We start from the raw sequence: 63232 nt of genomic DNA, 5'->3' as shown, positions 1-63232 counted from the left end.
GTGTAGTAACACTGATAGGAGTGTATTATAGGCCACCTAATGGGGAGCGTGAGTTGGAAGAGCAAATGTGTAAGGAGATAGCAGATATTTGTAGTAAACACAAGGTGGTGATTGTGGGAGATTTTAATTTTCCACACATAGATTGGGAAGCTCATTCTGTAAAAGGGCTGGATGGTTTAGAGTTTGTGAAATGTGTGCAGGATAGCTTTTTGCAACAATACATAGAAGTACCGACTAGAGATGGGGCAGTGTTGGATCTCCTGTTAGGGAATGCGATAGGTCAGCTGACAGATGTATGTGTTGGGGAGCACTTCGGGTCCAGTGATCACAATAGCATTAGCTTCAATATAATTATGGAGAAGGACAGGACTGGACCTAGAGTTGAGATTTTTGATTGGAGAAAGGCTAACTTTGAGGAGATGCGCAGGGATTTAGAGAGAGTGGAATGGGTCAAGTTGTTTTATGGGAAGGATGTAATAGAGAAATGGAGGTCATTTAAGGGTGAAATTATGAGGGTACAGAATCTTTATGTTCCTGTTCGGTTGAAAGGAAAGATTAAAGGTTTGAAAGCGCCATGGTTTTCAAGGGATATTAGAAACTTGGTTCGAAAAAAGAGGGATGTCTACAATAGATATAGGCAGCATGGAGTAAAGGAATTGCTCGAGGAATATAAAGAATGTAAAAGGAAACTTAAGAAAGAGATTAGAAAAGCTAAAAGAAGTTACGAGTTTGGTTTGGCAAATAAGGTGGAAGTAAATCCGAAAGGCTTCTACAGTTATATTAAAAGCAAGAGGATAGTGAGGGATAAAATTGGTCCCTTAGAGAATCAGGGTGGTCAGCTATGTGTGGAGCCGAGGGAGATGGGAGAGATTTTGAACGATTTCTTCTCTTCGGTATTCACTAAGGAGAAGGATATCGAATGGTGTAAGGTGTGGGAAACAAGTAAGGAAGTTATGGAACCTATGACAATTAAAGAGGTGGAAGTACTGGCGCTTTTAAGAAATTTAAAAGTGGATAAATCTCCGGGTCCTGACCGGATATTCCCCAGGACCTTGAGGGAAGTTTGTGTAGAGATAGCAGGAGCTCTGACGGAGATCTTTCAGATGTCATTAGAAACAGGGATTGTGCCGGAGGATTGGCGTATTGCTCATGTGGTTCCATTGTTTAAAAAGGGTTCTAGAAGTAAGCCTGGCAATTATAGACCTGTCAGTTTGACATCAGTGGTGGGTAAATTAATGGAAAGTATTCTTAGAGATAGTATTTATAATTATCTGGATAGACAGGATCTGATTAGGAGTAGCCAGCATGGATTTGTGCGTGGAAGGTCATGTTTGACAAACCTTATTGAATTTTTTGAAGTAGTTACGAGGAATGTTGACGAGGGTAAGGCAGTGGATGTAGTCTATATGGACTTCAGCAAGGCCTTTGACAAAGTTCCACATGGAAGGTTAGTTAAGAAGGTTCAGTCGTTAGGTATTAGTGCTGGAGTAATAAAATGGATTCAACAGTGGCTAGATGGGAGATGCCAGAGAGTAGTGGTGGATAATTGTTTATCGGGATGGAGGCCGGTGACTAGCGGGGTGCCTCAGGGATCTGTTTTGGGCCCAATGTTGTTTGTAATATACATAAATGATCTGGATGATGGGGTGGTAAATTGGATTAGTAAGTATGCTGATGATACTAAGGTAGGAGGTGTTGTGGATAATGAGGTGGGTTTTCAAAGCTTGCAGGGAGATTTATGCCGGTTAGAAGAATGGGCTGAACGTTGGCAGATGGAGTTTAATGCTGAGAAGTGTGAGGTTCTACATTTTGGCAGGAATAATCCAAATAGAACATACAGGGTAAATGGTAGGGCATTGAGGAATGCAGTGGAACAGAGAGATCTAGGAATAACAGTGCATAGTTCCCTGAAGGTGGAGTCTCATGTAGATAGGGTGGTGAAGAAGGCTTTTGGAACGCTGGCCTTTATAAATCAGAGCATTGAGTACAGAAGTTGGGATGTAATGTTAAAATTGTACAAGGCATTGGTAAGGCCAAATTTGGAATATTGTGTACAGTTCTGGTCACCGAATTATAGGAAAGATATCAATAAATTAGAGAGAGTGCAGAGACGATTTACTAGGATGTTACCAGGGTTTCAGCACTTAAGTTACAGAGAAAGGTTGAACAAGTTAGGTCTCTATTCATTGGAGCGTAGAAGGTTGAGGGGGGATTTGATCGAGGTATTTAAAATGTTGAGAGGGATAGATAGAGTTGACGTGAATAGGCTGTTTCCATTGAGAGTAGGGGAGATTCAAACGAGAGGACATGATTTGAGAGTTAGGGGGCAAAAGTTTAAGGGAAACACGAGGGGGTATTTCTTTACTCAGAGAGTGATAGCTGTGTGGAATGAGCTTCCTGTAGAAGTAGTAGAGGCCAGATCAGTTGTGTCATTTAAGGTAAAATTGGATAGGTATATGGATAGGAAAGGAGTGGAGGGTTATGGGCTGAGTGCGGGTAGGTGGGACTAGGTGAGATTAAGAGTTCGGCACGGACTAGGAGGGCCGGAATGGCCTGTTTCCGTGCTGTGATTGTTATATGGTTATATATGGTTAAAAAGGGCCCACTATCTGCATTCACGTCTTCTCATCTCCCTGGCAAAAGACCACATTACCTCAGCAGTGAAACGTTAGAGAGAGACCATTACATTAGCAGTGAAACTTTACAGTATGTTACACTTATGACACACTACTGTGTTCACATTGGGGAGAAAGTGTCAAAAAGCTGCATACTGGATATTTGTCCATCACCATTGCTGAATGTAATTTCGACAGTGACTGTCAGTGCTGAACTCTACAATTATTGCTGTTGCTCACCATACCCAGTTCTGCACCCTGGTCACTGGGCATGGGAGGAGTTTCTCCTGTTGCATATTCACCTTTAATGGGACTGGAGTTTAATATTCTGGATCTGAGACAATTAAATCAGTTTATTTTAAACTCTGTCTCCGATACTTGGTGAATTTATAACACACCTATTGTATAGTAGACAGTCAACTCAAACCGGCTGGACCCAGCCAGTGATTCTGTTCCATGACAGTCCTTTTAAATCCTCCCCAATTGTTCATCTCTCGCTCTCCCTGTGGTGATGGGTTCCAAACAGTCACCACTCTGTGGGTGAAGAGGTTTCCCTTGAATTTTCTGCAGACTGAAGATGTTGAGCTGACTGCAGTTCTGTCTGAGATGTTCTTCACCCCTCAAATCTCTGGGCTGAGGAAGAATGACATTGGTAGTTAACCTCCTTATTCACAGCTCATTTCCACATTATGGGTCATTTCTCCTGTTTCTAAAGGGCAACACCACTGTCCTCTAAAGACTGAAAGCAGAATGGGAAACCATTAGTTGGATGTTCAACGGAGCAGAGTTAGAAACCAGAGGCGGGTTTGCACAGGGCAGAGATTGGGGCTCTGGACGATGGTCAGGGTAAGAATTATGATGAGGAGAAGGGAATCAGCAGCGAGGCGTGGCAACAAATGACAGAGTAGCAACAGTTGGAAGCTGATTGACAGATAAAATAATTCAGTTTGACAGATGACACAAACAAAGCCCGTTGTGAGGTGCCCCATTGGTCGATACATGTGTGTGTTGAGAATGGCTTTATCTATTGAGAGATTTGTTCCTGCTTGTTAATCCTGTAATATTATATCCGGATGGTTATTATGGATTGTTCTATCTGAAATAATGTCTTGATCATCATATAATTTGTAAGATTTTGACTCTAAAAGTGGATACGGCTTGAATTCATGGTGCCTTTATGAAATGATGGAGGGCATTCATGAGTTTGTAATTTTAAGCAAGATTTTGGTGAATGAAATTTGCCACTTGATTGTAACTTTGTAAGTAATCAGATTGAGTTCAACTGCTGCAGGATCCTGGAATGTGTTGGATTGTGTCTGGTTTCTCTTGGCATTTTCTGAATGTATTGCCTTGTTTGTTTGCATTATATGTTTTTTTCCTTTTTGTTAACCACCTTGTCCTGTAGTTCTGCAAGGAACCGTGTTTCTGGGAAGAGGTCTCCAACTCTCAGTCAGATGCTCGCTGCTTCCTTGTCAACATCTTGTCTGCTCAGATCGTTGGATGTCTCCCATGGAGGGTCATACTCATTCCACTGGTTAATGTTTTCTTCTATATTAATGATTTATTTTTCTGAGTTAGCCTCTGATTTATGTTCAAAAGCAAACACGAGGAAATCTGCAGATGCTGGAAATTCAAGCAACACAAACAAAATGCTGGCCAGGCAGCATCTATAAGGAGAAGCACTGTCGACGTTTCGGGCCGAGACCCTTCGTCAGGACTAACTAAAAGGAAAGATAGTAAGAGATTTGAAAGTAGGAGGGGATGGTGTTACGTATTCAGGCAACAATAAATATATATGAGTTAGGCAAGGGTTTTTATAACAAATAACACGTTTATTAAACACTGAAAACAAACCCCCTCAAAAGTAAACAAACTCAAACGTAACCGGAAAACAGCTGCTGTGCGACACATTCACAGTTCTTAATAGCGCTGCAATTCAAACAGTTCTTAAAGTGGTATTGAAAAAAAAACAGTTCTTTAAAGCGGTATGCCGAAAGTAAACAGTTCTTTAAAGCGGTATGCCGAAAGTTCAAAAGCTCACAGTCCTTTTAAAAGGAGAGACTTTTTAAAGCGATTTAAATTCTCTTCCATGTCGTTGTCCTTCGATTCCCCGGCGTCGAACTTTCCCACGAAGAATTTTATGAAATATAACGGCTTAAAAAAACACTGACCTTTCTTCCACACTCTGTCCTCAATCTCCCGCTATCCCAGCGGAGATTAACACGAGAACAGTCAACAAAATCCTTCCGAAAGAGGATCAAATAAGGTCGTAACCAATCCACCGTCGAAAATCGATTCTCCTTGATTTTTATCTTCCAAACTTTTATCTTCACTCTCCACAGCAAAGAAACTGTTGGCGATGACCTTCTAAACTTTAGGCATTATATAAAACTTCATTTTTCAACTAAACTGCGTCATCACATTAAATCACGCAGTGACATGAAGTCAGCTTGGCAAATCCCGCCACGAACTGCCCCACCCGACAGGGTGGGTCTTCCTTTTGTACCCTGTAAAAAAAACCTGTCACATGACCTCTACTGGCGGGAAAATGACATCACTCCACCATCACAAGACCATTACCTCATGTCCAGTATAACTTCAACCCCAGTCACGTGACAAGGGTACCACTATCACGTGTCACGGGTACGTAACACCTCCCTCCAAAAAAAAAACATTTTTGGTCTGACAAGAACAAAAATTTTAACAATTACTTACAAGAAAAACAAATGTATAAATTATAATATACACAATATACAATACAGTAGGAGTGTTACAATAAAAAAAAACACTCCCAAAAAAAATTACATTGTACATTCAACATCGAGATAGACAATCAGCAACCACATTATCTTTACCTTTAACATGAGTTATCACAATATTGTACTCTTGTAACATCAAACTCCAATTTAACAATCTTCTGTTTTTGTTTTTCATCTTACTCAGAAAAACTAACGGATTATGATCAGTGCAAACAATAAGTGGTTTTTGAGTTGTACCAACATATACCTCAAAATATTCCAAAGCTAAAACAAGAGATAACAATTCTTTCTCTATTGTTGAATAGTTTCTTTGATGCTTTTTAAATTTCTTAGAAAAGTAAGCTACTGGATGATCAACCTCATCACCCTCATTCCTTTGCATCAATACTGCTCCCGCAGCTTCATCACTAGCATCTACAGCTAATGAAAAAGGTTTTTCAAAGTCAGGTGCCTTAAGCACAGGTTGTTGACATATCATTGTTTTCAATTTTTCAAATGCTTCCTGATAAGGCACTGTCCACACAAACTTCACATTCTTCTGCAAAAGGTTAGTTAATGGAAGGGCAACATTAGCAAAATTCTTACAAAATTTTCGATAATATCCTACCATTCCCAAAAATCTTCTAAGAGTTTTTTTTCTCGTCGGAGTGGGAATCTCTAAAATTGCCTGAACAGGAGCTACCTTACCTTGACCTACAACATAACCAAGGTAAGTCACAGTGACATGTCCAAATTCACTCTTGGCTAAATTAATAGTCAAGTTAGCTTTTGAAAGCTTTTCAAACAATTTCTCCACCGCAATTATATGTGCTTCCCAAGTATCATTTCCTGTCACTAAATCATCAATATAAGCATCAGTATCTTTCAATCCCTGAATCACAGAGTTAATCATCCTCTGGAAAGTACCTGGGGCATTCTTCATCCCAAATGGAAGAACATTATACTCATATAACCCAGATGGAGTTACAAATGCAGAAATCTCTCTACCCCTGTCCGTTAATGGAACACACCAATACCCTTTCAATAAATCAATCTTTGTAAGGAACTTTGCTTTTCCAACCTTATCTACACAATCATCTACTCTAGGAATTGGATATGCATCTGTTTTCGTTACAGCATTCACCTTCCTATAGTCCGTACAAAACCTAATACTACCATCAGGTTTTGGCACCATAACACATGGCGAACTCCAATTCGAGTTAGAATGTCTAATAATATCATTCTCTAACATGTATTCAATTTCTTAGCAAGTTCACATTTTTCCATGTTCATCCTATATGGATGTTGTTTAATAGGTTTGGCATCTCCAACATCTACATCATGTGAAGCTATAGTAGTCCTTCTCGGAACATCTGGAAACAAATCCTTATATTTAAAAATCAATTCCTTCATCTGTTGTTTCTGCTCTAATTGTAAATGTGCTAATTTCTCATCCATATTTTCCAGAATGGTCGAATTAGGTAACCTAACAGAAACAATGTTAGATTTAGAATGAAAGTCAGATGAATCATCTATCATGTTCCCAGTTAAATCAACAGTCACAGTATCAGATTGTTTCCCAAAATATGGTTTAATCATATTTATGTGGCAAAGTTGTGTTGACCTTCTACGATCTGGAGTTTTTATTACATAATCCACATCATTGATTCTAGACACAATTTCATAAGGACCATGACATCTAGCTTGTAAAGGATTTGTCTGCACTGGGAAAAGAACCAACACCTTATCTCCAGGTTTAAACATCCTCATCCTAGCTTCCTTATCATACCAAGTTTTCATTTTCCCCTGAGCCAACTTTAAATTTTCCTTGGCTAAACTACAAGCTTTATGTAACCTGTCCTTAAATTTCAAAACATAGTCCAACAAATTAGTATGCACTTCCTTACTAATCCACTGTTCTTTCAATAAAGCTAAAGGTCCTCTAACTCTATGCCCAAACACAAGTTCAAATGGACTAAAACCTAAAGATTCCTGTACCGATTCCCTTACTGCAAATAAAAGTAAGTTTATACTCTCATCCCAGTCACTTTCATTTTCCACACAATATGTCCCAATCATATTCTTGAGAGTAGAATGAAACCTCTCCAAGGCACCTTGCGATTCTGGATGGTATGCAGACGAAGTGATTTGCTTAGCTCCCAATTTATAAACTATCTGTTGAAACAATCCAGACATAAAATTACTGCCTTGATCAGTTTGTATTTCCTTAGGCAACACAAAATAAGTAAAGAATTTTATAAGAGCCTTCGTCACAGTTTTAGCTTTTATATTCCTAAGTGGTACTGCCTCTGGAAACCTAGACGAAGTACACATGATAGTCAACAAATACTGATAACCAGTTTTTGTCTTTGGTAATGGACCAACACAATCTACAATAACTTTAGAAAACGTTCACCAAATGCTGGAATAGGTTGTAATGGAGCTACTGGTGTAATCTGATTTGGTTTACCCACAATTTGACAAGTATGGCATGTCTTACAAAACATCGCCACATCTTTTCTTAGACCAGGCCAGTAAAAATGTTTTAAAATCTTGTCCACATTTTCCTTACCCCTTGATGTCCACCTAAAGGCACACTATGAGCTAAAGTCAAAATCTCATTCCGATAAACTTTAGGAACAACCACCTGATAAACAACATTCCATTCTTCACTTGCAGGAATTGTAGGCGACCTCCACTTCCTCATCAACACTCCTTTTTCCAAATAATATCCTACTGACACCTTCTCAATTTCACTACCTAGTAAAGCTTGTTCCCTTAATTTTATAATCTCAGGATCTCTATTCTGCTCTGCTATCATCTCCTTCCGAGACAGAGATAAATCTTCATAGTCAGACTTACTCCCAGAATCTTGTTCAAACAACGAAGGTAAAAAAAAAGTCTCTGACACATCCTCAAAACTCGAATCCTGAGTTGAACAGTCATGAGTAACAACCTCATTCTGCACATCAATTTTTTTAGCCATCGCTCTAGTCACAACACAGGAAGAATCTGTGTTAGAAATCACCTCTGGTTCCTCTGACTCCATTGTCAAATGCACTTCAGGAAAAACTTGTCCACCTGCCAAGTCATTACCTAACAATAAAGAAATACCCTTCACAGGTAAGATATGCTGTAATCCTACTTTAACAAATCCTGTAACTAACCCTGACTTTAAATTTACTTTATGTAAATGTACAGGCATAAAATCACTTCCAACACCTCTTATGTAATTTACCTCACCAGTATCACTCTCTTCATTAAACTTCAACACACTATCTAACATCAATGATTGAGAAGCTCCAGTATCCCTAAGAATTTTTATTGGCACCAAAGTAGATCCTTCTTTCAAGGATACAAACCCTTCAGTTATAAAATGATCATATCCCTTTCTAACTTGGTCAGACTCTAACAAATCCTCATTTGTGTTTACCAAACCCTGTAACTTTACAGGTGCTTCAGTATGTTGCACACAAGCATCTGGAACTGCTTCCTTCTCTTTCTTTTTCAATTTGAAACAGTTAGCTATTACATGGCCAGGCTTCTTACAATAGTTACAAATAAGACCAAACTGTCTTTCCTTCACAGGTTTTCCTTCCTCCTTACCTTTCTCATTAACCTCTGATTTACCTTGAGTCTCCATATTATTTTTCCTCTTAAAAATTCTACCCTGAGGAAATTTATTCTTATGGATTAAAACATACTCATCAGCTAATCTAGCACAGTCCTGCAATTTATCAGTATCCCTCTCATTTAAGTAGGTCCTTACTTCAACAGGAATGCTTCTTTTAAATTCCTCCATTAAAATCAGCTCTTTCAATGTATCATAGTCCCCATTTACATTTTTAGAAGAAACCCATCTCTCAAAACACATAGCTTTATCATAGGCAAATTCCACATAAGTCTTTTCCACCGACTTTTTCAAACTTCTGAATCTTTCCCTATATGCTTCTGGGACTAATTCGTATGCTTTGAGAATATTTGTTTTCACAATATCATAATCAAGTGCTTGCGCAGCAGTTAAAGCTGTGTAAACTTGTTGTGCTTTGCCTTTACTCACACTCTGTAACAACACTGACCAATCTTTCGGCCAGTCTGACATCCGAGCAATAGTTTCAAAATGTTGAAAATATCTTTCCACTTCTGTTTCACTAAATGGAGGGACCAATTTAATTTCTTGGCTAGCAACAAACGGTTTTTTAGAATCAGAAGACTGATTCCCAGACCTTAAATTCACCATTGCATATTCAAACTCTCTCTTTTTCTGGTCAGATTCCAATTTATAACGCTCCAATTCTGCTTTACTTTGTTCCAACTTCATTTGTTCAATTTGCAACTGTATCTCCAGATTACTTATTGGAAACGATTCTAAAATCGATTCATCAAAATCACCCGAAGCCACAAAATGTGATGCGATTTTTCTCTGTATCACAGCTTTTGATGCAGTCGCCAAAATACCTTTAAGTTGCAACCTATTAGCAATCTCAGATACTTCAGTTTTTTTCGCCTTCGCTAACAAATCCGCGTCTGGCGAATCCAGAAACTCATCAATATTCATCGTTGCCGAATACCACTCACAAGGCAATCAAACAAAAGAATCGAGTATACCCCGTTACCAAAACACCGATTCAAAAGTTAACAAGCATTTAACTCAAACGATCCAAATCCGGACGCAGCCCCCATAATTATGTTACGTATTCAGGCAACAATAAATATATATGAGTTAGGCAAGGGTTTTTATAACAAATAACACGTTTATTAAACACTGAAAACAAACCCCCTCAAAAGTAAACAAACTCAAACGTAACCGGAAAACAGCTGCTGTGCGACACATTCACAGTTCTTAATAGCGCTGCAATTCAAACAGTTCTTAAAGCGGTATTGAAAAAAAAACAGTTCTTTAAAGCGGTATGCCGAAAGTAAACAGTTCTTTAAAGCGGTATGCCGAAAGTAAACAGTTCTTTAAAGCGGTATGCCGAAAGTTCAAAAGCTCACAGCCCTTTTAAAAGGAGAGACTTTTTAAAGCGATTTAAATTCTCTTCCATGTCGTTGTCCTTCGATTCCCCGGCGTCGAACTTTCCCACGAAGAATTTTATGAAATATAACGGCTTAAAAAAACACTGACCTTTCTTCCACACTCTGTCCTCAATCTCCCGCTATCCCAGCGGAGATTAACACGAGGACAGTCAACGAAATCCTTCCGAATGAGGATCAAATAAGGTCGTAACCAATCCACCGTCGAAAATCGATTCTCCTCGATTTTTTACTTCCAAACTTTTATCTTCACTCTCCACAGCAAAGAAACTGTTGGCGATGACCTTCTAAACTTTAGGCATTATATAAAACTTCATTTTTCAACTAAACTGCGTCATCACATTAAATCACGCAGTGACATGAAGTCATCTTGGCAAATCCCGCCACGAACTGCCCCACCCGACAGGGTGGGTCTTCCTTTTGTACCCTGTAAAAAAAACCTGTCACATGACCTCTACTGGCGGGAAAATGACATCACTCCACTATCACAAGACCATTACCTCATGTCCAGTATAACTTCAACCCCAGTCACGTGACAAGGGTACCACTATCACGTGTCACGGGTACGTAACAATGGGAAAATGTGAAATGATAGAAGACCGGAGGGGGTGGGGTGAAGCTGAGAGCTGGAAAGGCGATTGGCAAAAGGGATGTATTTCCCCCCTCCTTTTTTTCCCTCTCTTTCTGCCCATCACTCTGCCTGTACTCCATCTCCCTCTGGTGCTCCCCTCCCCCTTTCTTTCTGACCAGCCTCCTGTCCCATGATCCTTTCCCTTCTCCAGCTCTGAACACAGACGGGGTTGAAAAGAGAGCAGCAATGAATTTGTGGAGGCAATTCAGAAGGCACAGGATGTACATAGATCACAAAGAGGAACTAGTATTCTAAAGGTAAGGTGACAAAACTGCGGGTGTTAAGAGAAACCGAACACAACATAAAAACCAGAGAGAACAAAGAACATGAATTACTTTTAAATTAGAGGATTGGGATGCTTTTAAAAACAAAGAGAATGCAACTAAAATAATTAAGAAGGAAAAGATGGAATATATAGATGAGCTAGCCAGTAATATTAAAGAGGATACCAAACTTTTCTTCAGGTGCATATAGTGTAAAAGAGAGCCGGATGTGGATATCGGGCCTCTGAACAATAATGCTGGAGAGGTAGTAACGGGGTGGGGGTGCAAGGTGATGCAGATGAACTGAATAAGTATTGTAAATCACTCGTTGAAGACACTGCGAGGAATATGGAAGTCACAGATGTCAATGGTCAGAATGTGTAAAGTTACGCTACTCGGGAGAAGGTTCTTGGGAAACAGGTGGTGTGAAGGTAAATATGTCACTTTGACCAGATGGTGTACACCCCAGAGATCTGAAAGAGTTGGCTGAAGAGGTGTGCAGGCATTAGCAACGATCTTCCGAAAATCTTTAAGGAAATTATATCCTAAGAAATTTTTTTCCTTCACTACTTCCCCCCCCCCCCCCTCCCAGTTTCACCTGTCACTCCCAACACTCCTTTGACGTCTCATCTTTTTTTTTTATCCCAGTCCTGATGAAGGGCGTCGGCCTGAAATGTCGACTGTTTACCATTTCCCATATATGCTGCCTGGGCTCCGAGGTTCCCCAGCATTTTGTGTATGTGTTGCTTGGATTTCCTGCACCCACGGATTTTCTCCTGTTTTTGATAAAAGCAAAAGCGGGGTCATATAATATAGCAAGAAAATAGTGGGAAGTTAGAGAATTGGAAAGCTTTCACATAACCAACAGGAGACAGCAAAAAAAAAAAAAAACACACAGGAGAGACAAGATGAAAAATTAAGTTAAATGAGCCAATGATTGTCATAAGGGGGACATGGGGAATGGACCCAAGTGCAAGACACAGACACTGAAGTATTAGGAACAGGACGGGACAATACTAAAGGACAGGACAAGTCACAGACTAGGCTAGCGAAGCAGGACCAGGACGAGGCACTGGGAACAATGAGCCTGGGCGTGGACTCCGAGCCCGAGACTGGACAAGGACCCAGAACTTGGATCTTGACTCGGGCTCGGATCCCAAACCAGCGAAGACATGACGAGGAGTGGGTTCTTGGAGCTCGAGGCTTGAGTCTTGGGTTCTTGGAGCTAAAAGCTTGGATTCTTGGGTTCTTGGAGCTCGAGGCTTGAATAACTCGGAGGCTGGAGCTTGGAGGCAGACTAGAAACTGCACAGTACATAGACAAAGAGCCGGGACTCAACTTTCACTCCACACCAAGGTGGGTCAGGACCATACGTCGGGTAACGGCAGAACGGCCTGACTTACCCAACAGAGGCCAAGAGAAGACAGATTTCCCTCGCAGGGCAAAGGCAGAACGGCCTGTCTTACCCCACGGGGTGAGGGCAGGAAGAGACAAACACCGAAGAATGACAGACAGTTCCATCTCTGCATCGGGGTTGCTCCGAGTAGCCGTTAGGGCCGGCAGCCTTGGCTGGCTTGGCTGGCTACGGAAGCAACCGGATCCCTACCTAGCTCGGAGTGGCTGACCCAGCCGGCCCGGGAAACGGCCGAATCCATACCACTATGACAGCTCCGACTACTGACAGCAAGGCTCCAAGAAGCAATGGTTCTCCAATACGGCCTAAAGATGGCAAGTGGCCGTTCTAGCCTTCCACCGGCCGTTTGCTCTCAGAGAATCTTGACAAGACGAACCCCCCCCCCCCAACCACTCTCAATCCCAGGGCCACTTATATTCCCAGCCAACAAGATGAGCATCAGGTGCTTATGGTTAAGTCCAACCAAAACAAGGGACAGCCGGAGGAGGACAGTCCGTGGACCAGACCGTGAACTGGAATGCGGACTTCAGACTGGACCATGACAATGATATCAAGTATCAAAAGTTGTTCAGATATATAAAGAGGAAAAGAAAGGGAACAGTTGATGTTGTACCGCTGGAAGATGATGCTGGAGAGCTAGTAATAGAGCAAAGAAATAGCGGCTGAATGTAATAAGTATTTTGTGTCCATCTTCACTGTGTAAGACACTAGCAGTATAAGACCATAAGACATAGGAACAGAATTAGGCCATTCAGCCCCATCGAGTCTGCTCCACCATTCTATCATGGCTGATCCCGGTTCTCACTCAACCCCATGCACCTGCCTAAAATGTACCCACAGACTTGGCACCCATCGCAGTCTTTGTCAGAGAATTCCACAGATTCACTGCTCTGACTAAATAAAATCCCCCTTAACTATTCTAAAAGACCGCTCCTCAGTGTTGAGGCTGTGTCCTCTGTTATGGCTCCCCCCACCATACAAAAAATCCTCTCCTCATCCACTCTATCTAGAGCTTTCCACATTCCGTGTGTTTCTGTGAGATTTACCCCCACTACCCGAATTTCTTAAACATCGGTCAGTGTAGGAGTACAGGCCCAAGGCTGGCAAACCGTCCTCATATTTTAACCCCTTCATTCCCGGAATCATCTTGAACATCCTCTGGACTGTCTCCAACGATAACTCACCCTTTCTGATATATGGGTCCAAAGTACACTAAGTATGGCCTACGTAGTGTCTTATCTCCTTGCTTATATATTCTGATATATATAATAGAATATAATATATTCTATTATATATAAGTAGGTACAGAGGAGATATCAGGGGTAGTTTTTTTTTAACACAGAGAGTAGTGAGTGCGTGGAATCCGTTGCCAGCGGCGGTAGTGTGGCGGAAACGATAGCGTCTTTTAAGAATCTCCTAGACAGGTAAATGAAGCTTAGAAAAATATGGGTATGCCGTTGATTAGACAATCAAGATTTGAATAGCTCAGACTCAGCAGAAAGCAGCTGATTGGGCAATCGAGGTCAGGTGACCAAGCAGTTTGAAAAGCTGAAAACAAATAAATGGAGGGTGACCTCAAGCACAGCGGCCAGTGAAGGAGTGGAGATTTGAAGCTTTGACTCGAGAGGCTTCGACGAGAAGAGGCTGAGGATGAGCTTCACTCCAAGTGTGGTAAGGCTGGGTAAGTTCCTTTCAAAGGAGAAAGTTTCAAAAGTTGAGGCAAGTATTGGGTAGGTCATGGCAGCTGAGATCGGCCCCGTGGTTTGTTCATCCTGCAGCATGTGGGAAATCAGGGATACTTCCAGTGTCCCTGACGACTATGTGTGCAGAAAGTGTGTCCAACTGCAGCTTCTGGCAGACCGCATTGAGCGTCTGGAGCTGCGAGTGGATTCATACTGGAGCATCCGCGATGCTGAGAAAGTCGTGAATAGCACGTTCAGTGAGTTGGCCACACTGCAGGTAAAGGCTACACAGGCAGAAAGGGAAGGGGTGGCCACTAGAGAGCGTAGAGTAGGCAGGTAGTGCAGGAGTCCCCTGAGGTCATCACCCTCCTAAACAGATATACTGTTTTGGATACTGTTGGGGGAGATGTCTCATCAGGAGAAGGCAGCCGCAGCCGAGTTCATTGCACCATGGGTGGCTCTGCGGCACAGGAGGGCAGGAAAAGAAGTGGGAGAGCTATAGTGATAGGGGATTCGATTGTAAGGGGAATAGATAGGCGTTTCAGCGGTCGCAAACGAGACGCCAGGGTGGTATGTTGCCTCCCTGGTGCAAGGGTCAAGGATGTCTGTAAGCGGCTGCAGGAAATTCTGGAGTGGGAGGGTGAACAGCCAGTGGTCGTGGTGCACATAGGTACCAACGATATCGGTAAAAGACGGGATGAGGCGAATTTAGGGAGTTAGGAGATAAACTAAAAAGTAGGACCACAAAGGTAATAATATCTGGATTACTACCAGTGCCACGTGCTAGTCAGAGTAGAAATAGGAGGATATTTCAGATGAATACGTGGCTTGAAAAATGGTGCAGGGGGAGGGATTCAAATTTCTGGGGCATTGGAACTAGTTCTGGGGGAGGTGGGACTGGTATAAACAAGACGGTCTGCACCTGGGCTGGACTGGAACCAATGTCCTAGGGGGAGCGTTTGCTACTGCTGTTCAGGAGGCTTTAAACAAATGTGGCAGGGGGATGGGAACAAGTGCAGAGAGACAGAGGGGTGTAAAATGAGGGTAGAAGCAAAAAGTAGTAAGGTGAAAAGTAAAAGTGGCAGACAAGCAAAAAGCAAAAAGAGCCACTTTTCAACATAATTGTATAAGGGCTAAGAGAGTTGTAAAAACAAGCCTAAAGGCTTTGTGTGTCAATGTGAGAAGCATTCATAACAAGGTGGATGAATTGAATGTGCAGATAGTTATTAATGAATATGATATAGTTGGGATCACAGAGACATGGCTCCAGGGTGACCAAGGATGGGAGCTCAACATCCAGGGATATTCAATATTCAGGAGGGTTAGACAGGAAAGAAAAGGAAGTGGGGTAGCATTGCCGGTTAGAGAGGAGATTAACACAATAGAAAGGAAGGTCATTAGCCTAGAGGATGTGGAATCAATATGGGTAGAGCTGCATAACACTAAGAGGCAAAAAACGCTGGTGGGAATTGTATACAGGCCACCTAACAGTAGTAGTGAGGTTGGGGATGGCATTAAACAGGAAATTAGAAATGCGTGCAATAAAGGAACAGTAGTTATAATGGGTGACTTCAATCTACATATAGATTGGGTGAACCAAATTGGTAAGGGTGCTGAGGAAGAGGACTTCTTGGAATGTATGCGGGATGGTTTTCTGAACCAACATGTCGAGGAACCAACTAGAGAGCAGGCCATTCTAGATTGGGTATTGAGCAATGAGGAAGGGTTAGTTAGCAATCTTGTCGTGCAAGGCCCCTTGGGTAAGAGTGACCATAATATGGTGGAATTCTTCATTAAGATGGAGAGTGACATAGTTAATTCAGAATCAAAGGTTCTGAACTAAAAGAAGGGTAATTTTGAAGGTATGAGACGTGAATTAGCTAAGATAGACTGGCAAATGATACTTAAAGGGTTGACGGTGGATATGCAATGGCAAGCATTTAAAGATCGCATGGATGATCTACAACAATTGTTCATCCCAGTTTGGCAAAAGAATAAACCAGGGAAGGTCGTGCACCCATGGCTGACAAGGGAAATTAGGGATAGTATCAAGTCCAAAGAAGAAACATATAAATTAGCAAAAAAAAAGCGGCACACCTGAGGACTGGGAGAAATTCAGAGACCAGAAGAGGAGGACAAAGGGCTTAATTAGGAAAGGGAAAAAAGATTATGAGAGAAAGCTGGCAGGGAACATAGAAACTGACTGTAAAAGCTTTTATAGATACGTGAAAAGAAAAAGATTGGTCAAGACAAATGTAGATCCTTTACAGTCAGAAATAGGTGAATTGATCATAGGGAACAAAGACATGGCAGACCAATTGAATAACTACTTTGGTTTTGTCTTCACTAAGGAGGACATAAATAATCTTCTGGCAATAGTAAGGGACTGAGGGTCTAGTGAGATGGAGGAACTGAAGGAAATACATGTTAGTAGGGAAGTGGTGTTAGGTAAATTGAAGGGATTACAGGCAAATAAATTCCCAGGGCCAGATGGTCTGCATCCCACAGTGCTTAAGGAAGTAGCCCAAGAAATAGTGGATGCATTAGCGATAATTTTTCAAAACTCCTTAGATTCTGGATTAGTTCCTGAGGATTGGAGTGTGGCTAATGTAACCCCATTTTTTAAAAAAGGAGGGAGCGAGAAACCGGGGAATTATAGACCAGTTAGTCTGACATCGGTGGTGGGGAAAATGCTAGAGTCGGTTATCAAAGATGTGATAACAGCACATTTGGAAAGAGGTGAAATCATTGGACAAAGTCAGCATGGATTTGTGAAAGGAAAATCATGTTTGTCGAATCTTATAGAATTTTTTGAAGATGTAACTAGTAGAGTGGATAGGGGAGAGCCAGTGGATGTGGTATATTTAGATTTTCAAAAGGCTTTTGACAAGGTCCCACACAGGAGATTAGTGTGCAAACTTAAAGCACACGATATTGGGGGTATGGTATTGATGTGGATAGAGAATTTGTTGGCAGACAGGAAGCAAAGAGTGGGAGTAAACGGGACCTTTTCAGAATGGCAGGCAGTGACTAGTGGGGTACCGCAAGGCTCCGTGCTGGGCCCCGGTTGTTTACAATATATATTAATGATTTAGACGAGGGAATTAAATGCAGCATCTCCAAGTTTGCGAATTACACGAAGCTGGGCGGCAGTGTTAGCTGTGAGGAGGATACTAAGAGGATGCAGGGTGACTTAGATAGGTTAGGTGAGTGGGCAAATTCGTGGCAGACGCAATTTAATGTGGATAAATGTGAGGTTATCCACTTTGGTTGCAAGAACAGGAAAACAGATTATTATCTGAACGGTGGCCAATTAGGCAAGGGGGAGATGCAACGAAACCTGGGTGTCATTGTACACCAGTCATTGAAGGTGGGCATGCAGGTACAGCAGGCGTTGAAAAAGGCAAATGGTATGTTGGCATTGTTACGTATTCAGGCAACAATAAATACAGATGAGATAGGCAAGGGTTTAACAACAAATAACACGTTTATTAAACACTGAAACAAACCCCCTCAAAAGTAAACAAACCCAAACGTAACCGGAAAACAGCTGCTGTGCGACACATTCACAGTTCTTAATAGCTTTGCAGTCCCAAACAGTCTTTAAAGCGGTATTGGGAAAAAACAGTTCTTTAGAACGATATGTCGAAAGAAAACAGTTCTTTATAGCGATATGCCAAAAGTTCAAAAGCTCACAGTACTTTTAAAAGGAGAGACTTTTTAAAGCGATGTAAATTCTCTTCCACGTCGATGTCCTTCGATTCCCCGGCGTCGAACTTTCCCACGAAGAATTTTATAAAATATAATGGCTCAAAAGTACTGACCTTTCTTCCCACACTATTCTCAATCCTTTCTGGTCAACCCAGGGATTAACAACGAGAATAGTCAACGAAATCCTTCCGAATGAGGATCAAACAAGGTCGAACTTCTCCACCTTCGAAAATCGATTCTCCTCGATCTTTACCTTCCAAACTTTTGTTCACTCTCCATCAGCAAAGAAACCGTTGGCAGTGACCTTTTAAACTTTAGGCATTATATAAAACTTCATTTTTAACTAAACTGCATCATCACATTAAATCACGCAGTGACATGAAGTCATCTAGGCAAATTTCGCCACGAACTGCCCCACCTGACAGGGTGGGTCTTCCTTTTATACCCTGTAGAAAAAACTTGTCACATGACCTCTACTGGCGGGAAAACGACATCACTCCACCACCACAAAACCATTACCTCATGTCCAGTATAACTTCAACCCCAGTCACGTGACAAGGGTACCACTGTCACGTGTCACGGGTACGTAACACCTCCCTCCAAAAAAAACATTTTTGGTCTGACAAGAACAAAAATTTTAACAATTTCTTACAAAAAAAAACAAATGTATAAATTATATAACATACACAATATATAATACAGTAGGAGTGTTACAATAAAAAAAACCACTCCAAAAAAAAATATTACATGGTACATTCAACATCGAGATAGACAATCAGCAACCACATTATCTTTACCTTTAATATGAGTTATCACAATATTGTACTCTTGTAACATCAAACTCCAATTTAACAATCTTCTGTTTTTGTTTTTCATCTTACTCAGAAAAACTAACGGATTATGATCAGTGTAAACAATAAGTGGTTTTTGAGTTGTACCAACATATACCTCAAAATATTCTAAAGCCAAAACAAGAGATAACAATTCTTTCTCTATTGTTGAATAATTTCTTTGATGCTTATTAAATTTCTTAGAAAAGTAAGCTACTGGATGATCAACCTCATCACTCTCATTCCTTTGCATCAATACTGCTCCCGCAGCTTCATCACTAGCATCTACAGCTAATGAAAAAGGTTTTTCAAAGTCAGGTGCCTTAAGCACAGGTTGTTGACATATCATTGTTTTCAATTTTTCAAATGCTTCCTGACAAGGCACTGTCCACACAAACTTTACATTCTTCTGCAGAAGATTAGTTAATGGAAGGGCAACATTAGCAAAATTCTTACAAAATTTTCTATAATATCCTACCATTCCCAAAAATCTTCTGAGAGTTTTTTTCCCCGTCGGAGTGGGAATCTCTAAAATTGCCTGAACTTTTGCCTGAACAGGAGCTACCTTACCTTGACCTACAACATAACCAAGGTAAGTCACAGTGGCATGTCCAAATTCACTCTTGGCTAAATTAATAGTCAAGTTAGCTTTTGAAAGCTTTTCAAACAATTTCTCCACCGCAATTATGTGTGCTTCCCAAGTATCATTTCCTGTCACTAAATCATCAATATAAGCATCAGTATCTTTCAATCCCTGAATCACAGAATTAATCATCCTCTGGAAAGTACCTGGGGCATTCTTCATCCCAAATGGAAGAACATTATACTCATATAACCCAGATGGAGTTACAAATGCAGAAATCTCTCTACCTCTGTCCGTTAATGGAACACGCCAATACCCTTTCAATAAATCAATCTTTGTAAGGAACTTTGCTTTCCCAACTTTATCTACACAATCATCTACTCTAGGAATTGGATATGCATCTGTTTTCGTTACAGCATTCACCTTTCTATAGTCCGTACAAAACCTAATACTACCATCAGGTTTTGGCACCATAACACATGGCGAACTCCAATTCGAGTTAGAATGTCTAATAATATCATTCTCTAACATGTATTCAATTTCCTTCTCAGCAAGTTCACATTTTTCCATGTTCATCCTATATGGATGTTGTTTAATAGGTTTGGCATCTCCAACATCTACATCATGTGAAGCTATAGTAGTCCTTCTCGGAACATCTGGAAACAAATCCTTATACTTAAAAATCAATTCCTTCATCTGTTGTTTCTGCTCTAGCTGTAAATGTGCTAATTTCTCATCCATATTTTCCAAAATGATCGAATTAGGTAACCTAACAGAAACAATGTTAGATTTAGAATGAAAGTCAGATGAATCATCTATCATGTTCCCAGTTAAATCAAACTCATTCTCACTAACCACAACAGTCACAGTATCAGATTGTTTCTCAAAATATGGTTTAATCATATTTATGTGGCAAAGTTGTGTTGACCTTCTACGATCTGGAGTTTTTATTACGTAATCCACATCATTGATTCTAGACACAATTTCATAAGGTCCATGAAATCTAGCTTGTAAAGGATTTGTCTGCACTGGGAAAAGAACCAACACCTTATCTCCAGGCTTAAACATCCTCATCCTAGCTTCCTTATCATACCAAGTTTTCATTTTCTCCTGAGCCAACTTTAAATTTTCCTTGGCTAAACTACAAGCTTTATGTAACCTGTCCTTAAATTTCAAAACATAGTCCAACAAATTAGTATGCACTTCCTTACTAATCCACTGTTCCTTCAATAAAGCTAAAGGTCCTCTAACTCTATGTCCAAACACAAGTTCAAATGGACTAAAACCTAAAGATTCCTGTACCGATTCCCTTACTGCAAATAAAAGTAAGTTTATACTCTCATCCCAGTCACTTTCATTTTCCACACAATATGTCCTAATCATATTCTTGAGAGTAGAATGAAACCTCTCCAAAGCACCTTGCGATTCTGGATGGTATGCAGATGAAGTGATCTGCTTAGCTCCCAATTTATAAACTATCTGTTGAAACAATCCAGACATAAAATTACTACCTTGATCAGTTTGTATTTCCTTAGGCAATCCAAAATAAGTAAAGAATTTTATAAGAGCCTTCGTCACAGTTTTAGCTTTTATATTCCTAAGTGGTACTGCCTCTGGAAACCTAGACGAAGTACACATGATAGTCAACAAATACTGATAACCAGTTTTTGTCTTTGGTAATGGACCAACACAATCTACAATAACTTTAGAAAACGGTTCACCAAATGCTGGAATAGGTCGTAATGGAGCTACTGGTGTAACCTGATTTGGTTTACCCACAATTTGACAAGTATGGCCAGTAAAAATGTTTTAAAATCTTGTCCACAGTTTTCCTTACCCCTTGATGTCCACCTAAAGGCACACTATGAGCTAAAGTCAAAATCTCATTCTGATAAACTTTAGGAACAACTACCTGATAAACAACATTCCATTCCTCACTTGCAGGAATTGCAGGCGACCTCCACTTCCTCATCAACACTCCTTTTTCCAAGTAATATCCTACTGACACCTTCTCAATTTCACTACCTAGTAAAGCTTGTTCCCTTAATTTTACAATCTCAGGATCTCTATTCTGCTCTGCTATCATCTCCTTCCGAGACAGAGATAAATCTTCATAGTCAGACTTACTCCCAGAATCTTGTTCAAACAACGAAGGTGGGAAAGTCTCTGACACATCCTCAAAACTCGAATCCTGAGTTGAACAGTCATGAGTAACAACCTCATTCTGCACATCAATTTTTTTAGCCATCGCTCTAGTCACAACACAGGAAGAATCTGTGTTAGAATTCACCTCTGGTTCCTCTGACTCCATTGTCAAATGCACTTCAGGAAAAACTTGTCCACCTGCCAAGTCATTACCTAACAATAAAGAAATACCCTTCACAGGTAAGCTATGCTGTAGTCCTACTTTAACAAATCCTGTAACTAACCCTGACTTTAAATTTACTTCATGTAAATGTACAGGCATAAAATCACTTCCAACACCTCTTATGTAATTTACCTCACCAGTATCACTCTCTTCATTAAACTTCAACACACTATCTAACATCAATGATTGAGAAGCTCCAGTATCCCTAAGAATTTTTATTGGCACCAGAGTAGATCCTTCTTTCAAGGATACAAACCCTTCAGTTATAAAATGATCATATCCCTTTCTAACTTTGTCAGACTCTAACAAATCCTCATTTGTGTTTACCAAACCCTGTAACTTTACAGGTGCTTCAGTATGTTGCACACAAGCATCTGGAACTGCTTCCTTCTCTTTCTTTTTCAATTTGAAACAGTTAGCTATTACATGGCCAGGCTTCTTACAATAGTTACAAATAAGACCAAACTGTTTTTCCTTCACAGGTTTTCCTTCCTCCTTACCTCTCTCATTAACCTCTGATTTAATTTCTAATTTACCTGGAGTCTCCATATTATTTTTCCTCTTAAAAATTCTACCCTGAGGAAATTTATTCTTATGGATTAAAACATACTCATCAGCTAATCTAGCACAGTCCTGCAATGTATCAGTATCCCTCTCATTTAAGTAGGTCCTTACTTCAACAGGAATGCTTCTTTTAAATTCCTCCATTAAAATCAGCTCTCTCAATGTATCATAGTCCTCATTTACATTTTTAGAAGAAACCCATCTCTCAAAACACATAGCTTTATCATAGGCAAATTCCACATAAGTCTTTTCCACAGACTTTTTCAAACTCCTGAATCTTTCCCTATAAGCTTCTGGGACCAATTCGTATGCTTTGAGAATATTCGTTTTCACAATATCATAATCTAATGCTTGCGCAGCAGTTAAAGCTGTGTAAACTTGTTGTGCTTTGCCTTTAATCACACTCTGTAACAACACTGACCATTTATCTTTCGGCCACTCTGACATCCGAGCAATAGTTTCAAAATGTTGAAAATATCTTTCCACTTCTGTTTCACAAAATGGAGGGACCAATTTAATTTCTTGGCTAGCAACAAACGGTTTTTTAAAATCAGAAGACTGATTCCCAGACCTTAATTTCGCCATTGCATATTCAAAATCTCTCTGCTTTTGTTCAGCTTCCATTTTACACCTCTCTAACATCATTTGTTCGATTTGCAACTGCATCTCCAGATTACTTATTGGAAACGATTCTAAAATCGATTCATCAAAATCACCCGAAGCCACAAAATGTGATGCGATCTTTCTCTGTATTACAGCTTTTGATGTAGTCGCCAAAATACCTTCAAGTTGCAATCTCTTAGCAATCTCAGATACTTCAGTTTTTTTCGCCGTCGCTAACAAATCCGCGTCTGGCGAATCCAGAAACTCATCAATATTCATCGTTGCCGAATACCACTCACAAGCCAATCAAACAAAAAAAAATCGAGCAATCCCCGTTACCAAAACACCGATTCAAAATTCAAAAAACATTTCAAACTCAAACGATTCAATTCCGGACGTAGCCCCCATAATTAATGTTACGTATTCAGGCAACAATAAATACAGATGAGATAGGCAAGGGTTTAACAACAAATAACACGTTTATTAAACACTGAAACAAACCCCTTCAAAAGTAAACAAACCCAAACGTAACCGGAAAACAGCTGCTGTGCGACACATTCACAGTTCTTAATAGCTTTGCAGTCCCAAACAGTCTTTAAAGCGGTATTGGGAAAAAACAGTTCTTTAGAACGATATGCCGAAAGAAAACAGTTCTTTATAGCGATATGCCAAAAGTTCAAAAGCTCACAGTACTTTTAAAAGGAGAGACTTTTTAAAGCGATGTAAATTCTCTTCCACGTCGATGTCCTTCGATTCCCCGGCGTCGAACTTTCCCACGAAGAATTTTATAAAATATAATGGCTCAAAAGTACTGACCTTTCTTCCCACACTATTCTCAATCCTTTCTGGTCAACCCAGGGATTAACAACGAGAATAGTCAACGAAATCCTTCCGAATGAGGATCAAACAAGGTCGAACTTCTCCACCTTCGAAAATCGATTCTCCTCGATCTTTACCTTCCAAACTTTTGTTCACTCTCCATCAGCAAAGAAACCGTTGGCAGTGACCTTTTAAACTTTAGGCATTATATAAAACTTCATTTTTAACTAAACTGCGTCATCACATTAAATCACGCAGTGACATGAAGTCATCTAGGCAAATTCCGCCACGAACTGCCGCACCTGACAGGGTGGGTCTTCCTTTTATACCCTGTAGAAAAAACCTGTCACATGACCTCTACTGGCGGGAAAACGACATCACTCCACCACCACAAAACCATTACCTCATGTCCAGTATAACTTCAACCCCAGTCACGTGACAAGGGTACCTCTGTCACGTGTCACGGGTACGTAACAGCATTCATAGCAAAAGAATTTGAGTACAAGAACAAGGAAGTTCTACAAGTTGTAGAAGGCCTTGGTGAGACCGCACCTAGAATATTGTGTGCAGTTTGGTCCCCTAATCTGAGGAAAGACATTCTTGCCATAGAGGGAGTACAGAGAAGGTTCACCAGATTGATTCCTGGGATGGCAGGACTTTCATATGAAAAAACACTGGATCGACTAGGCTTATACTCACTGGATTTTAGAAGATTGAGTGGGGATCTAATTGAAACGTATAAAATTCTAAAGGGATTGGACAGGCTAGATGCAGGAACATTGTTTCCGATGTTGGGGAAGTCCAGAACGAGGGGTCACAGTTTAAGGTTAATAGGGAAGTCTTTTGGGACCGAGATGAGAAAAACTTCTTCAGACAGAGAGTGGTGAATCTGTGGAATTCTCTGCCACAGGAAACAGTTGAGGCCGGTTCATTGGTTATATTTAAGAGGAAGTTAGATATGGCCCTTGTGGCTAAAGGGATTAGGGGGTATGGAGAGAAAGCAGGTACAGGGTTCTGAGTTGGATGATCAGCCATGATAGTACTGAATGGCGGTGCAGGCTCGAGGGTCGAATGGCCTACTCCTGCACCTATTTTCTATGTTTCTATACTTAAAGACGACCTCCACAGCTGCTTTTGGCAAAGAATTCCAGATTCACCACTCTCTGCTAAAGAATAGGACGGCTGTCTACTCCATGGCTATGTCCTCTGGTCTTAAACTCTCTCCAATTCTCTCTCAGTGGGAAAGCATTTTGGAGATAGTAATCACAATTCTATCTCCTTTACCATAACATTGGAGAAGGATAGGAACAGACGTTAGAAATGTGTTTAATTGGAGTAAGGGGAAATATCAGGCTATCAGCCTGATTTTCAATTGTAAGTTTTCCAAATCGGTTTCAGACCGGGATATTATATGATATTTGTGTTATACACGTCAATATGTATTATTTTGCTTTTCTTGGCTCAATCTGATAAAACCAGAGGTCCGGGCACACTCATTTCTCAATTGCTCAGAACTTTCCGACTATTCTAATGGTGTTTAGTATTGAGCTTTTCTGGAGATTTACTGACATACTGCTGTGTGAGGATGGGGCAGATGGAGGAGGTGAGGCGTGTGGACAGAGGAGAGAAGATGGTTATGGAGCTACACACACTCAGACAGTGAACTGGGAAGTTCCATTCTCTCTGACCCACACTCAGTAACCAAGGTAGCAGAAGGGGAGGGGTCTGAGTTTTCCCATTCTCGCTCCGTTCGCCAGTTCCTCCTGTTCCCGAGCTGCTGCGGTGCGAGTTTCTGCTACTCTGAATGGAACCTCTCACACGTCGCTGTTCCGTCCACATCTCGTCTCCGATTGACACTGATTCTGACATTCTCTCTCTCTCTCTCTCTCTCTCTCTCTCTCTCTCTCTCTCTCTCTCTCTCTCTCTCTCTCTCTCTCTCTCTCTCTCTCTCTCTCTCTCTCTCCTCCTTCCCCCCCCCCTTGGGTTTGCTTTCTGTTATTTTTTTTTGTCTGCCAGTCTGACTGCCCCTCTCTTTTTTTCCTCACTGCCTCTAAATCTTCCTCTATAACAATTCTTCTCCCTCTCCTCGCACTTCCTCCCGTGGGAGACGCTGGGGGTTGTGATTGAGAGAAAAGGACTGCGGAATCAGCAAGAATGGGGGCGGGGGAGAGAGTGTTTGAGAGAGAGCGAGAGAGAGAGACATTTACCTCTACCAGACTTTCCACACTCAACATCACTGTTGATGTGATGGGGGAAAGGGAGGCAGACAGCAGAGAGAGAGAGACCAGAGAAAGACGAGAGAGAAAGAGCTCTGGGGTTGAGAGTCTGAGGCAGACAGACGGGGGTGAGGAAAGAGTGGAGAAGGAGACTGGAGGAAGAAAACCCGAGTTACCATCAGCATATAGAAATATCATTGATTCTTTTATATTTATTATTTATGCTGTTTTATGAATGCCTGCAAGAAAATGACATGCTTGGCACAGCTTTGTGGGCCGAAAGCCCTGTATTGTGCTATAGGTTTTCAATGTTTCTATGTTCTATGTTCCTAATATGACTCAGAGCTGCATATGGTGACGTAGATGTACTTTCACAATAATTTTTAAAGAGACTGTTGGACAGAGGGAACCTTGGAGAGAGAGTCTGGAAGGGCGGAGAGAGAACGATTGGTGAGGGAGGAGAGTGAGACGGGGAGAAAGACCAGTGAGGGAGAGGGAAAGACCAAGATGGGAGATAGACCAGGAAGAGGGGGACAGAAATCGTAGATGTGAGAGCAGCCGGGGTGAGGGAGAGATTTGGGATGAGGCCGGGGATACAGAGACGGGGCGATGTGGCGTGGAGGAGGGTAGAGAGACTGGGGGCCTAGAGAGTAAAAGTAGGAAGAGACAGGTAGGAGCAAGAGCGCGGGAGGGGTAGAGAGAGAGAGATTGGGACGTGGGAGAAACGAAATAAAGGGTGCTGAGAGGGGCTGGAGGACAGGGTGGGGGAAAGAGAGGTGGGGGAGAGATGGAGAGTGCACAGAGGGGGAAGAGAGAGGATTGAGGGAGAGAGAGGCTGAGGGAATGGGTAATGGGCGACACAGAGGTGATGATGGTTTTACTCATCTCATCTCCTCTCCTCACCTTTTCTTTCTTCCCTCCCCTCCTTAACCTGATCCTTCCCTCTCACCCCGCCCCCTGCTAACCAGCACGCACCGACAGACCTCGCCTCCATCTTCTACAGCAAGCCCGCGCCCTCTCCTGCCTTTGACGGGCCTCAGTGACGATGCGTTCCCCACTCCACTGGACAGCCTGAAAGATTCCGGCCGAGCGACCTGAGGGGGTGGGGGGAATCAAGGCGGTATTTTGGAGATGGGAGTGGGTTGGTAACGGTGCCAAGCTCTTCACGTAGCTACATTCCTCCCCATGGATACCCCTCGGTGTTCCAGCTCCCTTGTTACGAGTCGTCCTGTCCCTTCCTCGGCATCCTGTCACTCCGGAAACACTCTGCTCTCTGTTCCCTCGCTCTCCCCTCTATCACCGCTCATCTCACCCTGGCTGGCGGCCCCTCTATCACCGCTCATCTCACCCTGGCTGGCGGCCCCTCTATCACCGCTCATCTCACCCTGGCTGGCGGCCATCTTGTGATGGTTACCATTGACAACTGTTCTCCCAGCATCATAGAATGAGGCACACCCTTTTCCTCATCCTCCACTCACTTCACTCCCTGTTTATTCATTCTCAGCTCCTCATCACTCATTTCCTTTCCCTCGGTGCCTGCTCTCCCGACTCTCCATTTAACCTTCTGCCGACTGCCATTTTGTGACAGTGTGTGAACCTCCCTCCCACTTCCACCGCCAGGAAGTGTGTCACTCCCTCGTACTCACCATCTTATCAACCCCTTTCCCATCCCATCACTCGCAAACTACTTCCCTCCCTCCCCTCGCTTTCCTCTCCCCACCACCTTGACGCACTGCATCATATTGGTTGGCTGCCATTCTGCGATGCAAATTTTCGACTCTCCATATCCCCTTCTCTCTTTCTGTTACCCGGTGAGTCACTTCCCTACTCACCCCATCACTCCTGACACTCTCCCCTTTCTGTCCACTTGTCCTTTCGCCCGCCATCCACCACATCCTGGGTGGTGAACATTTTCTGATGGGAAATTAAGCTCCCCCACCCAATCCTTCCCTCTGTCGTTGAGATGAGCCTCTCCCCTCTCCCCTCTCCCTCCGTTGCGACACTCAACTCTCCGTCCCATCAGCACTGACCGCCTTCCGATCCCTTGCTCCACCTTTTCCCTGTCCACGACACCCCCACCCTTCTTACAGGTCGTCTTATTTTCCCTCTCTCCCAGTCCCATCATTCCCCTCCCTCCCCGTCCCATCACTCCCGCTCCCTTGCTATCGTTTCACTCCGCCTCACCCCGTCTGTATCTTATCCATGTCGGCCAACAGTTTGTGACAGGAAACTTCGCCCCTCCCCTTTTCGTCCCCCATTGAGCCAGTGACTTCGCCACGCTCATCGTCTCATCAGCCCTCTTCCTCCCAAACCCCTCACCCCCCCGTCGCATAACCCACATGTAGATATGTATGTGTGAATATTTGAGATATATCCATTAGTCTATTCAGTGACAAAATTATTTAATTAAAACATATATATAATATCCAACACCATATATAACACAAATTATAAAATACTGTTATTACAACCAATAACAATTCAGTATCTCTCTCCATCCCTGGCGGCCGCATTAATCAAGGATTCGCCCATTTTAAACCAACGCATCGCTCCCTCTCTTGTGCTCACTTCTACCAAAGCCGTCACTCCTTCCCCTGCAGCCATTTCAAGTGAAGCCTGCAGCCATTTGAAGTCAACGTGTCCTTCACTCCTTCTCTGCCGCGCAATTTAACCAAGGCGTCCCTCCCTCCTTGTTGCCCGTTTCAACCCAGCCAACGGAGTCTCCTTCAATCACTACATCTCACCCCTTTGCTCAACAAATTTAACGACGGTGACGGCCGTCTTCAATAGGCGTCTCACGCCCTCCGTTTCCATTGCTCACTTTAAATAAAGTATCACTAACCCTGAACTGCCCCGTCAGACATTTTAAGCGATGCAGCGGCCATTTTATGTCAGAGCGTCATTCACTCCCAACAGATCATTTTACATCGACCCATTACTGTCATAAAGGGCGGCGTTGGTAGCGGACTCAAATGCAAGACACATACACTGAAGTGCTTGGAACAGGACTAGGAGTGTCAAGCAAGCAAGGGAAGTGGGGGAGAAACGACGCTGGGCATTGACACAGGCCCTGGACGAAACTAGGATTCAGGGCCTGGGCCAGGACTTCGACGAGGAAAGCGCGACCAGGACGAGGAACTTGGAACTTGGAGCCTGGCCTAGCACTCCGAGCCAGAAACTGGACAGGGACTCGGAACCTGGGTCTTGACTCAGGGTCCGACCCCGGATCTAGGCGTGGACAAGACGTGGCTACAGGACGTGGCATGGCTACAGGAATGGACATGAGACTCCTGGACAGGAAGAGGGAACTCCAGCACAGCGCTGGGCGAGGCACATTGACAGGACGAGAACACGAAGCCTTGACTTGGTCTTGGCAGAACAGGAGCACAGAGCCTTGATCTTGGGAGACTAGAACTTCTTGGGTACAGGACATGGGGCCGGGTACTCCTCTTAAACACAGAACACAGAGCCAAGACCACTCCTAGGTTACAGGACATAGGGCCGGGACTCTTCTCTGATTTGTCAGAAATACGCAGAAAGAGGCAGAAATACGTCACTGCCTGAACGCTCCAAATGTCACAGAGTGCGATAGTGGAGCCAGTTCCATTAAAACGGTTGAGAATTAAACCTGGCGCGCGGCCATTAAAGGGGAGCGCGGGAGTTAAAGGTAAGGTCGGGATTTAAATAGGAGGGCGGGGAATCGGCCAAAATGTCGCCATCCCGCGGAAGGGGATGATCACACATTCAGATGTTCATACGGCCACTCTCAGTCCAGGTCTGGGTTCCTGCAGAGATCTCAGTTCCTTCCTCCCAGTCTCACTGAACAGATTGTTCCGCAGCCTGAAACAGATGGAAAAATAAAATGAAATAACCAGATTACACAACAGTGACAGTAACAGGGGACTGGGGTTAATGTTTAAACAACACACATAGACAGATATCAGCAGAAAACCCTCGGATCTTCTGATATTTTATCACATTGAACATTAACACAAACACTCACCGGATCTCCTCCAGACTCGGGAGGGTCAGTATGAGGCGGCGGAGAGCGGGGACAGATCGGTCTGTGAGCGAGTTCCATCCCAGGTTCAGTTCCGTCAGTGATGGGTTTGTACTGAGAGCGGAGACGAGATCCACGGCACCAGAATCTGTGAGACCGACATTGACCAGCCTGGAGATGAAAAAGAGAGAGGGTGAAGGTCACAGAGAAAGGAGACGGTACAAATCCCGAGTGTTAATCAGTAACACAATTACTGACCAAATTAATGTTTAGTGTCAGACACCCAGAGACTGTAAACACAATCTCACATAGTCTGGTACTTACCACAGTATCTTTATTTTACACTCCGGGTTCCTCAGAGCCGCAAACACCGGTTTCATTCCTGACTCTCCCAGGTCATTCCATCCAAGTCTAAACACAAACAGACAAATTGATGAACAAAGTGATTCAAACCGTGGGTCTGAGGGAATTCTCTCACTCGGATATTTCAGGAAACATTAAACCCTTCAGTACATCACTGATCGGAGTTCCCATCATTGTCAATGTCCCTCACTGCCCAGCTCCGGGGTATTCACCGAATGTCAGTAATTTAGTCTGTCGGTGTGACCTTGTAAACTCCACATATTCTGTCTCATTCCCCGATGGGTAGAATTGTTTTTTTTTTACTGACGTGAGAGGGTTGGAAGGGGCAGGCCGAAGGATGAAACAAAGTCCCACAGTGATGAAGATTTGTGAATGAGAAACTGTCGATGGGAGATGGTGGAAGGACCACAGCTGAGCAAAACAGATAGGGAGACCGAACCTGCAGGACGAAGGGTAATGGGGAACAGAGGTCTACCAGAAGGAATGGTAATGGTGAAGAGAGAACCCAAAGAAAGGAAGGGGGATGGGGAAGAGAGGTCCGACAGGAGGAAGGGGGATGTGGAAGAGAGATCTCACAGGAGGAAGGTGGATGTGGAAGAGAGATCCCACAGGAGGAAGGCGGATGTGGAAGAGAGATCCCACAGGAGGAAGGCGGATGTGGAAGAGAGATCCCACAGGAGGAAGGCGGATGTGGAAGAGAGATCCCACAGGAGGAAGGCGGATGTGGAAGAGAGATCCCACAGGAGGAAGGCGGATGTGGAAGAGAGATCCCACAGGAGGATACGGATGGGAAAGATAATCCAACAAGTTGAGAGGATCCAGAAATAGATTGTACGGGATGGGTGGGTCTGAACTGAGGCCCACAATCGGGAGGGGAGATCCCTGAATTGTGTCTGAGTATCTGGTAGTGACCAAAGTCACACAGGTGGACTGATGGTGATTGTCACACACGGGGAAGGGCAGGGGAGGACAATCTCTCAATGGCATCTCTTTCCTTCTCACTGGGACAGTCTGCTGACGGTCTCTTGTCCCTCATCCGGAAGAGGGTGTGCAGCTCAGACTCACTTGCTGCAGTCAGTGTCGGTCTGGGTGACAGTAACAGTGAGAAGGAACGTTGTCAATCGACGTGTCACAGGCAGCGAGAAACATGCCGTTCCTGTGATTTACTACCATTAAACCAATGGCCATTGTTCACTAATGAACAAGGCCAAATTTGGAATATTGTGTACAGTTCTGGTCACCGAATTATAGGAAAGATATCAATAAATTATAGAGAGTGCAGAGACGATTTACTAGGATGTTACCTGGGTTTCAGCACTTAAGTTACAGAGAAAGGTTGAACAAGTTAGGTCTCTATTCATTGGAGCGTAGAAGGTTGAGGGGGGATTTGATCGAGGTATTTAAAATGTTGAGAGGGATAGATAGAGTTGACGTGAATAGGCTGTTTCCATTGAGAGTAGGGGAGATTCAAACGAGAGGACATGATTTGAGAGTTAGGGGGCAAAAGTTTAAGGGAAACACGAGGGGGTATTTCTTTACTCAGAGAGTGATAGCTGTGTGGAATGAGCTTCCTGTAGAAGTAGTAGAGGCCAGTTCAGTTGTGTCATTTAAGGTAAAATTGGATAGGTATATGGACAGGAAAGGAGTGGAGGGTTATGGGTAGGTGGGACTAGGTGAGATTAAGAGTTCGGCACGGACTAGGAGGGCCGGAATGGCCTGTTTCCGTGCTGTGATTGTTATATGGTTATATATGTGATGAAGTCTCTAAATCCCCTTCACAAGGCACATCAAACCCTCCCGTCCCTGTAGATTTACTGACCGATCCCCTGGGCATTTGTCAGAATATTTCACAATCTGATTTGCTGCAGATTCACCCGAATTCCTTTACATTGAAACAACATAATGGAACAGTTTCACAGTTCAAAGTGAGAGATAAATCAAGTTACCCCAATTCGTGGCACTTGTGCAGCCCGGGTCCCAGCCGCTGGATTCCTTCACACTGAATGTGGCAGCTCTGCAGGTCGAGGAGTTTTATTGTATCACAGAGTCCGATGACATGAGACAGGACCGCGCAGTCAATCGGGGTAAGCCGCATTTCACGGAAAGAAAGCGTTTCCATTGATCCCAGTGTGGCCTGAGCCAGTCCACGATTCTGAGACTCAAACAGGTAGTGCAATGCGTTCAGGAGCCTCCTTTTACTATGTTCACTCTCTGTGATTTCAAACTGGCGTTTTACCTCCTCCTTCACCCAGTCAATCACGCGGCAGGCTGTTTGATGAGGAACTGGACCCAGAAACTCCTCCAGGTCCCGAGTTGTCATTGCGGAGGAGAGACCAGCGACAAAACGTAGAAATATGTCAAATCGCCCATCTGTTGTGTTATGGGCTTCAGTGAGGAATTTCAGGATATCCCCGGGATGTGGATTCAGGAATTGTGCGACTGCAGCTACAAACTCTTGGATGGTGAGGTGTGGGAATGTATACACCACGCTCCGGGCAGAATCCTCTCTCGCCAAAAGCTCCATCAGGAACCCGGATAGGAACTGGGAAGGCTGCAGATTGTAGTTGATCAAATCTCCATCTGTAAACACAAACTTCCTCTCGGACACTCCTCTGAAGGCCATCTGACCAACCCTCAGTAATACGTCACGTGGGTTCTCTGTCTCACGGCGGCGGTTTTTCAAGATGTTGTAAATATAGTGGAAATAGATTTGGGTGATGGTCTTGGGAACTCGCTGCGGGTCCCTGACCCTTTGCGTGAAGAAGTGGCCCAGTGCCAGAGCGAGGATCAGGCAGTAGGAGGGTTTGTAGCTCATGGTGTACAGGATCTCGTTCTCCTTCACGTGTTTGAAAACAGCTGCTGCCACCGTCTGATTTTCAAAATACTTGATGAAATATTCCTTCCGTTCCTCACCAACAAATCCCAGGATTTCAGCCCGGACACTGATCTCCGCCTTTTCCAATAAATGTAATGCAGTGGGGCGAGTGGTCACCAGCACTGAACACCCTGGGAGCAGCTTGTGCTGGATTAAACTGTACACAATGTCCGATACTTCACACCAGGACTCAGGATCTAGGCACTGGTGCTTGGGTTCTGAATCTCTCCGACTGTCAGAAAAATCGATTCTGTGTTTGAATTCATCCAAACCATCAAATATAAACAGCAATCCCTCTGGGTTCTTCCAGACCTCTCTCAGGATATTCCGAAAGTAAGGATACTGATCCAGAATCAGTTCCTTCAGGTTTATTCGACAGTTAATGGAGTTTAAATCCCGGAATTTGAAACGGAAGACAAACTGGAATTGTTGGTATATTTTCCCTGTGGCCCAGTCATAAACAATCTTTTGTACCATTGTTGTTTTCCCGATCCCCGACACTCCGGCCACTGCTGCGGAACTCGCAGGATTGTATTTATTCCCAGAAAAGCTGCTCTGGAACAACTGATCGGTCTGGATTTTTTTCAGCTCTCCGCAGAGATGCTTTTCTCTCCACTCCTCATGGTCTCTGCCTCTGGCCAGCAACTCATGTTCTACCAGTGTCCGATCTCGAACAGTAGAAATGACCGTGAGCTCAGCGTATCGATCAACCAGCTGGAAAACCTTCACCTTCTCCTCCATCAGGCTCGTGTTCACTCTCAGTGTTTCAGTTTGTGTCCGCAGAGTCTCCTTGTGCTTCTGCTGAACATCTTCCATCGGAAAAATAAAATGATCAACACATTACACTTGTCAAAAACACAGATTCAGCTGGTGTTTTCACACTCTGTACTAATATTGCAGGATTTCAAAGTTTCAGTGGATGACAGTGTGGACAATAAAACCTGGTTCATGGACAATGGACAGGATGGCAATCAATGACCAAGAAAAGAACAAACTTGTACAATATGATATTCAGTGAGCAATGAAGGTAAAAGTTCCCTGTGATATTTTATTGTGTTCTGCTGCCCACATAACAGCACATGTGATTTTCCAGAAACACTTACTGGCACCCAGCCATTCTTTAACGATAATCTCTAATGTCTCCACAATTTCATTCATAACAATCCCTTCCTGATCAGTGTAGAAACACGGATTGTGAAGATGGGCAGTGAGGGACATTGACGGCGAATGGAACAACCCCTTCCTGAGGGCCACTCTGGCGATCTGGTGGTCTCACCCCTTGTATTTCTGAAAATTGCTCAGTAATGTTTTCAATTAGCAACGTTAATTCCTTTTCTTAGAGTATTCTGCTTCTCAAGGTCTCGCTAACCTGTTCAAACGCAAAGTCCCACATGGTCCCTGTGCTCCTTCTGACTAGCCATTCTGCTTCTCCACATTCTCTAGATTTCCGGTTGCAATGTAGGACCGGAACGGACCGAAGTGCAGGACACAGACATGTAAGTAGCATTATTAGAAGTCTGTTTGTTTATAGTTGCCAGGAAAGCTGGGGAGCGAGGATAGATGCTTACGCGGACATGAACGCTGCACTCGGACCCAGAGCCTGGACCTGGACTCGGACTTGGACAAAGAGCCTGGACTTGGACACAAAACGTCAAAACCAATCAACGACAGATAATTCATTTCTTGACTCGGAGTAGTGGCAAACAGCCTGCAATCCTCAGCTGGACACGAGACGACAAAACCCAACAACGACAGGCAATTCATATCTTGACTCGAAGTAGCGGCAAAACGGCCTGCAATACTCAGCTGGACACGAAAGGACAAAGCTAATCAACGACAGACATTTGTATCTTGTCTCAGAGTAGCTGCAAACGGTGCATTCCTCAGCTGGATTCGAGACGACAAAACAACAGTTCATTCGTTCCTTGACCCGGAGTAGCGGCAAAACGGCCTGCCAACCTCAGCTGGCCACGAAAACGACAGAATTTGTACCTTGACTCGGAGTAGCGGGAAACTGGTCGGCAACTCAGCAGGACACGAAAACGACTGAATTCACAAAGCAACCACAGGCACCAAAGCAACTTAGAGTCCACGATTCTTGGCCGCCCGGAACCTATATTGCCACACTGGCTCAGTAGACGGTCCATTATTCTTGACGGCCTGGAACGAGCATTGCCGCACAGTATCGGAAGAAGGTCAGGAATTCTCGGCGGACCCGAAATGAGCATTGCAGTACAGCCCCGGAGACGGAGCAGCAGAAAGTAGATGTAAGCCGGAGTTTTATGCTGCCGGTTCGAATGAGGATCAGGTGCTCTAATCTAGGAGCCCGGTGGAACACGGGGAAAAGGAAATTAACGGAAATGAAGAGTCACCGGACCGGACCGTGACATTTCCACTGCCAGCCCTGGATCTGAACTATAATATCAATTGCCTAAAACTCCTCAGTCTCTTCCCAGGATCTTCTTTATTGCTGTATTTGTTATCTGGGATATTGTATGCATAAATCGGGACAGAATGTGGAAAAAAAATGAGATGAATTTCTGGAGAAAATTCATATAGAATATGCCAGGCAACTATGGTCAATAATTCACTGGCAAATGTTCCATTTGAAATGAGGCTATGGAGGAACTCAAAAGGGTTTGTGAGTTATGTGGAATTTTGGCTGTTGGATACATTCTTTGGCCAATAGGTTGGTCGTCAATTGGGGTGTATTGCAATGTTATAAATAGAATCTGTTAAAGAGAAAAAGAAGCTGAGTTACAGTTTGCAAAATACTTCAGAGACAGTTAAAACCATAAAGCCAAAGAAGATCATAAGCGTTCATTTCCCCCTGTTAATCAGGTTAACAGAATTGTAGTCGATTGTGATACGGTTGATAAAGGGATATAAAAAATGGAGTCGTTCAGAAATGAATGCAAAATGCTGAAATGCTGAAATTATGAAAATCATGGACACTGGGAGTCTAAGAGTGGCGAATATTGAATCGGATTTCTTCACTTAGGCGATGATTTCCTTGGACCGTGGCACTTTATTAGATCATAAGACATAGGAGCAGAATTAGGCCATTCTGTCATGGCTGATCCCGGATTCCACACAACCCCATACACCTGCCTTCTATCCATTTCCTTTGATGCCCTGACCAATCAGGAAACAATCAGCTTTCTTATTCCCCTTTTATTTTCTGTGTTTGAAACTGCACCTGGATACGTAGCATTAGTTTTAACGTAGTCACCAATGATAAGTTAGATTCCCAACTCTTGTTCTTTTACGTAATGAACAATAAATATCAGTGCAAATAACAAATCTGAGACGACATCTCAATCAAAGCATCTACTTTTTTCAAGAGAATGTATTTCTATTTAACCGTGAAGTTGAACCGAATTTATAATAAACTTAGTCTCTTCCTTGCAGAAAGGGAGTGACCACTTTGATTCAGGTACACCACAGACCCCGAACCGTCACCAGAAGATACTGGAGTAGATAGATTACACAGAGATGTTAACAGTGCTGTAGGAGCAGAGGATTTTGACTTCCCCAAAATGAACATGAACTGCCTTATATTAACGGCTTGGAGAAGGTGCAAGTTTGAAAGTGCGTTGAAGAGAAGTTACTTTGCAAAAAGACAGTGGACTGTTATGCCAGACAAGGGCAGATCTGGTCCTGTTCTATTCATGAACGTAGCAGGGCGTGTGGTTAAAGCATTTTAAATATGGTGATAATGAGGATGAGCTTATGGAAAGGAGAAAAGGTGGCTTGGATATAGATATCTTGAAGTAGGGGATGGATGACTTTGATTGTATACAGCAGCACTGAGAGCAGATGATTGAATGTTATTGTTCACCCAGTAAGCCGGAGCCATTCAAAAGTGAATAGTGGGAGTTTGGGGTCAATATGGACCTGTTGGTGAGAAAAACTTTGAAAATCAAGGTATGTCAAAGATTCAACTCATAAAAAGAGGCATGGGGTCAGCTAGACAGAACAAAAAGCAAAGAAAACTATCCTGAAAAGAGCTGATGACAAGTACCTGATAGGAATTATAAGAAAGGACTGGGGCATGACATGAAAATGCAAAAAAAACACATTGAATATATAAAGGCAAGAGAGGTTCAGTGGATCAGAACACGGCCAAGAGCATATGGGAATTCATGGGATGAGGAAACCTCCAGAGGTGTATGCAGGTATCGGCCATGTACCGGAACACATTGGGAAGTGCGAGGTGCTTCACAGTGTGTTAAGATCCAGCCTGGGTTTTGGGCAGTTTTACGGTGCATCAGGGCACTACCAGAGGTACGTGCAGTTCACAGTCCTAATGCGGATTAAATGAAGTATAGTTTAATATTCGTGCAAATTGTACTGATTTAGACTCGTGCTGAAAGAACTGCTTTATTATTTTAGAGATACAGCACAGTACAGCCCCTTCCAACCCAAGCGCCCACCACCCAATTACACATTTGTGACCAATTAATCTACTGACCTGTACATCTGGGCATAGACTGATTCAGGATAGTCAGCATAGCTTCGTGTGTGGGGGAAATTTCTAACAAATCTTACAGAGTTCTTCGAGGAAGTTACAAGGAAAATCGATGAAGACAGGGCAATGAATGTTGTCTACATAGATTTTACTAAGGCATTTGACAAGGTCCTGCATGGGAGGTTGTTTAGGAAGGTGCAGCCAATCGGCAGTCCAGATGAGTTGGTAAATTGGCTTTGAGGGATATGGCTGAATGTACTAGTTGATGGTTGCCTCTATGACTGGAGACCTGTCACTTGAGAGTTGCATGGATCGGTGTTGGGTCTGTTGTTGTTTGTCATCCATATTAACAATCTGGATGATAACGTGGTTAAGTGAATCATCAAAAAATCAGAGGACATCAAGATAAGGACAGCGAGGAAGCCTATCATGGTTTGCAGTGAGATCTGGACCATGTCGAAAAATGGGCTGGAAAATGGAAGATGGGATTTAACACAGACAAGTGTGAGGTGGGACTACAACAAGAGGCCAGGGTGAAAGTTTTAAGGGCAACATGAGGGGAAACCTATTGACACAGAGGGGCGTCAGAGGTGGAACGAGCAGCCAGAACAGCTGGTGCATGCAATCTCGATGTGAAATTTTAACAGACTTTTGGACAAGTACAAAGATGGAGGTCGATAGCTGCGGGCAATTTCAGGAATGGGCTAATGGTCCTGTTTCTGTGCTGTACTTTTCTATGACTATTGCTGCAATGTAGGAAGAATGCAGAGCATCGGGAAAGAATCCACGCGGTTACAGAGAGAAGATATAAACTCCTTTCAGACTGCAGCAGGATTTGAACGGAGATCACTTGCTGAAAAACAGTACGCTAACCGCTACTCTGTCGTGTCATCCTAAATCGGGAAGATCTTCACAGTTCTCCCGCTCTCAGGCAATCTGGGATTATCTGGTGTATCAACACCCAGCAGGGTATGGCGATTCACAACACATCAGCACACTGACAGCCACTTCTGCTGCTTCCATCAACATCTTGCTCGGTGTAGATGCCTCAGTGATGCTTACGGCTGGATAGTCGAAATACTGAACTGAGTTTCTTGCATGTAACACTCGGGCTCGATTAACTCACGTTCGGCTAGGGAAAGCTGCCGTCTGCCCCTCCAAACGGTGTAATCACGTTTGTCTGGATGCTGTTTAATACACTCCTCGACCCTCGGACTGGGACCGACCACGGTGGTCTACCAGAGCGCTTCCTTCACGTCCTTCCTCTTCGCTTCTCCTCCCGAATCTCCCGCGCACCAACCCCGGTTCCCACACATACAGATACAATAACAAGACTCCCATTGGTTAGTTCCCCCGTGATCAGTAGTTATAACCCAAACTTCTCAGCCACAAAGAACATTACCTCATAGTTAACACTACAGAGAAGCCATTTAATTATTAGCAGTTAGCAGTTAATATTACCGAGAACCCTACATGCACAACGTGTCAGAAGTTGTCCAAAGTGTAACTTAAACTCAGAATACCCACTGATAGAGATTTCCAGTCAAAGCCATCCCTTTCCACAAACGCTGATAGCTGGGCTCCCAGTCTCTGCAATCTCTGAACAATCGCAGCTCAGCATAATTTCTGTCAAGTAATTAACTTAAATAGTTTATTTCATCACTCACCTTTCAGTTGCGAGGATAACTCACAAAAGCCTCTAGTGATATTCGTGTGCTGACATGGATCACGACCTGTGGACATCGAAAAGCTTTCATGAAACCAGGTCCAACATGCATTGGTAAGTCTTGAAAGTTTCAATCTGATTTCGGGCAGAGTGTGGTATTTCACTGTACCCAGTTCCTGGATTTCCACTGTATCTTCTCCAACTTTGTTAAATCCTCCCTCACTTCCACAAAGACAATAAGACATAGGAGTAGCTTCTCCATTCAATCATGGCTGATCCTTTTCTTTACACCTCCTCAACGTCATTTCCCAGACTCCCCATAATCTTTGATGCCATGTTCAATCAAGAAACTATAAATCTCTGCTTAAGTACACCCAACAACCTGGCCTCCATAGCTCCATGTGGTAAAAAAAAATTCCACAAATTCACCACCTTATGGCCAAAGAATTTTTTCTGCATCTCTGTTTTTAATTAACGCCCCTCTGTCCTGAGGGTATGCCCTTTTGTCCTGAACCCTCCCACCATGGGAAACATGCTTTCCACATCTACTATATCTTAGTCTTTCAACACTCGATGGTTTCAATGAGATCTTCCCTCATCCTAAATTTCAGCGAGTACCGACCCAGAGCCACCAAACGTTCCTCGTATAATAACCCTCTCATTCCTGGAATCATCCTTGTGAACCTACTCTGGACCCTCTGCATCGCCAGCACATCTCTTCTAAGATGTGGAGCCCAACCCTGTAAAGAATATTCAAGGTGAGGTCTCGGCAGTGCCTTATAAAGTCTCAGCATCACATCCTTGCTCTTGTATTCTAGATCTCTTGAAATGAATGTTAACATTACATTTGCCTTCCTCACCACAGACTCAACTTGCAAGTTCATGTTTAGAGTGTTCTGCACAAGGAGGCCGAAATACCTTTGCATCTCAGATTTTTGTTTTTTCTTCCCGTTTAGAAAAGAGACTGCACATTTATTCCTACTACCAAAGTGCATGACCATGCACCTTTCACAATTACATGTCATTTACTACATACTTGCCCATTCTCCTAATCTGTCTAAGTCTTTCTGCATCCTACCTCTTTCCTCAATAGTACCTGCCCCTCCACCAATCTCGATTTCTTCTGCGAACTTGGCAAAAAAGCAATCTATTTCCAGGGAAGGTGGGACCTGTTCTGGCGGGACGGTTTATATCTGAACAGGAGGGGGACAAATATTCTTGCAGGTAGGTTGGGTAGAGAGGATCCAGTGGATTTAAACTAGATATGGGGGGGGGGGGGCTTGGTGGAATCAGAGTGTAGGAACAGATGTATGGGAGAAGGAAGAAAAAGAAGACAGTAAAGTTCTTTGTACTGTTAGAGATAAACCAAGAGGAAGAGGTGGAGAATATCTTAAATGCATTTATTTTAATTCTAGGAGCATTGTAAGAAAGGTGGATGAGCTTAGAGCATGGATTGATACCGGGAAATATGATGTTGTACCTATTAGTGAAACATGGCTGCAGGACGGGTGTGATTGGCAACTAAATATTCCCGGATTTCGTTGCTTCAGGTGTGATAGAATCGGAGGGACAAGAGGGGGAGGTGTTGCGTTTCTAGTCAGAGAAAATATTACAGCGGTGCTCTGGCAGGATAGATTACAGGGCTCGTGTCGGGAGACTATTCGGGTGGAATTGAGGAATGGGAAAGGTGTAGTAACACTTATAAGGGTGTATTATATACAACCTAATGGGGAGCAAGAATTGGAGGAGCAAATTTGCAAGGATATAGATATTTGTAGTAAGCACAGAGTTGTGATTGTAGGAGATTTTAATTTTCCACACATAGACTGGGAAGCCCATAATGTAAAAGGGATGGATGGTTTGGAGTTTGAAAAATATGTGCAGGACAGCTTTTTGCAGCAATACATAAATGTACCAACTAGAGAAGGGGCAGTTTTGGATCTTCTGTTAGGGAATGAAATAGGTCAAGTGACGGAGGTATGTGTTGGGGAGCACTTCGGGTCCTGTGAACACAATGCCATTAGTTTCAATATAATTATGGAGAAGGATAGGACTGGACCCAGGGTTGAGATGTTTTGATTGGAGAAAGGCTAACTTTGAGGCGATGCGAAAGGATTTAGAAGGAGTGGACTGGGACAATTTGTTTTATTGGAAGGATATAATAGAGAAATGGCGATCATTTAAAGGTGAAATTTTGAGTGTACAAAATCTTTATGTTCCTGTTAGGTTGAAAGGAAATGTTAAAAGTTTGAGAGAGCCATGTTTTTCAAGGGATATTGGAAACTTGGTTAGGAAAAAGAGAGATATCTACAATGGAAATAGGCAGCATGGAGTAAATGAGGTGCTCGAGGAATATAAAGAATGTAAGAAGAATCTTAAGAAAGAAATTAGAAAAGCTAAAAGAAGTTACGAGGTTGCTTTGTCAAGCAAGGTGAAAATAAATCCAAAGGATTTCTGCAGTTATATTAACAGCAAAAGGATAGTGAGGGACAAAATTGGTCCCTTAGAGAATCAGAGTGGACAGCTATGTGTGGAGCCGAAAGAGATGGGGAGATTTTGAACAATTTATTTTCTTCGCTATTCACTAAGGAGAAGAATATTGAATTGTGTAAGGTAAGGGAAACAAGTAGGGAAGATATGGAAACTATGACGATTAAAGAGGAGGAAGTACTGGCGCTTTCAAGGAATATAAAAGTGGATAAATCTCCGGGTCCTGACCGGATATTCCCTAGGACCTTGAGGGAGGTTAGTGTAGAAATAGCAGTGCCTCTGACAGAAATATTTCAAATGTTATTAGAAACGGCGATGGTGCCGGAGCTTTGACGTATTACCCATGTGGTTCCATTGTTTAAAAACGGTTCTAGGAGTAAACCTAGCAATTATAGGCCTGTCAGTTTGACGTCAGTTGTGGGGAAATTAATGAAAAGTATTCTTAGAGATGATATATATAATTATCTGGATAGACAGTGTCTGATTAGGAAGGGTCAACATGGATTTGTGCGTGGAAGGTCATGTCTGACGAATCTTATTTAATTTTTTGAAGAGGTTACGAGGAAAGTTGACGAGGGTAAAGCAGTGGATGTGGTCCATATAGACTTCAGTAAGGCCTTTGACAAGGTTCCGCACGGAAGGTTAGTTAGGAAGGTTCAATCGTTAGGTATTAATATTGAAGTAGTAAAATGTATTCAACAGTGGCTGGATGGGAGATGCCGGAGAGTAGTGGTGGATAGCTGTTTTTCAGGTTGGAGGCCGGTGACTAGTGCTGTGCCTCAGTGATATGTTCTGGATCCAATGTTGTTTGTCATATACATTAATGATCTGTATGATGGTTAAATTGTGTTAAATTGAATTAGTAAGTATGCAGATGATACTAAGGTAGGTGGCGTTGTAGATAATGAAGTAGGTTTTCAAAGTTTGCAGAGAGATTTAGGCCAGTTAGAAGAGTGGGCTGAGCGATGGCAGATGGAATTTAATGTTGATAAGTGTGATGTGCTACATTTTGGTAGGGATAATCCAAATAGGACATACATGGTAGATGGTAGGGCATTGAAGCATACAGTAGAACAGAGTGATCAAGGAAAAATGGTGCATAGTTCCCTGAAGGTGGAATCGCATGTGGATAGGGTGGTGAAGAAAGCTTTTGTTATGTTGGCCTTTATAAATCAGAGCGTTGAGTATAGGGCAAACACGAGGAAATCTGCAGATGCTGGAAATTCAAACAACAACACACATAAAATGCTGGTGGAACACAGCAGGCCAGGTAGCATCTATAGGGAGAAGCACTGTCGACGTTTCGGGCCGAGACCCTTCGTTAGGACTAACTGAAAGGAAAGATTTGAAAGTAGTGGGGGTAGAGGGAAATGCGAAATGATAGGAGAAGACCGGAGGGGGTGGGATGAAGCTAAGCGCTGGAAAAGTGATTGGTGAAAGTGATACCGAGCTGGAGAAGGGAAAGGATCATGAGTATAGGAGTTGGGATGTGATGTTAAAATTGTACAAGGCATTGGTAAGGCCGAATTTGGAGTATTGTGTACAGTTCTGGTCACCGAATTATAGGAAAGATGTCAACAAAATAGAGAGAGTACAGAGAAGATTTACTAGAATATTACCTGGGTTTTAGCACCTAAGTTACAGGGAAAGATTGAACAAGTTAGGTCTTTATTCTTTGGAGCGTAGAAGGTTGAGGGGAACTTGATAGAGGTATTTAAAATTATGAGGGGGATAGATAGAGTTGACGTGGATAGGCTTTTTCCATTGAGAGTAGGGGAGATTCAAACAAGAGGACATGAGTTTAGGGTTGGGGGCAAAAGTTTAAGGGTAACATGAGGGGGAATTTCTTTACTCAGAGAGTGGTAGCTGTGTGGAATGAGCTTCCAGTAGAAGTGTTAGAGGCAGGTTCGGTATTGTAATTTAAAGCAAAATTGGATAGGTATATGGACAAGAAAGGAATGGAGGGTTATGGGCTGAGTGCGGGTCAGTGGGATTAGGTAAGAGTAAGCGTTCGGCACGGACTAGAAGGCCGAGATGGCCTGTTTCCGTGCTGTAATTGTTATATGGTTATATGGTTATTTGATCACCTAAATAATTTACATACAGCATAAAAAAGTGTTCCCAACCCCGATCCATGCAGAACACCACTGGCAGGCAACTAGAAAAGGATCCTTTTATTCCCACTCGCACCAGCCAAAGCTATAACCATCTTCGTAACTTTCCTGTAATACCACCTTCTCTTACTTTGGTAAGCAGCCTCATGTGTGGCACTTTGTCGAAGTCCTTCTGTAAGTCCAAATATACAACATCCACTGCAACCCCTTTACCTATCCTTCTTGTAATCTTCTCAAAGAATTCCAACGGGTTTGTCAGGCAGCATTTTCCCTGAAGGAAACCATGCTGATTTTGTGCGATCTTGCCCTGAGTCACCAAGTACCTCATCACCTCATCCTTAACCATTGAATCCAACATCTTCCCAACCACTGAAGACAGGCTAACTGGTCTATTATTTCCATTCTGCTGTCTTCCTCCTTTCTTGAAGAGTGGAGTGACATTTGTAATTTTCCAGTACTCTGGAACTATTCCAGAGTCCATTGATTTTTGAAAGATCATTTCTAGTGCTGCCACAATCTCTAACGTTATTTTTTTCAGAACCCTTGGATGCAGTTCATCTGGTCCAGGTGACTTATGTACTTTAAGATCGATCAGCTTTTGGAGCACCTTCTCCTTTGTAATAGTAACTGCACCCACTTCTCTTCCTTCACACACTACAACATCTGGCACACAGCTAGTGTCTTCCATAGTGAGGACTGATGCACAATACTGATTTAGTTCATCTGCCATCTCTTTATGCCCCATTATTATTTTTTTCTACCTCATTTTATATTGGCCCTATATCCACACTCATCTCTTTATTATTTTTTTTTACATACTTGAAAAGCTTTTACTATCCTCTTTGATATTATATATTAGTTTGCTTTCATATTTCATCTTTTCCCTTCAAATGATTCTCTTAGTTGCTCTCTGTAGGTTTTTTAAAACTTCCCAATCTTCTATCTTCCCACTAAGTTTTGCTCTTGTATGCCCTTTCTTTTGTTTTTACATGAGCTTTGACTTCCTTTGTCAGCCACGGCTGTACTATTTTGCCATTTGAGTATTTCTTCATTTTTGGAATACATATGTCCTGCACACACAATTACTGCTCTGCCAGCAGCCCCTTCCAAGTGATGGTGCAGACACACCTAGTCTTGAGAAACCAAACAAGGTAATTTGATTCCAAACAATTTGTTTATTGATCATTACAGAATGTCTCTCTGGTGCATTCTCTCTTCCTCTTTTCCTAACTATGATTCTCCAGAGACCTGTATCAGAATCAGGCTTATTATCTGTCACACGTTATGTATTTTGTTTCTCATTTTGGCAGCTGCAGTACAGCCCATTACATAACACTACTGCCGTATTGTACAAACACTTTTCAGCCGTTGCTATATACATGTCTGCACTGTACTATATGTACTACCTAACAAGGCCTTCTCACATTAGGCCAGCACCCTGAGCACCATAGAGCAGCCTTGCTGTCCACCCACATGCTGCCCATACCATTACAATGATACCTGCTCCTTCCTTTTAACGAACGGACTCATTGGCACCATGATTGCGAGGAAGTGGGTGTAAAATATTTCAAATTCCCCACCCATCCCATATATAACAATGTTCACTGTTAGCATATTCCAGTAGGATTTGCAAAGTAGCCATCTTTCCCCTTGCGTATGTGTTCTAGGATCAGTTAATAGAATCCTGCCAAACATCCTTCCTTGGATGTGAAAACCATTTAAAAGTCTGTCCACTGTTGTGTAGCATATTCTAGAGAGAGGGAATACCTTCACTTCAGAGAGCAGGTAAGAATCGGCTGCAATAGGCCAGGCGTCATATTTGGACAGGGATTAACAAGGTCAAGTCATGGTCCTTGAGTGGGATATGTGAGCAAATTTGGTTCTGGAAATTACAGACACTGGCCGTTCACCACCAATTTATTTTATCATTTGATAAGGCAACACGCATGAGGCTAATTAACAAAATAAAATCCCATGGCGTTACAGAAAAAATGCTGGCATGGATAGCGGAATGGCTGAGAGGCAGGAGGCAGCGAGAGGGCCAGTGATGAATGGTTTTCCTCAGGGGTCAGAATTTGTACTACTACTATTCACATTGTTTGTAAATGATTTAGATGATGATATTGATAGCTTTGTGGCAAAGTTTGCCTTTGACACGAAGATAGGTGGAGGGGTAGTGCTTAGACGAATTGGAAGAATGGGTAAAAAAGTAGCAGATGGAACACAGTGTTGGGAATTGCATGAGATGCACTTCAGTAAAAGGAAAATAGTGCGGACTACTATCTAAATGGGGAGAAGTTTCAAATATCAGAAATCTCTAGTAACTTAAGAGTCCTCTCTCGAGACTCCCAGAAGTTTGCTCTATAAGTTGAATCTGTGGTAAAGAAGGAAAATGCAATGTTATTATTTGTTTCGAGGAGAATAGAATATAAAAGTAGGGAGATAATGCTGAGCATTCATAAGACAATGATCAGAGCGCACGTGGAGTATTGTCAGTTTTAGGATCCCATATCTCAGAAAGGATATATTGTCATTGGAAAGATACCAAGAGGATGATTCCACGTATGAAAATGTTAACATTTGTAGAGCTTTTGGCAGCTTTGGACCTGTTCTCATTGAAAGTTTAAAACAATGCCGGTTGGGGTGGTGGTGGGGGCTTAGAATGTTAAAATGCCTGAGCAGATTAGATATGATAACGTTATTTCCCATGGTAGGGGAGTCTAGGACAAGAAGGCATGACTTCAGGGTTGAAGGACGTCCAGTTAGTACAGAGATGCGGAAAAATTACTTCAGTTAGAGGGTCGTACATCTGTGGAATTTGTTGCCACGAGCGGCTATGGAGGCTAAGTCATTGGGTTTAAGGCAGAGATAGATGGGTTCTTGATTAACCAGGGAATCAAAGGGTATGGGGAGAAGGCAGGAAAGCGGGAATGACCGCACGAATTCGATCAGTCCATGATTGAATGGCAGAGCAGACTCGATGGGCCGAATGGCTGGTTCTACTCCTATATCTTATGGTCTTACGGGATCTCATTGAAATCTATCGAGTGTCGAAAGGACTAGATTGGGTAGATGAGGAGAGTATGTTTCCTATGGTGGGGTATCCAGAACTAGAGAGCACAGCCTCAAAATTGAAGCGACCTTTTAGAAAAAAAGATAAGGAGCAATTTGTTAGCCAGAGATTACTGAATCCGTAGAATGCTCTGCCACAGACTGCAGCGGGGGCTAAGTCCGCGATATACCTGAGGAAAAAGGTGATCGTTTCCTGATCAGTCGGTGCATCGAAGTATATGGCGAGAAGGCAGATGTATGGGGTTGAGTTAGATCCTGGATGAGCTATGAAGGAACGGCGGAGCAGAGTCGATGAGCTGAATGGCCTAATTCTGCTCCTATGGCTTATGGCTTTATGGTCTACTCCGTGGCTTTAAACTAGAGTTTCAGTGGATGGGAAGCATTGTACTGGGGCAGATAGTGGAGGGATTGTGCGGAGAATGTTGCCAGATCTACGTATAAAGTCAGATATGGTAAGAGTAATCATAATGGGGACACTGTTCGGAGTTGCGTATAAATTAGTGCAATGAGTATTGTTCGCAAGGCAGATAAGCTCAGAGCACGAATCATCATGTGGAGTTATTAAATGGTACCATTAGTGAGATTTGTTTGCTGAAGAAGTAGGACTGGCAGCTTAATAACCCCGATTTCCGTTGTTTTAGACATGGCAGTGCAAGAGGAAATAAAGTGGAAGGTGTGGCATTACTATACAAGGAAGGTGTCTTGGAAACGCTCTGACAGGGCAGACTGGACAGCTCATCTACTGAGGCACGGACTAGATTGGCCAAACTGCTATAATGCTCTGTGGCCATCTCCATTTTTGAACTTTCCCTGGAGAACATTGCACTAATTCCCATGATTATGGATACCAAATCGTAACTTATGTCCGTCAACACAGTCTGACCTGCACGTCACCATCACTCCACTCTGGGTGACCTCCTGTTCCCTGGGTCAATTTCTCAGCATACCTCTCTTCCCAGTCAGTACATTAATGCACACCCGAGTACTCAGTCGATCCATTCCCTCATTCCTCCGACTCATAGAACGCAACAGCACTAAAACACAGACCCTTCGGTCGAAATATTAATCTGCCTTGTCCCATTGACATTCACCCGGAACAGAGTGCTTCATGTTCTTCCCATTCATGTACCTATCTAGAATTCTCTTAAATCGTACACAAACTCGCCACTTCCGCAGGCAGCGTGTTACACATTCTCGCCACAATCTATGAAGATGATCCAATTCTTGTTCCCCTGAAACATTTCGCCTTTCATCCTTAACTCATGAACTCTACTTCCAGTCTAGACTATTCATGTGTTTACACATGTACACAGTTGAACTCTGTAGTTAAGAAGGCATACGGTGTATTGGCCTGCATCAATCATAATTGAATTTAGGAGCCAAGAGGTAATGTTGCAGTTATATAGGACCCTGGAAAGACCCCAGTTGGAGTACTGTGCTTAGTTCCTGTGGCCTCACTGCAGGAAGGATGTAGAAACCATAGAAAGGATGCAGAGGAGATTTACAAGGATGTTGAGTGGATTGGGGAGCATACCTTATGAGAATAGTTTGAGTGAATTCGGCCTTTTCTCCTTGGACAGACGGAGGATGAGAGGTGACCTGATAGAGGTGGATAAAATGATGAGAGGCTTTGATCGTGTGGATAGTCTGAGGCATTTTCCCCAGGGCTGAAATGGTTGCCACAGGTTTAAGGTGCTGGGGAGTAGGTACAGAGGAGATGTCAAGGGTAAGTGTTTTATGGAGAGAGTGGAATGGGCTGCCGGCAACAGTGGTGGAGGCGGATACGATAAGGGTCTCCTAAGAGACTTTTGGATACATACATGGAGCTTAGAGCAATAGAGGGCTATGGGTAACCCTAGTAATTACTAAGGTAGGGACCTTTGTGAGCCGAATGGCCTGTATTGTGCTGTATGTTTTCTATGTTCCTATGTTTCTATCTACTGCCTTTCCTTCATCAACCTTCCTGGTACCTTCCTCAGAAATCTCTACAAGTTCAGAAGGACACGACATGTCATGACACAACCATGTTGTATATCCATAATCCGAGACTGTCCATCAAACTTCGATTACTTCGAGCACCATTAAACACATCTCCCATTACTGATGGCACGTCCACCACCCAATCTTTCCTCAGAATATTTCTAGAGCCTATCTCAAACAATGGAACAGCATCATGAGCCACGTTACTGTGCAGTGGTGAGTGTAACACTATTGCTGCATAGTTCATCATAGTTTGGAGTTCAGGTCCGGTTGTCTGTGTTCGTACGATCTTACTCGTGTGCATGACGGTTTTCTCTGGGTAATCCGCTTTATTTTCGCAATCTAAAGACGCACAAGTATTAGCTTTCCGGTTAGGAAGTCGAGGATCCAGTTGCAGAGGGAGATAGAGGTCCAGTTTCTGGATGGTTCACTCAGAAGTTTAGGAACGATGGTGTTAAATGCTGAGCTGTAGCCAATTAAAGCATCCTTACAAAGTTATTTATATGTCCAGGTGACTCAAGATTACGTGGAGAGCAGTGAGATCGTATTCGCCGCAGACCTATTATGGCGAACGGCAAACCTCAGTTCCTTGCTGAAGCTGGAGTTGATTCCAGCAATAACCAAACTCTAAAATAACTTCATCACCGTAGATGTGAGTGCTAATGGGCAACAGTCGTTAAGACAGCTCACCCTGCTCTTCTTGGGCACTGGTTGAATTGTTGACCTCTTGAAGCAGGTGGGAAACTCCGAACGCGAAAATGAGAGATTGAAAATGTATTTCAACACCCTCGTCAGGTTGTTGGCACAGGTCTCCTGAGCCTTACCATGTACCGCATCAGTGTCTGTCATCATGTAATTAATTTGCAAATGTTGTGTTCGTAACGACCCACATATTTCATCCCGTCTTGTGTTCCAGGTTCCAACAACCCTCTGCCTGAAAATTTTTTCTTGTAGTCCTCTTGAAACATTTTCCCTATTGCGCAAAATGAGAGTTTCACGCCCTTCATGGACCCTTAGCATTAACTAATGGGTCTCTGGACTTCAAGTTGGGAACTGCTCGGTCCTGTTCCTGTTCCAAAATTGGTCATCAGCAGGTATGCTGCAATGACCACCGGTAGCAGTCTGTACTGCAGGAGATTTCAGCTACTGTCCTGCCTGAGGAACAGGCTGTTCCATCGCCCCAGGGTTACAATCCGAGAGCAGTCTGCCTCCATCTCACGGTCCCTTTCACCCACCTTCCATTAACCTTTCCGAGTCTAATTTGATAATCTCACTTGCAAGACCCTATACTACACGAGTTGCCCAACGTCTCATTGGCAGACCCCACACACTCCCAGTGTCTCACAATATCTCATTCCAGGTACCCTGCCTTCACCATGTCACGTACTGTATCATCCTTCAGGACCCATACCCTCCCCAGCCATGTGCTTCCATAATCCCGGGACCTCGCTTTCTTCAGGTCAAACAATTCACACATTGATAATTACGCCATATCTGGGAGAGTTTGTACAATTCAACTTGCCTCCATTTCGGGTGGATGCAACTGGTCTGGACAGTGTGCAGGAGGGATTTACCGGGAAAGAGACTGTAAAATGGCACATGAGTTTTAATGCAGACAAATGTGCACGTTGGAAGGACAAATGAGGGTAATAATTACACAGTGAACTATAGGGCACTGTGAGTGTGGTAGGACGGGGGGGGGGTGGGGAGGAGATCTGGGATAATTCCTTGAAAGTGGTATCGCAGGTAGATAGTATGAAACCAGAGATTTTGGCACGTTGGGCTTAATAGATCAATGTATTGAACAGAGGAGTTGGCATGTTATGTTGAATTGTATAGAAAAATTAATGATTTCTAATTTGGAGCACTGTGTGCTCTTCTGGTCACCTAGCAACAGGACAGATATCAATATGATTGAAAGAGTGCAGAGAAAAGTTACAACGATGTTGCAAGGATTTAAAGATTCGAGTTAGAGGATGTTGAACTGGTTTTGAATCTAGTTTCGGGTGATATGGTAACAGTGTGGTTAGCAGAATGCTCTACAGCCACAGTGACCTGCGTTCAAATCCCGCTGTTGTCTAAGGAGTTTATATGTTTCTGTATGTGACCACACGTTTCTGGTTTGCTCCCACATTACGAAGATGTTTGTGCTGGTAGTTTAATTAGTCACTGGCGTATATTTGGCGGCGTGGACTTGTTGGGTCATGCCGGAAAGGAAGAGAAGGAGGGAGAAATAATTTTCTTGCCATGTCCACTGACTCCCGCTCATCTATTTAAACAGCTACATTTTCTAAAAATGTCCCGCAGAGTATTGAAACGTGCCTGCCTTTGAGAAATGTGTTCGCACAGAATGTTGTGTTTTCACCAATTTCAGAATCAACATGAGTTCTTAAGTAATACTTGAGTGACTAATCAATGTTTAATTTGAAATGATTTGCAAACTACTAACCTCCTCCATGTTCAAATCTTCTAGAGGGCTTTGATTTTATGGCACGATTAACTTCCCCTTGCGATAAGTTTTCTCGCTGAAACTTAGTGTATATTCCTCCCATTTCAGTTGTTTTGCTGCCTTCAAAATAAAAACCCAGGTTAAAGAGCAATGAAACACACTATTGAAGCTTCAGCAAATATATAAACCGTATGATCATATGAACAGAATTAGGTCATTCAGCCCATCGTGCCTGCTCTGTCATTCCACCAAAGCTGATTCCGGATCCCATTCAACGCCACACACCCGCCTTCTCGCCATATCCTTTGATGCCCTGACTGATCAGGAAACGATCAACTTCTGCCTTAAAAATACCCATGGACTTCATCTCCGCCTTAGTCTGTGAAAGATCAATCCACAGATTTACTACTCTCTGGATGGAAGAAAAAGAAAATCATCCTTACCTCTGTTCTAAACGGTTGCCCCTCAATTCTGAGGCTGTGAACTCTAGTTCTGGATGCCCCCGACATAAGAAACATCCTGTCCACATCTACCCCATCTAGACCTTTCAACATTCTGTAAGTTTCAATGAAATCCTTCCACATTTTTCTACGTTTAGGGAGTACAGACTCACAGCTGTCCGAGAGCCTTCCTGGGTTCTTTCCTCAATGTTATCTTGCCTTTCCTCGACTCCATAAGTACCTCAATTTTCCTACCTGCCTACACCTGTTATGCATCTATTTCTTTCTATACCAGAGCTATAATATTTAATTACTTAAAATATAATATTATAATATATTTTATAATTATTTTATAATTAATTTATAATTTTTCTAATTATTTAAAATATATTGTAGAGATATATATAATATTTCTATATTATAGAGCTTGTGTAAACATCGAACTTATCCATCACACAACTCCACCTCTCTCAACATAGCAACCCAGATGCAGGGAGCAGAACTGTAACCAGCTTCTGTCTCTCTCTGTTAAAGGCACAGTTCATGTCCGTCACACCTCCCTCCAAAAGAGAACATTTTGATCAAGGAGCAAATTTTTTAACTGTAGATTACAACACGTAAAGCAATACATATGTAACTACTAGGAAACACATTACAGAAGCGTATGTTCAATCCTATCCGGGATTGGAGACCGGGAAACTTGCGAGGTAAACACCTCCGCTCTGGAATACCAAGACCTGAAACCACAATCCCACAGTAGATTTGTTCAGTGACTTCTGATCATCCATGACGAACACCCAATAATTCTGGCCTCACTCACTCGTCTTTGACTCCTCTCCACCGATCTTCACCCTGGGCTCTTCTCCATTCCTGTCCGTCACCCCTCCCAACTCGCGCCACTCTCCTCGCCGCCCATCAACCTCGCCGTCCTTTCTCGTTCTCCCCTCTAGTGCTCACCGTCCTACCCCTCCGCACCCCACACCTTCACTCCTTCTGCCCCAATCTTATCTCCCTTATTGCTCTGTTATTGATGTCATTCTCACTCGCCCGTCTTTCCTCGTCGCCCAACTAGGTCACACATCCTCCTCAATGTACAGCCCATCGCCTCTCCCTACTCACCGCTGATCTCACTCATCCCTCCCTCCTTGCCAACCTAGTCACATCCCTCCTACTCGCTGCCCCGCTGGCACACCACTCCTTCGACATCCCACTCACTCAAACTCTCCTCGACACCATTTATTCCATCTTCCCCTCCTACTCTCCCTAATGCTATCTCCTACTCTGTCACTCCTCACTCTCCCCACCTTTACTCCTTCCGCGCTCACGCTCCTCTCTCTCTCTGCCACTTTCCTTCACCCCCCTCCTATTCAACTTCCCTCGCTCTACGCCTCCCAGTATCCACTCAATATCCATCCATCCCTCTCACTCCTTCTCTCAGCCTCTCAGTCACTCTCCCCACACTTTCTCTTCTCTTTGTTCCTCCCACTCTTTGCCCCTTCTTTCTCTCTCCGCACTTCTCACCCTCTGTCCCTCTCACCCATCTTTCTAGACTTCTCTCACCCTGCCTACCCTCTCCCCATATCTCTCCCCCTCTTTGGCCCTCTCCCCCTTCTTTCACGCTCCACGTCTCACTCTCTTACTCCCCCTCTCTTGCTTTCTCCCCTCATTCCCAATCTTTCACTTCCCCTCTCTCTCCCCACTCTTTCTACTTCCCCCACACAATTTCATCTTCCCCCTCTCCATCTTCCACACACTCACCCTGCCCTTCCCTTACCCTGCTCTTCGCATCACTCTCCTCCTTCCCCTCACAGTCACCGCCTTGCACTCACCCTTACATTAATAGCAGTTACAAGTTTCGTGGGAACTGTGACTACGAACGCTGAAGTTTCCAAACCCTAGGGTAATATTCTTTAATTTAAAGGCACGGACTGGTTTATTTGAAGGTATCTTGAAAAATAGACAATAGACAGTAGGTGCAGGAGTAGGCCATTCGGCCCTTCTAGCCAGCACCACCATTCACTGTGATCATGGCTGATCATACACTATCAGTACCCCGTTTCTGCCCTCTCCCCATATCCCTTGACCCCGCTATCTATAAGAGCTCTATCTAACTCTCTCTTAAATGAATCCAGAGACTTGGCCTCCACTGCCTTCTGGGGCAGAGCATTCCACATATCCACTCACATTTTCACTCTCTGGGTGAAAAAGTTTTTCCGCATCTCTGTTCTAAATGGCTACCCCTTATTCTTAAACTGTGGTCTCTAGTTCTGGATTCACCCATCAGCGGGAACATGCTTCCTTCCTCCAGCGTGTCATATCCCTTAATAATCTTATATGTTTCGATCAGATCCCCTCTCATCCTTCTAAATTCCAGTGTATACGAGCCTAATCGCTCCAATCTTTCAAAATATGACAGTCCCGCCATTTCGGGAATTAACCTTGTGAACCTACGCTGCACTCCCTCAATAGCAAGAATGTCCTTCCTCAAATTTGGAGACCAAAACTGCACACAATACTCCAGATGGGGTCTCACCAGGTCCCTGTACAGCTGCAGAAGAACCTCTTTACTCCTATACTCAATTCCTCTTGTTATAAAGTCCAGCATGCCATTAGCTTTCTCCACTGCCTGCTGTACCTGCATGCTTGCTTTCATTGACTGATGTACAAGAACACCTAGATCTCGTTGTACTTCCCCTTTTCCTAACTTGACTCCATTTAGCTAGTAATCTGCCTTCCTGTTCTTGCCACCAAAGTGGATAACCTCACATTTATCCACATTAAACTGCATCTGACATACATTTGCCCACTCGCCTAACCTGTCCAAGTCACCCTGCATTCTCATAAGATCCTCTTGACATTTCACACTGCCACCCAGCTTTTTGTCATCAGCAAAGAAAAGTAACTGCAGATGATGACAGTTGAAGTAAAAATAAAATTTTGTAAACTCACAGCAAACAGGGCAGCAAATGTAACTGGTAACGTTACGGCTTCGAGACCCTAGGTGATGTTCTTTATATCACGTTAAAGGCTCTATCACTCTACACTGCAGCAGAAATGGTTACAGACAATATTAAAGTGACTTTGTCCACACCTCAATGAGAAAAATTTGTCGAACCGGTTCCACTTGAATTCAGCAGTTGTGAGGAAAGTGGGTGCGACAGTATGCAATGACGTCAAACGCTGTTAGACTATTCTTGGGGAAATGGTGTGTGACTCATTCAACTTTTGATATTTCCTGTTAAACGAAAGGGCGGGGATGAAAAGACACTGGAACGTTTCGCCTGGGACGCGTTAAATTTGGGCAAGAAGGAAAAGGAAACTTAAGTAAATCTTCAGATGTTACGGTAAGACAAAGCACATGAGGAGTATAAAGACACCAGAAAATAACTAAAAAAGGGAAATACGAAAGCTAAGAGGGGTCATGAAAAATTCTTGGCAAGTTGGATTAAGGAGAATCCTAAGGCATTCTATACATTCATCAAGAGCAGGAGGATAACTAGGAAGACCATTACTACGCCCCATCCTAGGACATTGAAGGCATTACTAGTGTCCCTTACTGAGACTAATCCTGGGGCTGTTACAAGGTAAGAGCAAGGGTACTGGGAGAGGACCCACAAGCAGGACATAAACACATCCTTTCTTAGGTTCAATAAAATAGCGTTTATTACTCGCTACACAGAGATCTGGGAAATCAAGGAGGACAAAGAGAAACACGAACCTTGGACTAGGAGACTAGGGACTTGGATTGCCGTGGACCTTGGACTTGGAAACTGGGAACTTGGATCGTCGCGGCCATGAGAGGGACCCTGAGGACTGGGACTGCCGCTGACCTAGGAGACAGGGAACTTGGACCGCCGCGGTCCCTGGACCTGGAGTCTGGGAACTTGGATCGCTGCGGACCTTGGATCGTCGCGGCCATGACTGGGACCCTGAGGACTGGGACTGCCGCTGACCTAGGAGACAGGGAACTTGGACCGCCGCGGTCCCTGGACCTGGAGTCTGGGAACTTGGATCGCTGCGGACCTTGGATCGTCGCGGCCATGACTGGGACCCTGAGGACTGGGACTGCCGCTGACCTTGGAGACAGGGAACTTGGACCGCCGCGGTCCCTGGACCTGGAGTCTGGGAACTTGGATCGCTGCGGACCTTGGACCTGGAGACTACGGCCATGACTTGGAGACTAGGACCTTGATTCGCCGCAGCCAGAAACGTGGACACCAAACACAGGACAGGAACGTCGAGCCAGGACTCCGCCTTCAACTCAGGCACCGAGCCGGGACTCTTCTTCGAGGGATAGACACGGACACTGGGCATGAACGTCGAGCCAGGACTCCGCCTTCAAATCACCCCTGGCAGTTTGACCTTCCCCGGACCCACTCTGACGAAGGAAGGCGAATTGCCGGTACTCCGATGCGGGCGAGATAACTATGGCTTGTGGTAGCGACGGCGATTTGCTAAGGCTTCTAAACACTCCTGCCCCGAACGGCTAAAGCCAAGGGATGAAAAGCTGCCGGTTCGGGTCGAGAGTAGATTATCATAATGGCCAAGCTCAAGGGACACGTGAAAGGGAACAAGGAGTCAATGGTCCGGATCATAAAGCAACCTAACTAAATTTAAAGGGGAACCGATCCGGACCATGACAGGGGCACTAATGACATTGTGGGAAAATATTTGTGTTTCCATCGATTTCGGAAGAGTGAAGAGTTGGTGGGTGCTGTCGTCACACAGATTTAGAAGGGATTTCAGCCACTCCAGAAAATAACAGGAGTTGTGTTCTATGAATGCTTCGGAGATGGGGTCATTTTTGCTGCAGTTTGAAGTTTTCACATCCCTTAAAAGGATAACAATAATAACAGTGCCCAATAAGAGCAGCATGCGCTGCATTAAGGGACATAGTCCATTGTACTCACAACTACTGTGAAAGGTTTGCGATGGCTAGAATTGGCTCTACTCTCAGCAAGGACCTGGGCCCATTGCAATTTGCCTGTATCCACAATGCCATGACCGGGCTACTGATAACCGGAGGCCTCGTGACTCAGCCCCATACTGTCTGATCCCGCGTCCAAAACTATGGAGCCACTCACAATGTTTCTTATGAATCCGAATTTGTTGCACAAAACGAGTAAACCCAAAATAACTGTTTCCCACATAGGTTTATAACATACACTCTAAAAAGAAATGTGACAAATTGCGATAGCCTTGGCAATTGACTGCAAAAATTCAAAAGCTACTTACCGTCAACCAATCGACATATCTTATTTTGTGTTCTATGACACTGTAACCACAACAACCACAAAATGCTGGCCGAAATCATAGGCCAGGCAGCATCTATGAAGCGGAATAGACAGGCGTCCTCTCCATAGATGTTGCCAGGCCTGCATTTCCCGTGTGAATCTCTTTTTCCGCATCTGCAGAATCTCTGGTGTTTACCATCGCCGTAGCTCCCTTTTTCCTGCTATTCCCTAAAATCACACATTCTGCATCACTACTACCTGTATATCTCAATTAAAGAACATTCGGATTCCTTAGCTAACATCCCCGCCGATTTTTCCCCTTTGACCTGCTGTTCTTTCACAGCACCGTGTAATCTGTAATAACGAGCAACTGGACCCAGTCATCTTACAGTCACATCTCCATAGCGCTATTAGGCTGGCCTCAGATTTGATGCTTTCGGAGTAGTAAAGAAAACAATATTAAGGTTTTCTTATGGATACCAGAAGGACTTAGACAATGGATATCATTTACTTGGATTTTCCGAAGTCATATGATAGGGTGCCACACATGAGGCAGGTTAACAAGATAAAATCCGATGGCCTTACAGAAACTATACTGGCATGGAGACTGGAATGCCTGACAAGCAAGAGGCAACGTGTGGGAATAAAAGGGGCCTTTTCTGGCTGCTGCCGGTAAGTAGTGGTGTTTCTCAGGGTTCAGTATTGGGCCCGTTGCATTTCACATAGTTTGTCAATGATTTAGATAATGGAATAGATGGCTCTTTGGCAATGTTTGTGGAGATACGAATGTAGATTGAGGAAGCAGGTGGTGCTGAGGAAGCAATACAATTGCAGCAGGGCTTAGGCAAATTGGAAGAATGGGCAAAAAGTGGCAGATGGAACACACTGTTGGAAAATGTATGACAAAGCATTTTGTTAAAAAGAACAATGGTGCATACTATTATCTAAATGGGGAGAAGTTTCAAACATCAGAGGTGTAGAGGAACTTGGGAGTCCTCGTGCCAGACTCCCAGAAGGTTAATTTACTAGTTGTATCTTTGGGAAAAGACAAATGCAATTTTGGCATTTATTTGAAGAGGAATAGAATATAAAAGCAAGATGATTATGCTGAGCCTTTATAGGACACTAGTTAGGACGCACTTGAAGTATTACCAACAGTTTTGGACTCCATCTCTCTGAATGGATGTGTTGTCATTGGAGAACGGGTTAACATATGAGGAGCGTTTGGCAGCTTTGGGCTTGTATGGTGGAATTTAGAAGAATGCGTGGGGATCTGATTGAAACCTGCTGAATGCTGAAAGGACCTGATAGGATGGACGTGGAGGGTATGTTTCCGATGGTGGTGGTATTCTGAACTAGAGGGTACAGCCTGAAAATTGAGGGACAACCCTTTAGAACAGAGGTAAGGAAGCTTTTATTTTGCAGAGAGTAGTGAATCTGTGGTATGTTCTGCCACGGACTGCAGAGAAGGCCAAGTTCGTGCGTATATTTAAGGGGGAGGTTGTTCGTTTCCTGATCGGTCTGGGCATTAAAGGATATGGCGAGATGGTAGGTGTATGGGGTTGAGTGGGATCCGGGAGGAACCATGACGGAATAGCGGAGTGGACTCGATGGGCTGAATGGCCTAATGATTCTCCTCTCTCTTATGGTCTAATGGTCAGAGGTTTAGGGGCTTAGAAATGCTGGATGTGGTGATAAATTGGCTTCGCCATCGGCTTCGCGAGAAAAGCCAGCAAATGGTAAAAGATAGTTTAACCTTCTGACTGGAGAACAGTGGGTGGTGGGATGCCCCAGGGATCGGTGCTGGGTCCATTGTTGCTTATCATCAATGCTAACGGTCTGGATGATATAATTGCTGCAATGTTTGGCTTCGGTTCAGCGACAGGTAATTTACATGTGAGATGGCCCGTTCGCATTAAATTGGTTTACTTTAATTCTAGTCAGATCGTTTCTGCTGAACATACCGCGCAGAAATTGACCACTCAGCCCAACTGTTTTCTATGTATGGAGGCCTTAAGCAAAATCAAAGTCTTTGCTTCTACATGACGTTGAAGATATCAGCTCGAAGCATTCACAATCAACACAGTCACATAGAGGAAAGAACATGCATTCATCGGAAATGACAAGTTTGGAAACGCGACCCTTGTTGGCAAAACAGCTTTTCGCATGCTGGCTTTGAAATCGTAACCATTTGTTCGAGAACTGTTTTTAACCTGGACATAAATTGTGGAAAATCTCACACGTGCAGACGGTAAACTGCAGGATCACTAACCCCACCACCGTCAGAGGCGGGTTACAATAGAAATGATGACTTCTTGATCACTGATCCAAAACACAGATAACGTGCTCATTGGAAATAAAGTTTCGAAATAAATCTCGGAAGCTTAATTAGTCTCACCTCAGTTCACCAAGAATGTTCTGTTTCCGTGTCGATATATTTTCAAGTCGTTTTCTGCGAACTTCATCCCAACCAGTCCAGCGACAGATATATAGTAGCTGCGGGGGAGGGGCCGGTGTTGTTGTTCTGTGAGACTCACAGCGCGATTTTCCGTGTGCAAGCTACTACCTGTCCACAGGGCGGATTCTCTGCTGAAACCGAACAAACCAGTTCGACACTCTACTTCAGCTGTGCACAAAGGTGGCTTAATGTTGTATTTAAGTATTTCTGTTACAGAAAAATAAAACGATAAACACCCGTCGATACAGAAAAGAAAGCTCCCCAGTGTCTGCAACCTGAATGACTACTTGTTACAATTGCAACCAGTCAGATCAGTATTTAATTTTAACCCCACTCCTTTCATTTGTAGTTTTAATGTCATTCTTTGCGATTTAATTAAATAAATTGCGTTGTGGCATTCTTCACTGTGACATTCCGAACGATCGCCCTGTTATTCTGCGTAGTTAGTTTTTTATTTTGTGTGCGTTTTTGTGTGTCTCTGTGTGACTGAGAGAAAGAGAGAAAAAATCTTAGAAGGGACCCTGCCCTGTCCCGGGGGACATTTTTAATATCATTATCCGTGCGCAAGGTTCATCTGCAATGACTCAGTAGAAACCGCCCTAGAAAATATGTATGACTGAAGCGAACGACGTCGTTTCCTATAATACAGTTGGTCAATAATTAATTCGTTAACATGAACGTGTCAGAGCTCCCTTCTGCCCTTGTATTTCCTCTAAATTCCCACAAGAAACCAAGCCCCGCTGTAAGCGCCCACTGATTTGCAGAATCGGAGATAACTTTTACCTCTGATGTTGATACCGGACGGTGTTCAGTGCTGTCCCGGATGACAAATGTGCCGACCATTCACCGAGATTTCAGTCTGTGCTGCTGCTCCCGATGCTGTTGGGTTAGAGTGTCAGTCACTCATTACAGATAGACAGGTCCCGACGAGCTGGGGTTAATGTTCTGGTCCCAGCCTGGTACAGGCCCGTCAGCGGGAGGAGAGGGGGCTAGGAAAAATGTACCCACACAAACAGAATTACAGAGGCTGTGTGAACTCGCTGTCGCAAGTAGTTTCTGTCTGGACTTCCGTGTACATCTCTCTTTTCCTCCTTATTCCCCCGACGCAACCAGCGGGCGGAGCTTCTGTTTTATTCAGCCAGTCCCAAGGCAGTGAATTTGATCCAGCCGGATTGAGGGACTGTGTGAGAACGGGACTGTCCAGCGCAGGGCAAATTTCAGCTCAGGCACTCCACACCCGTCACAACTATTTCGGGGTCAAATTATTTAAGGCGTGACAGAGCGGGGAGAATGAATGAAGAAGGAGTAGCGTTACCAGTCAGAGAAAATGTTGCGGTAGTGCTCCGTCAGGAAAAAATAGTAAACGCGACTAGTGAGGCGTTCTGTGTGGAAAAGAGAAATAAGAAATGTATGGCCCCGTTAATGGGACTATATTCAAGACAGCCCAACAGTCCTAGAGATTTCGAGGAACACATTTGTGATTTTAACTTTCCACATAATGACTAGGAATCCAGGATTGTAAATGGATTAGGTGGGATAGAGTTTGTCAAACGTTTTAGAAGCGTAGAACGTGGAAACATAGAAAACCTACAGCACAATACAGGCCCTTCGGCCCATAAAGTTGTGCCGAACATGTCCCGTCCTCAGAAATTACTAGGCTTACCTATAGCCCTCTATTTTTCTACCATTTCAACCATTTCAGCCCTGGGAAATAGCCTCTGACAATCGACACGATCAACGCCTCTCAACATCTTACTCACCTCTATCAGGTCACCTCTCATCCTCCGTCGCTCAAAGGAGAAAAGGCCGAGTTCACTCAACCTATTCTCATGAGCTATGCTCTCCAATCCAGGCAAAATCCTTGTAAATCTCCTCTGCACACGTTCTATGGCTTCCACATCCTTCCTGTAGTGAGGCGACCAGAACTGAGCCCAGTACTCCAAGTTTTCTTCATCGGTAAGCGGAAATCACCACGAGCGAGTGTGAAATACTGAATCTGCAATCAATCAATGGGGCAGGGCAGGAGACAGAAATTTGTGTATGAGGACACTTTGCATCCACTGATCACAATGCCATAATGTCCACGTAAATATGCGGAAATTTAGGCCTGCCCCGTGGGTTGGGATTCTAAATTGGAGAAAGCACCATTTTGATGGTACTAGAATTGATCTGGTAAGTGTGGATTGAGACAGGCTGCTTTCTTTAAAACTGTACTTGAAAGATGTAAGGCCTTCAAAAACGAAATTTTGAGACTACAAGCTTTCAAATGCCTGTCAGAATGAAAGGTAAGAATAGCAAGTGTAGGAGTCTTGATATCCAAGAGATATTGAGGCACCGATTAAAAGAAGAAAGGAGGTGCATAGCAGAGAATGGCAAGTAGGATCAGATGAGGCCCTTACGGAGTGTAACAAGTGCAAGAGAACGCTCAAGAAGGAAATCCGGGAGGCTAAAAGAGGCATTAAGCTCCTCTAATAGACAAGCTGAACGGAATTTTTGAGGATTCCACAAACATGATCCAAGCAAAAGGATTGCACTGGATAAAGTTGGACCTCTGGAAGACCAGAATGATAACCTGGTAAAGTCTGAGGTAGCAGTATTTCAATAGAGTAAGGGAAATTACAGTGTTATAAGAGAGGAATTGGCCGATGTAAATTGGAAGGAGTTGCTGGCAGGGATGTCAGCAGAGGAGCAATGGAGTGCGTTTATGGAAAAAAATGAGGAAGTTGCAGGACATGTTTACAGTATTCCAAAAATGAAGAAATACGCAAAAGGCAAAATAGTGTAACCGTGGCTGATAGGGGAAGTCAAAGCTATTGTAAAAGCAAAAGAAAGGGCATACAACAAAGTAAAAAAAAATAGTGAGAAGGTAGAGGATTGGGAACTTTTTAAAAAGCTACAGAGAGCAACTAAAAAAATCATTAGGGAAAGAATGAAATAGGAAAGAAAGCTAGCAAATAATATCAAAGTAGATAGTAAAAGGCAAATGCCATGATTGCATTCATTTCAAGAGGTCTAGAATACAAGAGCAAGGATGTGATGTTGAGGCTTAACAAGGCCCGGGTGAGGCATCGCCTTGAGTATTGTGAACAGTTTCGGTCCCTCAGCTTAGAAAGAATGTACTGGTATTTGAGAGGTAAAAGAGGAGGTTCACAAGGACGATTACAGGAATGAAAGGGTTATCACACGAGGACGGTTTGATGACTCTGGGTCAGCACTTGCTGGAATTCAGAAGGATGAGGGGGCGGGGAATCTCATTGAATCCCTTCGAATATTGAATGGCCTAGACAGAGTAAATGTGGAAAGGACGTGGGAGAGTCTAGGACAAGAGGACACAGCCTCAGGATAGAGAGCCACGGGGATCGGTGTTTGTCGATTGTTGTTTGTCATCTTTTTCAATGATTTGGAGGATAATCTGGTTTAATGATGAGCAGATTTGCTGATAGCACCAGGTTTGGGGCTGTAGTGGACAATGAGGACGGCATCATGGCTTGCAGAAAAATCTGCATCAGCTGTAAAGATGGGCTGAAAAATGGCCGATGGAACTTAATG

The 63232-nt window shown here is 43.5% G+C and overlaps 1 protein-coding gene across 6 annotated transcripts; it reads right to left on the bottom strand.

Moving 5' to 3' along the window:
- Positions 1-28491: 28491 nt before the first annotated feature.
- LOC140721850 (NACHT, LRR and PYD domains-containing protein 3-like) lies at positions 28492-60734 on the bottom strand. 6 transcript variants are annotated; one of them, XM_073036655.1, is made up of 8 exons: positions 60467-60734; positions 59624-59890; positions 51552-51671; positions 39448-39513; positions 32381-34118; positions 30396-30482; positions 30075-30242; positions 28492-29911 (listed from the first exon to the last, which is right to left on the bottom strand). In XM_073036655.1, the coding sequence occupies exons 3-8, from the start codon at positions 51652-51654 to the stop codon at positions 29824-29826; spliced, it is 2250 nt and encodes a 749-aa protein (XP_072892756.1). In that variant the 5' UTR covers positions 51655-51671; positions 59624-59890; positions 60467-60734; the 3' UTR covers positions 28492-29823. The 6 variants fall into 6 exon arrangements, with proteins under 6 accessions (XP_072892756.1, XP_072892759.1, XP_072892757.1 ...); XM_073036658.1 differs by having other exon boundaries at positions 51552-51667; XM_073036656.1 differs by having other exon boundaries at positions 59624-59814.
- Between the last annotated feature and the right edge of the window lie 2498 nt (positions 60735-63232).

This window comes from Hemitrygon akajei, unplaced genomic scaffold (assembly GCF_048418815.1).
Source record: "Hemitrygon akajei unplaced genomic scaffold, sHemAka1.3 Scf000063, whole genome shotgun sequence".
Lineage (NCBI taxonomy): Eukaryota > Metazoa > Chordata > Chondrichthyes > Myliobatiformes > Dasyatidae > Hemitrygon > Hemitrygon akajei.
Note: the sequence above shows the minus strand (reverse complement) of the source record. Positions and strands in the feature narration are given on the sequence as shown.

What these genes read in the sequence shown, in the direction of transcription:
- LOC140721850 (XM_073036655.1), bottom strand. Translation starts at nt 51,654, where the DNA reads ATGGGAGGAATATACACTAAGTTTCAGCGAGAAAACTTATCGCAAGGG. An exon ending in TGTAAAATAAAGATACTGTG is followed by an intron (nt 30,243 to 30,395) that starts GTAAGTACCAGA and finishes TTTCATCTCCAG; the next exon opens with GCTGGTCAATGTCGGTCTCA. An exon ending in CCGAGTCTGGAGGAGATCCG is followed by an intron (nt 29,912 to 30,074) that starts GTGAGTGTTTGT and finishes CATCTGTTTCAG; the next exon opens with GCTGCGGAACAATCTGTTCA.